At 39.7% G+C, this 72,089-nt stretch overlaps 3 protein-coding genes across 3 annotated transcripts; all 3 read left to right on the forward strand.

Moving 5' to 3' along the window:
• Positions 1 to 35,414: 35,414 nt before the first annotated feature.
• On the forward strand, positions 35,415 to 35,870 carry LOC138887335 (secreted RxLR effector protein 78-like). The gene has a single exon (XM_070169070.1). It carries the CDS (start codon positions 35,415 to 35,417, stop codon positions 35,868 to 35,870), a length of 456 nt encoding a protein of 151 aa, XP_070025171.1.
• Positions 35,871 to 36,050: 180 nt separating this feature from the next.
• On the forward strand, positions 36,051 to 37,992 carry LOC138887336 (uncharacterized). The gene is made up of 6 exons (XM_070169071.1): positions 36,051 to 36,438; positions 36,547 to 36,812; positions 36,960 to 37,013; positions 37,112 to 37,462; positions 37,598 to 37,846; positions 37,981 to 37,992. Exons 1-6 carry the CDS (start codon positions 36,051 to 36,053, stop codon positions 37,990 to 37,992), a joined length of 1,320 nt encoding a protein of 439 aa, XP_070025172.1.
• Positions 37,993 to 45,874: 7,882 nt separating this feature from the next.
• Positions 45,875 to 47,071, forward strand: LOC104233013 (ethylene-responsive transcription factor ERF109-like). Its single transcript, XM_009786317.2, has one exon. It carries the CDS (start codon positions 45,949 to 45,951, stop codon positions 46,774 to 46,776), a length of 828 nt encoding a protein of 275 aa, XP_009784619.1. The 5' UTR covers positions 45,875 to 45,948; the 3' UTR covers positions 46,777 to 47,071.
• The last annotated feature ends 25,018 nt before the right edge of the window (positions 47,072 to 72,089 follow it).

Here is a 72,089-nt window from a genome sequence, read left to right on the forward strand (position 1 = left end):
AGCAAATTTTTAATAAAAAGGGGTTCTTCGGAGATCATCAATATTAATTTCATATAACCCGAGATGTGCAGTTCACTATTTAATCATACAAGAGCGACAGACGTTCTTAATTTTATTTAAGCACAATTTCGAACTTAAGTCTATTTTTATAATAATAAAAAAAAATCGAAAATAATAATAATTATATTATCAATATCATTGTGTACACGTGCGCGTGACACAACTCCGCATGTTTTAAAAAATATAATTTATAACACGAATATACGTACGCGTGATTCGATTCAAAGAAGGGTCTTTAAATCTAAATAGAAGCGGTAACAATAAAATCATGCAATAAAAATGTATTTAACAAATCAAAATAATCAAGCCGAATATAACAGTTGAGCGACCGTGCTAGAACCACGGAACTCGGGAATGCCTAACACCTTCTCCCGGGTTAACAGAATTCCTTATCCGGATTTCTGGTGCACAGACTGTTAAATAGACAGAGTCATATTCTTTTCCTCGATTCGGGATTAAAATAGGTGACTTGGGACACCCTAAATCTCCCAAGTGGCGACTCTGAAATAAAGAAATAAATCCCGTTTCGACTGTCCTTTAATTGGAAAAACTCCCTTGCACCCTCGCGGGGGCGGAAAAAGGAGGTGTGACAATCATGAATAGAACTCAAGTTAAACATGTGCTAATTGATCCAGGTAGCTCGGCTAATATCATTTGATTGAGGGTCGTTGAACAACTCGGTTTACCGGACCAGATCGTACCTATGATCCGAGTGCTGAACGGATTCAACATGGCTTGTGAAACTACTAAGGGAGAAATAACGTTGCCGGTAAACATAACAGGTACTACCCAGGAAACCAAGTTTTATGTAATCGAGAGGGACATGAGATACAATACCCTGTTCGGGAGAGCATGGATCCACAACATGAGGGTCGTTCCCTCGACCGTTCACCAGGTATAAAATTTCCAACACTAGAAGCGATAAAGACGGTTTACGGGGAGCAACCCACCATAAAAGAGATGTTTGTCGTTGATGAAGTAATTCTAATATCAACAATCTCATTGACAAAGGGTCAGGATCGAAAGCGAAATAGGAAGCCAAATAGCAATCATCGATGCCGGCTTCGACCCCATCAAACAAGCAACGGATTGACAAAGACGACGACTGCAGGGTTCCTCGAGCCTTTATAGCCCCCGATGATTCCGACGCTACCAAATCAACGGTCGAAGAGATGTAGTAGGTCGTGATAATCGAACATCTGCCCGATCGAAAGGTATACTTGGGCACGAGGTTAACTCTCGAGCTCAAGAAAAAACTCATTCAATTTCTTACAGCTAATATGGATTGTTTTGCTTGGTCCCATCTCTAAATGACAGGGATCCCAGAGGAGATAACTACTCACAAACTGAGATTGGACCTGAAGTTCCATTCGGTAAGGCAGAAGAGGAGACCTAGTCCGAGATCAAGCATGCCTTCATCAAGGACGAGGTAACTAAACTCTTTAAAATAGGGTCCATCTGGGAGGTCAAATATCAGGAATGGTTAGCAAACGTAGTAGTAGTACCTAAGAGAGGAAACAAACTAAGAATGTGTATGGATTATAAAGATTTAAATGAGGCATGCCCTAAAGAGATTCTTTCCCATTGCCTAACATCGATCGCATGATCGATGCCATGGCCGACCACGAGATTCTCAGTTTTCTCTATGCCTACTCCGGGTACAACCAAATACGGATGAACCCAGATGACCAAGAAAAAAACCTTTTTCATCACTAAGTATGGCACATACTGCTATAACATAATGCCATTTGGATTAAAAAAATGCTGGTGCCACTTACCAACGACTAGTAAATCGAATGTTCGAAGAACAAATAAGGAACCCATGGAAGTTTACATTGAAGACATGATATTTAAGTCTCTACGAGCAGAGGACCATTTAAAGCTTTTGCAGGAAACCTTCAGTATATTGAAGAAGAACAATATGAAGCAGAACCCAGAAAAGTATGCATTCAGAGCCGGATTGGGAAAATTCCTCGGGTTCCTGGTGTCCAACCGAGGAATCGAGATTAACCCCAGCAAGATCAAAGATAGCACGGTAGTGGATAATGTTAAAGCCATACAAAGGCTAACCGGGCGCATTGCAGCACTGGGGCAATTCATCTCGAGGTCTTCCGATAATAGTCATCGATGTTTCTCGTTGCTGAATAAGAAAAACAACTTCACATGGACCCTGGAATGCCAACGAGCTTTAGAAAAAATTAAGCGACATTTATCGAGCCCGCCATTGCTTCACATGCCGAGGGCAAATGAACGACTATACTTGTATCTAGCCGTATAAAAAATAATGGTAAGTGAAGTCCTAGTCTGGGAAGAACAAGGTACTTATAACCAATTATTATGTTAGTAGGACCTTAAGTGAGGCCGAAACTAGATATCCTCACCTAGAAAAATTGGCACTCACTTTGCTAAGTGTCTCTAGAAAATTGAAACCATATTTTCAATGCCATCCTATATGTGTTGTGACAACCTACCCTTTACGAAATATAATGCATAAACCCGAACTCTCGGGGCGTTTGGCCAAATGGGCCATAGAAATCAGTGGGTACGATATCGAATATCAACCCCGAATAGATATCAAATCCCAAATTTTGGCAGATTTCGTGTAATACTCAAAGTCAAAAGAGAGTTGCTAGTAAACTCGGGAACGTCTTCGGGAATTTGGACCCTCTTTACGTACGGTGCCTCTAACATAAAAGGGTACGGACGTGGCATCATTCTGAAGCCACCCACATGCAATATAGTTATACAATCTATTAGAAATGTAAAATTGACTAACAACGAGGCGAAATATGAGGCCATGATTGCAGGACTTGAACTGGCAAGAGGCTTGGGGCCGGAGGTGATATAACCTAAGTGTGACTCCCTCTTTGTAGTAACCAAGTTAACGAAATGTTCGAAGTCAGAGAAAAATGAATGCAAAGATACCTAGACAAGTTACATGTAATATTACATCGGTTCAAAGAGTGGACTTTGCAGCACGTGCCTCGAGATCAAAATAGTGAGGTCGATGACCTTGCTAACTTAGGATCGACGGTCAAAGACGACGAGCTCAAGTCGGGGGCAGTCATACAGCTCATGATGTCGGTAGTAGAAGAAGGTCACGCCGAAATAAACTCCACAAGCTTCACATGGGATTAGAGAAATAAATACATAGAGTATTTTAAGACCGGGGAACTTCCCTCAGATCCAAAGGAATCTAGGGCCCTACGCACAAAGGTAGTCTAATTTAGCTTGTCAAAGGACGAAACCTTGGTAGGAGAATGTTTGATGTCCCGTTAGCAATATGTGTGGGATCGGGAGATACCGAGTACGTTTTAAGAAAGGTCCACGAAGGCACCTATGGGAACAACTCAGGAAGGTCACATTAAATACCCGGAATTCAAACGAAGGGAAATTGGGTCCGAACTAGGAAGGGCCATACCAGATTTTCGAGATCACAGGGAAAGGATCCTATAAGCTCGGAATGATAAACGGAGAACAACTACCGAACAATTGGAACGTAACTCATCTCAAACGATATTACTACTAAGGTACGAACCCATTTCATTTTTTTCTATTTTCGGACTAACACTTGCGGCACAAAGTTTTTAGGTCTAAAAGCACGTGTTGCACTATTTTCCCTTGAACCGTTTTTATCCCAATTGGGATTTTCGGCAAGGTTTTTAACTAGGTAATAGTGGATCATGCAAACTTAAAATCAAAGGCCGATCATGAATCGGTGTCGAAGACAACACCAAATGTATCCGAGGTTCCTCTATAATCAACCTCGAATACTAGGGGGCATTACTATTAGATATCGGCCTTTTGTGAGGAAATTACTTCATAATAGATGGGTGTCGATAAGTAAGATTTTGTTGTAAGGGCCAAACGGTCAAATGAACCGTGCCCACATAGGTTGCTCGAGCCCTGGCATAAAATATGTACGCATGTATAACTATTTCTTCACAAGAATATAGAGAGGTATTTTCTTTTGCAATGATCTTATGTCTTAGAAATATTTCCACTTTATAATTTCATACTTTCGATCTCTTAAGGAAACAATCTCAAGGGTCGATTATAACAAGAGTTCGGATGATCACTCCCACACTTGGGGACTGCCGTTCGAAAAACAAACTCGAACAGATCGTTAGTCATCAGGGGCATAAGACCTCTTAGGCAACCCCTGAATTTTAAAGGTCACAACCATATCCACTCGGGGACTGTTATCTTAGGAAAGCCCGGATAACTCGAGAAAGTAAGCTCACTGGTCAACACCTAAATTAAAAGGCTACGACCGCATTAACACGTCTTGAAGACGTTTGAGAACCGTAACAAAAAACAGGCCTTCAAAATATTCATAACCGATTTTAAAAGGCTACCCTCGGCAAACTATGGTCTGAGTTACTTACTCTGGGAGAAGGTTCCCGGTAACCTCGAACCTCCAAGATGACTCAAAAACAAAAATAATGTAAAGGCAGGGTTGTTCGAAATTACACAACCTAAGCTATTTTATGTTAAGGCATTCTGACCTTTGTGAATACAAGTAATAAAGTAAAGGAAAAATTCAAAAGCCAAAAGGGAAAAGAAAGCCTTGTATATATTTACACAATAGTCTTTTGCAGAAGCCAAAAAGGCTTAATTAAAAAAAATTACAATGGCTGAAACAGCCTAAAAATATGCAAAAAGAAAGGCAAAAAATACAAAGGCCTAAGTGGCATGATCTTCATCGGAGGTGGCATCTCCTCCCTCAGGATCTTCCCCGCCTTCAGACTCACTTAAACTCTCTGAGTCTTCCTCGAAAAAAGGCCAGCTTCCGAGCGCTGGCTTCTTCTGCTTTGGCATTCTCGATTTCAGCATGTATATCGAAGCCCTCAGCCTTGACTTCCTCGACGGCTTCCCTTCGAGCTTGCCACTTTGCGTGATCCACCATGCTTTTGTCATGCTCCTAGATGGCCTCGACGTCAACCTTATATTGGGCCACTTTAGCATCGGCTTTGGTATTGGCCACAACCACCTCAGATTTGGTCGCCTCGAGTTCATTGGCCAAGTTTGCCTTATTAGCCAAGTCCAATTGGGACTAAAGATCCTCGATTTTCTTGACCTGCACCGAGGCCTTCTCTCTTGCAGCTCGGAGCTGGATCTCGGCCGACTCCAGTTGTGCTTGGGCAGCTTCCCTTTTCGAGGTTAAGATGTCCATATTTTTCTTGAACTCCTCAGTCTCAACTCGAATTGTATCCACTTGTTTCTGAAGCTCCCCAAGCTGTTCAAGCCTCTGCCGAACCTGTAGAATCGGATCCTTAGTCATTATCTCCAATTCGTCTTCACTATTGTGAAGCACTTGGAATAACTGTTCGACCATCTCGGCATGCTCATCCCGAGCCGTTACTAAATCAACCTGAAGCTTCTCACTAAGAAGCCTGTAAGTGTCACTTTTCTCAGTATCGGAGGAAAGCCTCGTGATGCAGCACTGAAGCCTGCAAGTATAAGGGAAGATGTTATGGTTATTTACAACTTTGAAAGTTAGAATGTATGAGAAGAAAAGACACACAAATTTACCTAATTTAATGCTAGTTGGGCTTAATTGAATAGGCAGCTGGTATCCAGCTTGTCCATCACTGCCTGATATTCTTTGGTCACCAAACATCGAAGATAACTAGCGACCCCCTTGGGGGAAGAGAAAACCTGGGCATCTTCCGGGATAGAAAAAGCTATTGACCCTCTTCAGTTAGGATTAACACTTGGGGTAGGGAATTGATCCATCAGTTTTGGGATCGATGAAGACCTGGTGGCACCCGACGATGGCTCATTCCTTGGAACCAGTAGGTCACCAATCCTGGTGACGTCTTCCAAAGCAGTATATTCAACCCCATCCAAGAAGCCGTGGATATTAGTCGCCCTCTGAGGACTGAACATAGCGGCCTCACGAATAATCACATCCGAAATCTGAGGGGTGTTGATACCCAATTTTTCCCTGTATATTTTTCATATGCAAAATACCTTCCAAATAGCATGTATATGCATATGTAAGCATATTCAAACGTTTATTATGTTTTCTTAATTTTTAGATATTTTTAAATCGATTTATTGCCTATTTTTACCAAGAAAAACCCAATAATTATTTCCAAAATTATCATTTTTGGTGATTCATTTATTGGATTCGCATAGTTATACTAAAATATAGCTAAGATAAGTTTTTCATATTTTTATAAATATATTTAGTATTTTTTAAAGCTAAATTTCATATAATTGCAATATTAGCCCCATTTAGATTTAATTACGTTTATGTCCATAAAAATTAGGGCCAATATTTTTAATTTAATTATTATGTATTTTTAATCATTTTAGTACTTTTAATTTATTTCCAGAAATTATTTTTACTATTTTTTATAAAGTAAATAAGGGAAAAGTGGCTATTTAAATGTTAGCCCATTTTCATTTCAATTTTGGCTGGATTTGGCACCCCAATTAAACCCAACCTGAGGCCCAATTACCCTGTCCCAAATCCTAATCTACCAGACCCACGACCTTTTATAAACAACCCGCCCGGATCCCCATTCAATCCAGGTCGTTGATCAAAATGATCGACGACCACCATTTAACCTTTCCTTTTTAATTCCCCATTACCCCAAACCCTAGTCATTTCTCATCTGCAGCCGCCTTCGAACCCCCCTTCTCTCCCAATTCTCTCTCAAACTCCCTCTCAAACCCTGGTCGCCACCTTCAACCACCACCCTAAAATCGCCTGAATCAATGGCTTCCAAAGCCATTAAAGGCTTGTATCTACCTCCTATGACTTCTACCTGCCTGATTATCATGTTTTCAAGGCTAGACCGTGAAGAAGTTTTTGTACAGACATGGGTTGATTTCAGTTCTATGGCTGTCTCCGGCCTTGCTCCGACCAACCATGGCTATTCGAGCCTGATCTTGACTTATCTTGCTTAGATCAATGACTTTCCAAGCCTTTCTCATAATTTGAGTTCTTCTGAGACCCTAACATTCGAGGTTCTTCCGATTCTTTTAGATCCGTTATAGATCTATGTTTACTCTAAACTTCTAAACGTTTTCTCAAAGTTTTTTTCAAAACTTTACCTCCAAAACCTTTATCTTTTCTGATTTAGGGTTTGGTTAAGTTATTTAGAAGCTTTCTCTGATCTTTAGCATGTTCTACTGTGTTTCTTTATGTTGTTCTTCTACTGGAGTGTGCATGATTAAAAGTCGTAGTTCCTTCTTGAGTTTTCTGATTTTATTTTGTTGATATTTTTGCCTGATTTACTTGTTTTTCATCTCTATACTCGAGTGATGGTGAAAACCCTAAAATTTGGGGTTCATTCGAGTCTTAAGATTATTTTCTATGTGATTTACTCGTTCTTCATACTCTGAATTCGATGGGTTTCAAAACCTAATTCCTTTGAACCTATTCAAGTTTCTGAAGTTGCTTCACCTGTTGCTCGACTGAATTTCAAAATCTTTTGTTTCTTTATATGATTCTGACTTCCTGTTAAACTTTATAAGGTCTTTTACTTGACCCCTTTTGCATGCTATTTGATACTCTCTCTTTTCTCTATTACTGAGTTACTAAAATTGGCCTATGTGACTACCATGTTTCGGTAGTCCACTACTTACTAATTTTGTGATTGCGTGACACTTCTCTTTGTCATAGATTCAGCCTTGCATGCCTAATGTTTATGCACTCTTTATATGCTGAATTTCCCTCTGAAATGACCTTCAATTGTGGACTGATTTCAAACCTCCTTGTGTAATTCTGATTGATTTTTTTCCTTGTTTTACTGATTTCCCTGTTTCTTTGACCAATTTGAACACTTTCCTTTGAACTTTCAATCCTTACCTTTTCTACTCAATTTGATTAATTCCCTTACCTTGATTACATTGGTATTTGATTCCTACAGACCTTTCCTTGATTAGAATCTGATAAACCTAGTCTCTATTACCTATTGTGTACTTATACTGTGCTGAAGTTACTTCCTTATTGGTCATATTCAGCCTTATGTGATTGCTTTCCTTATTTAGTATTTACATGTTACCGTTTAATTTTAACTCCTTAATTAAAGGAAGCTCTTACACTGATTGATTTTAATTGGTACACAGTTCCATAATTATTTTCTTGCCTTATTTTTCTGCTTGTTTTCACACTATAAATACCCTGCTTTTTCATTACCATAGACACATACGAACACACTTAGTTCTGAAATCTCTTACATTCAAAACATTCTCTTGCTTTACTACTTGTACTGTGGCCTGTCTTCAAAGTCTTGCTACCTGCTTTTACTATATTTTGCTTCTCTAAACTGGTATGTTGTGATTATAGATTTTAGCATCAACAACAATATGTTTACTTAATACTTTTGCCTTCTTGTCTGCCTACTGCCTCCTTCTACCTGTTTTGAATATATTATGTGTCCTAAGTCTCTACCCCAATATGTTTGATATTGATGGCTTGTTTAAGGCATGACAGTATTAAGCATTGCTCTATAACTCAAACTTGATTCTCCTGGCATCATAACCTCTGTGTTATCATTATGTGTTGTGTATTCTGGTTGATTTTGTAAGCATAACAACACTCCTTATTGCTGTGCATGCCCAGAATTAACTAATGCCTAAGTACATAGGCTCTCTGCAAGTTCCAACCCCTGAATCCCTTTTGTACGAAATTATCAACATGTTTATGTCTGTTTCCCAACACCTCTTTCCCTCTCCTTTATTCCCTCAGAACTCTGTTTCTTCACTTGCACTCTCTCTTAGATTTAAGTTCTGCCCCCTCTTGTGAGCCTTGCCTTGGGACCCTCTGAGCTCCCTCTAAACTTGGATACTTGAGGGCTGACCCTTTCACACTGCATTTGTCCCTATTCTGGTAATACAATTTGGGTGTGAGCACTGCCCGGAGTCCCATTGAGGCTCTTAGGGAACTCTAACACACTCAAATTGGAGAAAGGCTTTGGATCAATGGTCTTTGAGTTGGTTTATCTTGTAACTCAGAGAGGAAGTCAAGAATCAAGCCTCCTCCGGTTGTACTTTCTTTGTATTTTTTCTTTCTGATGTAATTTATTCTAGTTTGTAATAAACACTTGGGGCTGGCTAGTGAAAAAGGGTGGATGACTATGCATGCAAAGGGTAGAAATCATGCCTATAGGAATGTTTTAATTTTTGCATACTCAACTACATATAGAAACCACGCCTATAGGAATGTTTTAATTTCTGCATACTCAACTATATATAGATACCATGTCTATAAGGCTTCTACATATAGATACCATGTCTACAAGGTTTTTTGCATTTCAACACTACGTCTATAAGGCTTTAAAATCAGCAATGAATAGAAAGCATGCCTATAGGAGTTTCTAAATGAATCTGATTCGCTTCACTCAATGTTAGCTATAAAATCAGTAATGGTAGATGCTATCACCTGCAGAATCTGCAACCAATTTATTTAATTTTGTGCATTCTGCATCTCTTTTAATAATCTGAGTCTCTCGCTTAGCCAATTTAACAAGTATGCATATATGATTTCAAATAATTCGTTCCAAGTTTTACTGTCTCATTACTTTCTGAATTCAGTAGATATCATGCCTATAGAACCCCATCTAAACACTTAGGCAATCCTTAGAGCAATAATTGAAACTGGATCTGCTTCTGTTAATTATTACAACCAGCAGGCAGGCCTGATTCAGACTTCTTATCTGAGTTATGCAATAAACTAAAACTGCCTCAACAATCTCATCTCCCTCGTTTTTAATGCTTTTAAATCAGACTTAAATAGTACGAGCAATACATGTTATTTTATGTGTTTTGAGGAGATATACATGAGTCTCTGTTTGTTTATATGTTTCCCCCCAAATATGCATATGTGTTTTGTATGTCGCTTTAGAATATTTTACCTTTGAAACTCCAAATAAGCCTAACATCCCTCCCTTTTAGGATTAGTAGTCCTAAGTGCCTCCGGGACTGATAGGAATGGGACGGGTAATAGCATGCAATAAGTAATCAAGACCAATCCGCACTTTAATACCTTAACGTGGTGGGAAGGGTAGATATGGATATGATGACCACGCGATAATGTCACGTGTAGCCCCTAATTGAGGAGTGATTACCGGACATTGTGTGGGGTGATCCATATTTCTAAAAAACCTAGGACCCTCTCTTTATTCTTTAGCATTTCAATTCTTTCTTTTTTTAAAAAAAATCAGCTTTTCTATTTGTTCTTTCAAACTTTGTTTACTTTCAAACCATTATGTGAAATCTCCTCTTATTTGAGCCTTATTTGTCTACATGTTAATTGTACCAAATTAACAATAATTGTCTGGCCGGGAACCACACTAGTGAATTCTGAGGGGTGCCTAACACCTTCCCCTTAGAATAATTTCAAGCCCTTACCCTATCTTTGGTTATTCAAATCAAACTCTTTTGGTATCTTAATGCACCTTAAATCATTAGGTGACGACTCTTCAAAATTCAAACCCAGTTCCCAAAAGGAACGAGTTGTCCTTCCAAATATCATAAACCCGATTTCGTGAGAAAAAGGGGGCGCGACAGCGTGGCGACTCTGCTGGAGATATTTTTAGGCTCTTACCATAACGAATTTTGCTTGTGTGGATTATTGGATTGCTTGTTTAACTTCTTTCATGCACCTCCCTTTCCCGTTCTTTTAGTTGCTCAAATTGCTATATCATGAACCCCCCTTCCTTATCTCCTTTATTCGCTTCATTTAATTATGTTTGAATTTTTTTGAACTATGCTGGCCTATTTCCTTTGTATTTTATTTTTTTTCTTCCCTTTTGCTTATTTTATCGTATTATTTAATACTGCCTTTATATGCCTTCATCATGTAAGTTACTTGACCTTATCACTTTTGCATAAGCATGTTTTCAACTCATGTTCCACTCGTGTCAAATATCAATATAGCGGCACTTGATCAGAGTCCGCGCTCTTCCTATATATCATCCTTTAAATTCGGAAAGGCTTATTTGCGGTAAAACTAGTCGATCAGCGGTGCAGTCAACGGTTCCGTACCTTTCCCCCTCAAGTTGTCCGCTTGAGGGTACCAGTCTAGACCCCTATAGTAACCTTATTCTGATTAGAATTGTCCATGCATCATGGTCAAACCTATCCGGGTTAATATGTTGTCCATATAATAACCCTTTAAGATAAGCCTTCTCCAAAGTCTGCCGAGATTTTCATAATCCCAATGGACACAATCACCTTATTTGCATTATTTGGAGAAAGATGTGTTAATATGCTGACTGTTGTCATAAATATTCAAATTTAGGAGTGGTAGGGCTAAATCAACCTTATCTCTTTTGCCATCCCTATAAATGCTTATTTACATATTATTATGTGTATCTATATTCTCTCTTACATATCTCTATTTATTCGTTTTACTCATAACATATTCTTTCAAAATCACTCCACGCTAGGGTTGTGCACGGATCAGATCAGATCAGATTTAGCATATTTCGGATTCGAATTTCGGATTTCGGATTCTAGAAAATGCAATCTGAATCCGATCCGAATTATATCGAATCGGATCGGATTTTAAAGTTTGGATCAGATCGGATATCGGATCGTATTATTATGCCTCAAAGTTAAACTAATATGTATATTTTCTTTGTAAAAGAGGCAATACATTAAGAAAAATTCATGTTTATGCAAATATGAGAGTACTATGGTGCCAATATAGCTAAATCTAGCAATTGTAAAGGTAATAACTTGGAGGTTGATGTAAATTAAAGTGTAGTATTTATACATGTCCTAATAATTTCGGATTTCGGATTGGATTGGATTAAAATATACCAATCCGAAATCCGATCCGAAATCCGAAATTTTAATAAACATAATCCGAAATCCGATCCAATCCGAAATCCGAAATTCAAAATTGAATGGATCGGTTCGGATTTCGGATATCCGATCCCAATGAACAGCCCTACTCCACGCCTAATACAATCAATTTTATGGCATTTCTTAGACTTCTATCCTTAGGCTCAAATCATACGAATCTTGGGTCTGAACAAACTATCTTCCCGTCCCAGGGGCATAATCTCCTATTTTGCCTAACGGGAGTATTTCATCCATTGATTACACAACTTGACTGACCTATCATTTTCATCAGTTGTAGTTAATGCCATAATTTCTTCTTTAAATGATGTTACATCTCACCTTTTATCATATGGGTATAACTTTTTTAAAATGAGATGTTTTACCCTTCAATTGTTGCTATCCTCTATTCAACTCAGTCCGAATCATATTTAGGGCTATTGTCTGACTATTATTATTTTTGGGTTTTTGTTTTGTATCCCAACTTATGCTATCCTCTATCCGATTAATTCAATTCTGTCTTAGCAGCCAAATGTGACCTAATCTTGTTCAGACATTACGGTCTTGTGTCTTGCTCATCTTGCGCCTTTTACATCCAAGCCATAAGACTTGAAATCCAAGTATGTTAGACCCTTGTGTTTGCTTCTGGTACTTTATTTGCTCAATTCTAAAATACTCTCACAAGTAGTAATAATCTCCACGTACCTGTTGAATCATAGAGACCTTCTCGAGAACTACAGTCTCAATGGTCAATACGACTGAAGCGATATGTGTTACTCTACCAATCTCCACCCACCCGCCTGTGATACTCTTCTAAATTTTTATCTCTAAGTTTGATCTTCTAGTCACACTTTATTCTTTTGGAGCATCCACCTGAACTTTCAACATGGGACTACTCGATTACATAAATCTTGCACTCTCTAGCGATTCTATAAGCTTCAAATACGATCTATGTTTTTTATCTGATTTCTGTTTAAAAGGGATACGTATGTAACCCATCATTGGGTTCAGTCTCAATATTATAAAAACTCCATTTCCCTCCAAAGACGAAATTGGGGCAAAAGTTTGAGTTTCCTCAAAATTTGGGATTGTATCATCAAAGTCTTCGAAAAGGAATGATAGGTACAACATCGTCAAGAATTTCTCAACAGACATACGCTGCAAAGCACGAAGATCACCGCCTAGATAGGTCCATACCGCGCAAAGCGCAAAGTCTTTATATTCAAAAGGCTAAGAATTACTTTCTCTTATTTACACAAGGCTAATCACTGCCTTCCTCTCCTTGTATGAGGCTAAGCTCTGCCTCCATTCTTCAGATGAGGCTAGACTTTGCCTCTATTACATGCATAAGGCTAAACTCTGCCTCTATTACTTGTATAAGGCTAAGCACTATTTTTATCTCTTACATAAGGCTAAACATTGCCTTCATCTCTTACAAACATTGCCTTCATCTCTTACATAAGTCTAAACACCGTCTTCATCCTTTCATAAGGCTAAATACTACCTTATATCATCTGCATGGCTGAAAGATCGCCTCATACTGCATCTGCATGGCTGAAAGATTGCCTCATACTGCATCTACATGGCTGAAAGATTGCCTCATACTGCATCAGCATGGTTGAAAGATCGCCTTATACTGCATCTGCTTAAAGATCGCCACATACTGTATCTGCATGGCTGAAAGATCGCCTCATACTACATTTGCATGGCTGAATGATCGCCCCATACTGCATTGCATGGCTAAAAGATCGCCACATATTGCATCTGCATGGCCGAAAGATCGCCTCATACTGCATCTGCATGGCTGAAAGATTGCATCATATTGCATTGCATGGCTGAAAGATCGCCCCATACTGCATCTGCATGGCTAAAAGATCGCCTCATACTGCATCTGCATGGCTGAAAGATTGCATCATATTGCATTGCATGGCTGAAAAATCGCCCCATACTGCATCTGCATGGCTAAAAGACCGCCTCATACTGCACTGCATCTGCATGGCTGAAAGATCGCCTCATACATACTGCATTGCATGGCCGAAAGATCGCCTCATACATACTGCATTGCATGGCGGAAAGATCACGTCATACTGCATTGCATGGCTGGAAGATCGCCCCATAATGCATTGCATCGCTAAAAGATCACATGATACTGCATTGCATGGCTGAAAGATCGTCTCATATTGCATTACATGGCTGAAAGATCACCTCATACTGCATTTGCATGGCTGAAAGATCGCTCATACTACATTGCATGGCTGAAAGATTGCCCCATACTGCATTTCATGGGCTGAAAGATCACCAAATTATCCAAAGGCGTCATAGTCTAAAGGCACCATTTTCATGGCCGAGGACACCGTTTCATGGTCTAAGGATCTGAATTTGCACATCATTATTCAAAGGCGTCATAGTTCAAAGGCATCATCTTCATGGCCTAAGAACACCATTTTGTTGCCCGAGAATCCTTTACTTTACTCTCCATGGCCCAAGACATCATAGCTTAAGGACATCATCCTCATCGTCCGAAGATAACTTTCATGGTCTAAAGGGAATTTGCATCATGTGTAAATATTTTTAGTAAATTACATTCATTGTATTAATGCTTACATGTGCTTACATACTATTATTTTTTGTAGCAATACTTAAGTTTGCAGGTACAAGACGAAAATATCACAACAAGTTTTTGTTATCAGACTGGGGCAATTATCGCCTCCGGTATCTTTTTGTTTTGATTTCTAGTCAATTCCAACGCCACCGCCACTTGAGACTAGAATAATTTTTAGGATTAACATCTCCTTGAAGTAGTAAGTGCGCTATTATCCTCTTTATAATATCATTTTCACCGCTTACTTCTCTTTCCTCAATTTTTGCAACAAACTCTACCTTACTCAGAATCACATTACTTCCCAATCTTATTTTCACCATACAATCTTTTATTTTTATACGATCATAATATCCAGTATGATCATAATTTAATACTGGGGAAATTTTTTAGGGATTCATATCTTTCCCTAATCTAGAACTACACATGGCCTGATTCTCGTAAAGCCCGAGATATGTAGGCAACTCAAAAATCGGAGTTCGGCCACAATATTTTTTAAAACTCTTATTCCATTTTGTTGTTACTCAACTATCTTATCAGTCGGACAAAATTGGCTACTACGTCAATTTTCTTTGCCCGACAACTCTTTCATCATTCTCGATCAAAGAGGGGCAACTCTTGACACCCAATTTTGTTCTATCCTTTCTTCCAATTTACTTCTTTGAGTCACTATTTTGTTCGCAAGGCCAAAATGTTACTTTTACCAATATTTCATGCAAAGAGATATTTTTTGCTTTATTTTATTATCATTATTTTATTTACCTCTTGCGAAAGATATTTTTATTATTCTGTTTGTATTTCTTCACCTCTACTATTTATGAATATTTAAGCAACTAATTTCAAATTGTCGTTTATCAAAGCTCATCAAATATTGGGCAGTGATGTTTCATGCTCAAGCCTTTTACAAACTATATTCACTTTATTAATTTAGTTTCGCTTTGTATTTACATGTTATTGAATGCCTATTTTTGTTTAATTAACTTTTGCGGCAGAGTATTAGAAGATCCCAACGATGGCTCATCTTTTTAAAATCTGTTCAAAGATTTCCAAAAAATGACATCTCCAGAGTTTCTTCACCACTTTCTGACGTCTCCATAGTGCCTATCACCTCTCTTTCGACGAACACTGGATGGCTCCACCACGATAGCCATGGAAAATTCACCATCTTTCACACCATTTAACACTCTCACCCCATGTTCTTTCCCTCTCAAGTAGAAGCACTGCCATTGTTCCCAATTCTTTTGGCCCCCAAAATGCGCTCTTTTCTTTTAACCTTTGTTTTGAAATCTCGATATACGACCTTGACCGAGGAAGTCGATTCCGTTGCGGAGTCTGTGTTGGTATGTCCAATTCGGCATTTTGAATTCAAGCACCATAGATATGAATCCATATTGGTAACTTAAAATTGTTAACCAACGAGTTCGAGAAAGTCTTAATGCGCGACTCAGTACCTAATGGAGTCAAGTTCCATGAGTTCTTTCTTTTGGTTTATTGCCTCGTCGCTCTGCTATCCATTGGACCCATCAAGAGCTTGTTGTCCAGAGAAATTGAACATTTTTTAGACTACGGTTTGACATATTTTAACATGCTTCAAAGGTGCGCTACTTTATTCTTAATGCTCTTCAATGTTATTCTATGCGAGCTTGATTAAATTTGCCTAAATTCGAGTGCTGTTCATTCGACTTATTTTAATACTTCAACTGTAATTTTTCTATTTGTAATATATTCCGTGTTTAAGTGCGGTGCTCGCCATCTGTTATACCCGATCAATTATTTGTCGTCCTATCAAAATTTATAGTAGCATGGTGACCGAATATTGCTTGTTGATGTGTATGTTATCAATTAATCTCCCCAGTCTTTATAGCCTGTTTGACCAAGCTTTTTTTGGCCAAAAATATTTTTTTTTTGCCAAAAGTACTTTAGGCCAAAAATTAAGGTGTTTGGGCAAGGTTTTGAAGGAAAAAAAAGTGCTTTTTAGGAGAACCAGAATCAGTTTTGGAGAAGCAAAAAAAGTAGCTTCTCTCTAAAAGCATTTTTTTAGAAGCACTTTTGAGAAAAATACATTTAGAAGCAGTTTTTTAAAACTTGTCAAACACTAATTGCTGCTCAGAAGTGCTTTCCAAACTAATTAGCCAAACACAAACTGCTTCTCACCAAAAGTACTTTTGATAAAAACACTTTTGAAAAAAAGCACTTCTCAAAATAATGATTTTTGCAGCTTGGCCAAACGGGCTATTAGTTTGTGTTTGGCTTATGTGTTGAGTCATTTTAAAAAAAAAGAATTTCTTTTATCCTATTAGTATCTCTTTTTTAAGAGATATGGATCTGTATTCTGAAAATGTGGAGTATTGTAGTACTATTAATTTGCCTTGGAGATATACACTGCTAATATAGCCATAAAACGAAAGTGTGCATCCTTTCTGATTAGAACGTTATTTGCTTGAGTTTTCTTTATTGTTCAGAGCCTGCTAGTTACTGTTTTGTTGTATGCCATAAGCTCATTCCTTGGTCAAGAGATCTCTTTGTTGTTCCTAATCACCCTAGTTTTAAATCATTAAGGCAATAAATAGTTTACAAGTCTCTTTAGATAATATTTCATGTTCACTGCGTATCCTCTAAAAACTTCTTTGTATCCTTCTTTGAATTCTAATAGCATTAAAAAAAGTATTTAGATGTCATCAGTACGACATTATAAACATTACATGCATCACGTCGTCATCTTAGCTTTGTAGCCTTCGTGTGTATTGTTAATTCATGTTATTTAAGCCTGTTTTCTTGTTTATCCCTCTCCAAGTTAATTGATAATTTGTGGGAGGTTAAGGACTATGAGGTTAAGTCCTTAAATGTTTGATTTTTTGTTTTAAATGACTAAGCCGGTCTTTTATTTTTGAATATTAAATTAATCTTCTTCTTTGTGATGTTATTTGATTTACTATGTGAACTCGTTGCAATATTTGCTAAATGCCAGTATGCTTTACTTGACTAAATGCTTTTTTTTTTAATAGAATAAAATATAACTTATTACGTGCTATTCTTGTTTTGACCGACTAGTCAAAACTACTTGCTCTACTTGCTTATGTGTTAATTTTTTACCTCACTTTAAAGTCGCCATCAAGGTCAACGACATGTGATTAACAATTGTCGCATGCCATGCCTTTAAGGTGGCGCACATTTTTACTAACCATTTTTATTTTTTGAGCCGCGATCATCATGGAATTCACCGGAAGCAATTTTGTCGTGGAGAAGGAGAAGTTTATCCCGTTTCATACCTCTCTTCTTTGACGAACTTAAGATTTGTGAATACACAGTGAAACAGTATTTTATTAGCGATGAGCAAAAGGATTTACGAGCTGATATTCTACAAATGGATAAGATTTTCTTTAGATTACTTCAAAAGGTCAATATTCTTATTTCGGTTATAAGGTTTCTCCATTTGATTGTTATACTTTTACTACTTGAAGAATTCTTTGTATGAACGCCATGTATATCTTTATTCGGTGTAATCGTGAATTATGTGTCTTTAATGTGAGTTATGTATATGGATATAACTGAAACAATAAGTTAAAATTATTTCAGCATTTGGGTTTCAAAACAGTAGTTCATTCATGCATCGACATACCACTTTGATAATCTTTTTTTCTCTTTTTATTTTAATTATTCTGATCCAATTTTTTTTGAGCAAATAGGAAATAGATATATTAATAACTAAGGAACATCTAGTACATAGTCGACATAACATGCATCTCGGAGGATGCATTAGTTTCCTAAGCTTGCTAGCAGTTTCCAAGATTCATTACATAGAAGTTTTTCATGGGAAGGGGATTCAAGTCTATCACTTTCCACAAAATCGATCACATCAAAAGATGGTACAACAATTTTTTTTTTACTGCACTTTTTTGCTTTACTTTCTCCTGCCACTCCAAGAGCTTGGTTGTCTCTTTCTAGGACTGGAGAGTAACCCTTTGCTGGTGCATCAAGGACCTGCAATCATTAACAATTTTGTTAAATAATTTATTACCGACTTATATTGCCTAGATAACCTCTGAGCAGTCTGTCTCAATCTCAAATGGGAAGAGATTCCACTCCTTTGTTGTTCTTAGACCTTCTCGTAGAGCTTTTAGTTCAGCTGCTAGTGAGCCATTTGCATGTGATAGCTTTGCAAAACCAACTACCCAGCTACATGTTGCATTTTTTGGTAGGGTTTTTAGGTTAAGGGGTATGGGTCTAGGAATTATGGGCTTGGCAATTGTGGTCTAGGTCCAAAATTAGGCCTAAAAATGGGTTGCTAGAGCCCAAGTTCTATTCTTTCGCTGTGAACGAGATGGGCTTGGCAATTGTAGGCTAGGTCCAAAATTAGGCCTAAAAATGGGTTGTTCGAGCCCAAATTCTATTCTTTCGCTGCGAACGAGATTAAAAATACGGGCCCATTTATTAATTATTACTACTATTCAAATAATTATTAAAATAAAACTAACCATTAAAACAAATCTATTTTTGGTATTTTCAAATATCAATTAAAGTAAAAATACGATACTATTGTTGTATATATTTTTTTAAGATTAAAAATGACTACAAAACATTAATGAACCTATTTTTTTTAATTTTTGTTTTCTTGTAATAAAATAAAGTAAAAGAGTCAAGATTACTTAAAATATCTATATTATGCCTAAATTAAATATTTACGCGCTAAAATATGAAAAATCTTGGGGAGGGTCAAAAATCACATGTCTACAGCTTGTAGTGCTACTCTCAAATTCTCTAGACCCGAGAGTCCCTCTCGACTTGGACAAGCTATCAGATCTCCTTCAGATGAATTGATTTTAGATGCCGAATATGGTTTAACGTTAATTGTAGACGATGGAAATCAGGGCTATCCGATTTCGTTCTTCGATGAAAAAAATGATATCACATCGGAATGCCAGGACGTCGAGCTCGGGGTCGAAGTTCCTTTCCAGGGTCGAGGTCAATATTGCTTACCAGGGTCAGAAGAAGGCATGCTTCGGGATGATGCCGTTATGATTCAATAATGGAAAGAGCGAGATATCCGCAATGGGCTGGAGATCACGGCGTGAATTTCGGAATGGATTAGTCTTCAGCGGTTAAATAGTTGTAAATATCATTTCCTACTATAATTAGAAGTGTACCTTATTTAGGACTCCCCTATTATATAAAGGGGATCCCATTCATTTGTAAAAATATTGTTCACTGATAAGAAAACATACGCACATTATTCTCTTGTTATTTCACTTACTTTCATCAGAGTTGTTTTTTCATTTGTTATTCACATTATCATACCTCGAGATTATCACAGATCGAGGTCGAGATTTAGCTTACACAGTGGTTTGACCTATTTTATTCTTTAATTTATCTATTTGATTCTTTGTTTATCAATTGGCATTGGATTAAATCACATATCCTTAAAACTATAATACAAGTGTAACTGTTACTCGAATTTTAAGGTAAACAGTTTGGCGCCCACAATGGGGCTAATGATAATAGTGATTGTTTCAGTGTTGATTCTGATAACACACGTTATTTTCACACTTGTTCTTGTCAAGTATTTTTGCTCTCAGCTTAAAGTATGTTAAACTCACAAAATGCACCCGTACATGGTGATGATGGTCTCAGATTTCATGGGGAAAATGACAATGTAATTGCTCCAGGAGCGGGGGTGCCACCGGCTAATCTCGGGGAAGCACCGGTTGCTAATCCAGTCGATATCAGTTCGCATGTTGCTTTAAATACGGACCTAGGCGCGGGCCCCGAAGGGAGTGTATGCATGGAAGACCTATCTAGTGGCCAAGGTACATAGGGCAGAAGAGACGGGAGAGTTAGGCTCTAGATAATATTCGAGATGCTACAGGCTCAGCAGGCCGCTATTGCTCAATTGCAAAATCAACATAGGACTCCAACTGTGGTTGAGCCAAAAATTACTCGCCATACTGAGCTAGTGCAAGAAAGATCGAATGGTAACAAAACAAGGACTGATCCTACAATAATGAAAATGCTTGCGGAGCTCACCAAAAGAATTGAGTCGGGAGAGAAGAAAATTGAAGATAATGATAAAAAAAAAGTGGAATTATACAATTCCCAAGTTGATCAGATACCAGGGGCAACCAAGATCCTAAAGGGTTTGGATTCGAAAAAGTTCGTGCAGAAGCCTTTTCCTCAGAGTGCGGCTCCGAAGCCTATTCCTAAGAAGTTTCGTATGCCTGATATACCTAAATACAATGGGACAACCGATCCTAATGAGCACATCACTTCAAACACATGTGGAATAAAGGGAAATGACTTAGAATATGATGAGATCAAGTCTATTTGGTTGAAAAAATATGGGGAAACTTTGTCAAAGGGGGCGATGATTTGGTATCACAACCTGCCACCAAATTCCATCGACTCATTTTCCATGTTAGCATATTCTTTTGTGAAGGCACATGTCGGGACCATAAAGGTCGCAATAAGAAAATCAGACGTTTTCAAGATAAGACAAAGGGATAACGAAATGCTGAGGGAGTTCGTATCCCAATTTCAAATGGAACGCATGGTGTTGCCACCGGTCATAAATGATTAGGCCGTTCAAGCTTTTACCCAAGGTTCAAGGACAACCAATTAGGAGCCCCTTCCAGTTCAGTACATCCGAACAGGTTCGCAGTTAAAACCCCGAGAGATGTAGAGCCAAGATCAAACAGAGAACGATATCAACCATATACCGTGAATCGAATGAATAATGGTTCAGGATGCAATCCCTCCCGGAATGACCGAAGAAGAGATCATAGGTAGAATTCTCAGGGACTTATGAGCAAAAGTGGTTTTGATAAGCATGCCAATCCCGTGGAGGCACCTTGGTTATTGAGTTTAACTTTAGAATCGACTCATCAGGCATTGTATCGGCAATCGGAAGGATCAAAGACACTAGGTGGCCTAGATCCATACAGATCGATCCTTCCCAAAGAACCCAAATTTGATATGCAAGTATCATGGCATGCATGGTCACAAACCGAGGATTGCAGGAAACTGAGGGAAGAGGTAGCCCATCTATTTAATGAGGGTTATCTTCGAGAGTTCCTCAGCGATCGAGCTAAGAATCATTTTAGAGAAAGGGATGCCAATAGGAAAAATGAACAAGAGGAACCCCAACATGTCATTCATATGATCGTTGGTGGGGTCAATGTTCCATAGGGACCCATATTCAATCGCACCAAGGTGTCAATCACTAGGGAAAAACGAACCCGAGATTATGTGCCCGAAGGCTCCTTATCATTCAACGGCGAAGAAGCAGAAGGCATTTTTCAGCCACACAACGATGCTCTGGTAATTTCTATCTTATTAAATAAAGTTCAAGTTAAGCGTGTTTTAGTAGATCCATGTAGCTCAGCGAATATCAACCGATCAAGGGTCGTGGAGCAACTCGGCCTACAAGATCAAATCATGCCCGTAGCTCGAGTCTTAAACGGCTTCAACATGGCTAGAGAATAAACTAAAGGGGAGATTATTTTTCCAGTGAACGTGGTTGGAACTATTCAAGATACCAAATTCCACGTGATTGAGGGCGACATGAGGTATAATACCCTACTCAGAAGGCCTTGGATCTACAACATGAGGGCAGTCCTCTCGACTCTCCACTAAATGATGAATTTTTGATGACACGCGTGTAAAAATTGTATACAGGGAGCAGCATGTCACAAAGGAAATGTTTGCGGTCGATGAGGTAAAACCGATATCAACACTATTAACTTTGGAAAGGTCGAGCATCAAAGGTAAATAGGAATCCTAATAGCAATCACAGCTACCAGCCTCGACCGAATCAGGAAAGCAAGAGAAGAAGAAGAATAAGAAGAAAAAGAAGAAGGAGAAGAAGAAGAAGGAGAAGAAGAAGAAGAATGAGAAGGAGAAGGAGAAGGAGGAGAAGGAGATGAAGAGGAAGGAGAAGGAGAAGAAGGAAGGAGAAGGAGAAGGAGAAGAAAGAGAAGGAGAAGGAAGAGGAGGAGAAAGAGAAGGAGGGGGAGGAGAAGAAGAATAAGGAGAAGGAGAAGAAGAAAAAAAAAGGAGAAGCAGGAGCAGAAGAAGAAGGAGAAGGAGAAGGAGGAGGAGGAGAAGAAGAAGAAGAAGAAGAAGAAGAAGAAGAAGAAGAAGACGAAGAAGGAGAAGAAGGAGAAGAAGGAGGAGAAGGAGGAGGAGAAGGAGGAAGAGGAGAAGAAGGAGGAGAAGAAGGAGGAGAAGGAGAAGGATAAGGAGAAGGAGAAGGAGGAGAAGAAGAAGGAGAAGGAGAAGGAGCAGGAGAAGAAGGAGAAGAAGGAGGAGAAGGAGGAGAAGAAGGAGGAGAAGGAGAAGGAGAAGGAGAAGAAGAAGGAGAAGGAGGAGGAGAAGGATGAGGAGAAGGAGAAGGAGAAGGAGGAGAAGGAGAAGGAGAAGAAGAAGAAGAAGAAGAGGAGGAGGAGGAGGAGGAGGAGGAGGATTTCTGACCCCTCAAACCTTTATTGCTCCATAAGAATCCGATGCCACCAAATCAACGGTCGAAGAGCTGGAATAGGTTATATTGATTGATTACTTGCCCGAGCAAAAGGTATACCTGGGAAAGGGGTTAAGTTAACCCCTGAACTCAGGAAAAAGCTTAATCAATTTTTTATTTATAACATGGATTGTTTTGCTTGGTCTTATTTAGACAAGACAAGGATCCCACCGGGTTAACAACGCATCGGCTAAACCTTAACCCCAGGTTCAAACTGGTGAAACAAAAGAGAAGGTCCGAGGTAATGCACGAATTTCATAAAAGACAAGGTAACTAAACTTCTCAAAATATGGTCCATTCAGGAGGTAAAATATCCTGAATGGCTAGCCAATGTAGTCGTAGTCCCTAAAAAAGCGAACAAACTTAGAATGTGTGTAGACTATAAGGATTTAAACAAGGCATGCCCCAAAGATTCTTTTCCACTGCCTAACATCGATCGCATGATCGACGCCATGACTGGCCACGAGATCCTTACCTTTCTCGATGCCTATTCCGGGTATAACCAAATTCAAATGAACCCGGAAGACCAGGAAAAGACTTCATTTATCACCAAGTATGGAACATATTGCTATAATATAATGCCCTTCGGGCTAAAAAATGCTGGAGCTACTTACTAACACCTAGTAAATAAGATGTTCGAAGAACAAATAGGTAAGTCAATGGAAGTTTATATTGATGACATTCTAGTTAAGTCCCTGCGTGCAAAGGACCATTTGGCTCATTTGCAGGAAACGTTCGAGATTTTGAGGAAATATAACATGAAGCTCAACCCCGAGAATGTGCTTTCGGGGTCGGTTCGGGCATATTCCTGGGATTTATGGTGTCGAACCGGGGGATCGAGATCAATCCCGATAAAATCATAGCCATCGAAGACACATAGTCGTGGGCAGTGTAAAAGCCATGCAGAGGCTAATTGGACGGATAGCTTCTGTAGGCCGATTCATCTCGAGTTCGTCGGATCGAAGCCATAGTTTTTTTTCTTTGCTCAAAAAGAAAAACGATTTCACCTGGACCCGGAGTGCCAACAAGAATTAGAGGAATTAAATTCATACCTGTCGAGTCCACCACTGCTTCACACTCCAAAGGCAGATGAAAAACTCTACTTGTACTTGGCAGTATCGAAAATCGTGTTAAGTGGCGTCCTAGTTCAGAAGAGCAAGGTACGCAATTTCCCGTTTATTATGTAAGTCGAACCTTAGGAGAAGCAGAAACTAAGCATCCACACTTAGAAAAATTGGCACTTGCACTGATAATTGCTTCTAGAAAGTTAAAAATCATACTTTCAACGTCACCCCATATGCGTATTAACCACTTAACCACTTCGTAATATTTTACACAAGCCCGAAGCCGATTGGCCAAATGGGACGTCGAACTCAGTGGGTACGATATCGAGTATCAACCTCGAACGGCCATCAAGTTTCAAATTTTGGCAAACTTCGTGGCTGATTTCACGCCAACCCTCATACCCGAAGTTAAAAAAGAACATTTGTTAAAATCAGGCACACCATCGGGGGTGTAGACCCTTTTCACAAATAATGCTTCAAATGTGAAGGGGTCCGGGTTAGGCATTGTTCTAAAGCCTCCCACGGGTAGTACTATTAGGCAGTCTATAAAAACTTCTAGGTTGAGTAACAATGAGGCCGATTATGAGGCCATGATTGCAGGTAAACTCTACAAGCTTGACCTGGGATTGGAGGAATAAATATATTGAATACTTGAAGAACGGAAAAGTCCCATCGAACCCCAAGGAATCGAGGGCTCTACGAACCAAAGCTGCTCGATTCATATTGGATGAAGACAGAACATTATACAGAAGGACATTCGATGGACCATTGGTTGTTTTTAGGACCAGGAGACACCGATTATGTTTTACGAGAGGTCCATCAAGGCACTTATGGAAACCATTTCGGCACCGAATCGTTGATTCACAAAATCATTAGAGGAGGATACTACTGGGATAGCATGGAAAAAGACACTAAGGAGTTTGTTTGAAAATTTGATAAATGCCAAAGGTTTGCACCGATGATCCATCATCCCGAAGAACAACTTCATTCAGTCCTATCTCTGTGGCCATTCATGCAATGGGGGATGGATATCATCGGCCCTATGACGTCGGCCCCAAGTAAAGCTAAGTTCATTTTATTTATGACTGACTATTTCTCTAAATGGGTTGAAGCACAGGCGTTCAAGAAAGTAAGAGATAAAGAGGTTATAGACTTCATCTGGGATCACATCGTATGTCGATTTGGGATACCCGCTGAAATAGTGTGTGACAATGGAAAATAATTTATCGGTAGCAAGGTAACAAAATTCTTCAAAGAGCACAAAATAAAAAGGATATTATCAACACCGTACCACCCTAGAGGGAACGGACAAGCCGAATCGATGAACAAGACTATCATTCCAAACTTAAAGAAAAGGTTGAACGACGCTAAGGGGAAATGGAGAGAAATATTACCCAAAGTCCTTTAGGCATATCGAACAATATCGAAGTCTAGTACCCCGGCAACCCCATTCTCCTTAGTATACGGCTTTGAGGCCTTGATTCCAGTCAAAGTCGGGGAACCTCGCGCTATATTTCTACATACAAAGGAGGAAACAAATAACGAGGCTATAAATATGTCACAACCCGGAATTTCCACCATCGGGACTGTGATGGTGCCTAACATCACACTCGCTAGGCAAGCCAATGTTAGAGTTTTATTAACCATTTTCCTTTACGTTTCATTGATTAAAAATTAACAAGCTAAAACAAGTAGAAATAAATGCGGAAGTAAGTAAATAACCTTTTTGTCTATATACTATTACCAATATCATTGTTATTACTACCCAGAATCTGGTGTCACACTCCACGAACACACTATGATTTTGTACAAATATCTGTCTGAAAGAAATTACAACTATTTTAGAAATACACAAAATAGTAATATAGAGATGTAGAAGGGGACGCCAGGGCCTGCAGACACCAGCAGGACTACCTTGGGTCTCCAAACTGTGTATACTGAAGCCAATCTCTCAATCAGCCACTACCTACTCCAAAATCTGTACAAAAAGTACAGAGTGTAGTATCAGTACAACTGACCCTATGTACTAGTAAGTGCCAAGCCTAACCTCGACGAGGTAGTGACGAGGCTATGGCGGAGCAATTACAATATAACATGCATATAGTGTATACTAAAAATAGAAAGAAGAACATGACAAAATAAGTAGTATCTTGCAAGGAACGAATATAGAACTCAGGTGTCTTATCAGTATCCAGCTATAACCAATCCTTAAGCAAAATGCAAAGCTACCAAATAACTTTTACAGTAGAAGAAAAATTCATAAACACACAAACTGAAGCGGCGCGCATCCCGACCCCACCATATATCAATATCAATATAAATATTCACCCTTATTACTCCATATCAATCCACTCTTATTCCTCCTATTGCGGCGTGCAACCCGTTCCCATCGTACAATAGCAATTCATCCATTCCTCATGTATATATATCAACCTTATTCCTGTCACGACCCAAACCGATGGGACGCGACAGGCACCCGGTACCTTACTCAATCGAGTACCAACGTAACGTATATTTCATATCATAATATCATAGGTAATTGAGCGATAGAGGCTATAGTGAGATAAGTAGAATAAAACATGGGGAAATACTCGACATTGGACGACCCAATATGTAATCCAAACTTATACATATGACGTACGGGCCTATAAGGCTAAAATAACCACTCGTACACTGAACATCACCTACATGACATATTTCTAAAAGCCTCTAAGAGTACATAAACGTCATAAGGACGAAATATGGCCCCGGCATACCAATCAATACATGTCTAAATTATACTAACCAAATAAGCAACGCTAGAGCAAATGGAGCGCACTAACATCTTTTGCTGAGCTGATAGCCTACTTGGAGGACTCTCAACCTGTCTATCGGGACCTGTGGGCATGAAACACAGTGTCCCTAGGCAAATGGGACGTCATTACAAATAATGTACCGAGTATGTAAGGAATGTAAATAAGTAACAATAGACATGAGAGAACCATGGAGTAAAAGACTCAACATGTATATCTGAATTGCTCTGTGAATCATTTAATATAATAATGTCAAGAATATGAGTATAAATGCCATACCATTGTATATATGTGTTCATAACATGGCACCCCATCATATCATCTCGACAACTATGGCAAATCATCAACGTATACCAGCTGATTAGGTAGTGGTGCGTATATAATGCTGGAGCATATATATATATATATATATATATATATATATATATATATATATAACGTCGTCTGGTCATGGGTCAATGTACATGTATAAATTAATGCAATGCATGAGAAGTACGCCAATAAAATCTTTCGGAGTGTCATAAGACCATCATACCTTTGATTAATACCATGAAATAAACTTTATCAACTCATGTATTTTCTGAGACCCATGAACATACGATAGAATAATAAGACTTATGGAAAATCAAGAATATAAGCATCTCTAACATTTCTACGAATAGAGTCATTTATGGAAGTTGTGCATTTGCTCGTTTCATTTGTGTCGTATAGATTATGCCAAAAAAAAAAGAAGGGATAGACTTAACATACCTGAACCAATTCTCTTTAGAATCCTTCTAACACACGTCAATCGTGACGAAACACGTAATAACGAGATTGAAATAGGGAATAATTCATATGAAATGCTCGAAGCAATAACGTTGCTATAGTAAAATCATCTTTGTTGAAACTTTCTTCTTAAGATGTGAGGAATCACGTTGCTTATGTAAAATAATGTTTGCTGATACTCTTTCTTAAGAGAGGAGTATTAATGTTGTTATGCAAAGTAAGCTTTTGCTGAAACACTTTCTTAAAAGATTGTAATTGATTTTTGAACTTAGAATGTTACATTAGGTGGACCACACTTAGGATGACTAATCCTTTGCTAAAGGCTTCTAATTTGGCCACCTAAATGTAATAAATCCTATTCAATTCTTGGGGCTGCCACGTTTTTGGGCCTATTATGCCTTATCCCAACATTTTAATTTATTCACTAATGTCTTATTTAACTAATTAATCTCCTATTAACTTATAATCAACTATATATTCAGATAATTAAGAATTATCTCAAATTAATTAAAATACCACTCAGTTTTGACACACTTTATACACCTTATAATCACAGTCATGTGGTACCTTGTATGGAACTAGTCCATAAATACCGGATATTATAGCTTGGGCCGCATTTTATCCCAGCATGACAGTCTTCAATGAAATTATTTTCTTCTATTTACTTACCCTCTCACCTTCACGAATTTACTCATCACTTGTTTGAAATAGCATAATACTTATAATCCCAAAATAATATCATTCTCGAACTTTCATTGATTAACTTACGACGAAACTTTAACGTACGAAAATATGGGGTGCAACATCATTCCCCCCTTTGAAATATTCGTCCTCGAATGTTGACTGGTGTACTTATCATTTTCATAGCATATGTCTTCTGAATACTTTATTACTCTCCTTGCCATCTAGGCAACTGTTATGTGAATAAATCCAAAGGCCGGGGCATTCCCCCTTGTTGCGTCCATACTTAGCTTATCTTAGTGACCACACATATTGGAATTCCATATAACTCATATGATCTTGAATATCACTTCAGATTTTACTCCCCGTTCATTAGCCACGGTAGGTGCCACCTTTTTATGGAGTCAATGTTGTTTTGAGACTGTTGTTATAAGACCATTTCATCTTTAGGTTATTGAGTTTAGGTCGAAGCCTTATTCCTTATTTTCATTAGCTAGTATTTCTTTGTAGTACTTAGGGAGGAACCTCTGACTCTTGTAAAGCTGTGAGCTTATTACATTGTGTACTCGACGAACCTCCTCCCTTCCTTGCTTGTACTTATCCGTAGTTACTTACCTACACGTCCTGGTGCTTGTGGGGTTGCTTTTGAACTGATATTTTGAATTTCTTCCCAATGGAACTCTCTTTTATTTCTGTAGCACTCATACGGTACCTTTTAAACTTCCCCATATGATATATCTTAAGTATTATAATATCATAACTGCGAGGCTGAATTTCCCATGTTGGGGTTCAATCTATTTATCTCACACGATCTATTGATTTGTCTGTATCCTCTTATCTAGCCATAATTAGGAACTACAAACCATTCGTTGGCCCACTCTCATATCAATATTCCATGTAATCTTTGTGGGGTTATTTCCTTTATTTTTACTTACGTATCGTACTGGCTTTTTATCTGTTAATAACATCTCGCCTAACTTCCTCTCCTTGACGTTGTGTTTGGATAATGTTCTGGAATTGTACCATATCTGTAGACTTTGAATAAGTGCAATCTCATCCCTTTTTCATTTTTTTTGCATTCTTCCTTTTCCACTTCATAATTACTAGAACCACTTAATTTTCAGTTAATGCCACCTCACTCCATATTTCCCCCTTTAGGGGAGTATTAAGAGTTGGAGCTACGGTGACCTACCTATAGTGTTTTACCTCTTCATCTTTGGCATCTTTTGACATCATCGATGACCCTTACTCGCCTTGTGGTAATCCTTATATACCAAGGATAACAAAATTCCTTACTCACGAGGGTGACACTTAGTATAACTAGAAAATGCAGTCCCTTGAGCTTAAATTTGCTCACATTGATTGCTTTAGGGAAGCGTCTCCCTAAATGACCATCCTCTGAATTTCTCATGAATCTTCTTCTGTTGTCCATTTTATTATCGTCAGAATGCAATCTCTGAAATTCTCATGATGTCGACCATTATCAAATTACTCAGTTCCCAATTCATGTTTAGGTTACCTTGTTCACCAGCCCATACTGGTTTCTATTACTTTAGAGTCTAACTTTTACTTCTGACAATCGTGTTAGAGTCACGAACTTATTTATTAAAATGAGGATAAAACTTTATAGCCTATATTCTTTTGTTTTCTCCAGGCCAGGCACCTCTCATTTTTTCCTTCCCTCAATTATAGACTATGTAATACTATCATTTCATTTTATTTTCAACCGTTGTCATCCATGTATCACATCTTACTCATAATTCTTCCTTATCTCTCTTCTCATTACTCTGTTAATATTTCTGCCTATCCCTTTATTGTGAAAACTTCAACAAGACATTCTTTTTATTTTAGCTCCCCTTGCTTCATTCATCGGCTCTTTGGGTTTCTCAACTTCCCCACTCTGCTAAGGACGAGAGTCACACTTAAGATAATATTTATCCCTTCCAGGCCTTTAGTGCCTATCTTCTGAATTTTTTTGATCATGCTAGTATTTATATCTAATTGTAATATTCTAGAGTGCACCATCTGGGTGTCTCACAAGAAGATCTATTAGCACTATTGTAACATCCTTCGAAAATGTCAACTAACACAACCAATCCATTCACCATTTTGGGTTACTCTAACCCCAGCCGAATCCTGATGTTCCATCCTTTTCTTAAACTATACATGTTAACCCCCATACGGAATAACTGAGATGGGTGCGGCCAATTGTACATACCTCTATCACTGTTGAATGTAACTCAAAATGCTTATATCTCTCTTCCTGAATGGTAAATAATGATAATCTTTATTAACTGGGTACCTCGTACCCTTATTCACCTTGTTTTTTTTACTTGCGGAAACTTGTGTCTACCTTCCGATTTTATTATTCCTTTTTACCGTAAGAGTGGATAAGTATTCTTACCTTAAAACTCCTTGTCAAGAACCTTACACCTTTTAGTACACGTATGGTCTGCTGAAGATCTCACATTTACTCATCATAAGCATAATGCAAAATCGAGTTCCTCTGACTCAACACTTCCATAGCTATATCTCCTACCGACCATCTTTCTGAATGTAGGCATCATTGTATTACAAATAAGATAGAGTCTAGGAAATTGAGTTCTTACAACTGAGCTCTACCACACGATCTAGAGTACGAAGAAAGAGTGACAATCGCAAATGTCTGATAGCCTCCTGCTTATAAGTGTGGTGCACAACACACCCATAAAAAGGCTCTACTAGACACGGCTTGTAGACTCCCTAGGACAGAACTGCTCTGATACCACTTTTGTCACGACCCAAACCGATGGGACGCGATGGGCACCCGGTACCTTACTCAACCGAGTACCAATATAATGTATCTTTTGTATTATACTATCATAGATAATTGAGCCAGAGAGGTTGTTGTGAGAAAAGTAGAATAAAACATGGGAAAATACTCGACATTGGACGACCCAACAGGTAATCCAAACTTATACATATGACGTGCGAGCCTATAAGGCCAAAATAATCACTCGTACACTAAACATAGGCCAACAAGGCCATACAATCTTTCATATACATGACATATGTCTACAAGCCTCTAAGAGTACATAAATGCCACAAGGCCAAGACAGGGCCCCGACATACCAATCAATACATGTCTAAATCATACTAACCAAATAAGCAACTACGGAGCAAATGGAGCGCACCAACATCTTTCGCTGAGCTGATAGCCTACTTGGAGGACTCTCAACCTGTTTATCGGGACCTGCGGGCATGAAACGCAATGTTCCCAGGTAAAAGAGACGTCAGTACAAATAATGTACCGAGTATATAAGGAATGATAATCAGTAACAATAGACATGAGAGAACCATGTAGTAAACGACTCAACATGTATATCTGAATAGCTCTACGAATCATTTAATATAATAATATCATGCATATGCGTATAAATATCATACAATTCATGGGTATATGCATTCATAACATCATCAAGCCTCTAAGGGCATCCCATCATATCATCTCGGCCACTGTGGGCAAATCATCAACATATACCAGCTGATCAGGTAGTGGTTCGTATATAATGTCGTAACCTTTTCCCGTATCCCATACACACACACACACACACACACACACACACATATATATATATATATATATATACGTATATACATATATACGCGTATATAACACTGTCTGGTCATGGGTCAATGTACATGTATAAATGAATGCAATGCATGAGAAATGCATCAATAAAATCTTTTGGAGTGTCATTAGACCATCATACCTTTGATTAATATCATGAACTAGACTTTATCAACTCATGTATTTTCTGAGACCCATGAACAGACGATAGAATAATAAGACTTATGGGAAATCAAGAATATAAGCATCTCTACCATTTCTACGAATAGAGACATTTATGAAAGTTGTGCATTTATTCGTTTAATTTGTATCGTATAGATCATGCCAAAAGAAAGAAGGGATAGACTTAACATACCTGAACCGATTCTTTTGACAATCCTTCTAACACACACCAATCGCGACGAAATGCATAATAGCGAGATCGAAATAGGGAACAATTCGGATGAAATGCTCGAAGCAATAATATTGCTATTGCAAAATCATCTTTGTTGAAACTTTCTTGTTAAGATGTGAGGAATCACGTTGCTTATGCAAAATAATGTTTGCTGATACTCTTTCTTAAGAGAGGATTATTAATGTTGCTATTCCAAAATAAGCTTTTGTTGAAACACTTTCCTAAGAGATTGTAATTGATTTTTGAACTAAGAATGATACCTTAGGTGGGCCCCACTTAGGATGACTAATCCTTTGCTAATGGCTTCTAATTTGGCCACCTAAATGTAATGAATCCTATTCAATTCTTGGGGCTGCCACGTTTTGGACCTATTAGGCCTTATCCCAACATTTTAATTTATTCACTAATGTCTTATTTAACTAATTAATCTCCTATTAACTAATAATCAACCAATTATCTACCTAATTAAGATTTATCTCAAATTACTCAAAATACCACTCAGTTTTAACACACTTTATACACCTTATAATCACGGTCATGTGGCACCTTGCATAGCACTAGTCCATAAATACAAGGTATTATAGCTTGGACCGCATTTTATCCCAGCATGATAATATTCGACGAAATTTATTTTCCTCGATTTACTTACCCTCTCACCTTCACGAATTTACTCATCACTTATTTGAAATAGCATAATACTTATAATCCCAAAAATAATCTCATTCCCGAACTTTCGTCGATTGACTTACAGAGAAACTTTAATGTTTGAAAACATTGGGTATGACAATTCCTCCAGTTGCGGGGCGCAAATCGATCCCACCATATAATAGCATTTCACCCTTATTCCTCCTCAATATATATCACCCTTATTCCTCTTGTTGCGGCGTGCAACCGAATCCCACCATATCAATACCAATTACACAGCAAGAACATAAATTTCACAATTTGACTCAAAACTCTCCACAATATTTAAACCTCAAACCAAAGCAGACAGAAAGCTTGTACATTATGAAACTCCACACAAATAATACTACTCAGCGAAACCAATCCAAAATATACCATAAAACACCAATAAACCAGCTCAAGCCAATAACATGAGACAATGAAACTACGGGATATCTATTACTTCTACCAACAAAAATAATATCTGACAAGTAGCAATTAAACATGGAAATACCAGTAAAACATGTAACAATTAAGGCTGAGAAGACAATATAATAAGAACGGGAAGAAAACATGTAAAAAAGATAAATTGGCGGTGCATAGGTACTCGTCACCTCACCTATACGCCACTCATATGGATTTTCACATAGCAATTAAGTCGAGGATCCCTAATCTCTCGAGTCAAAGTTAGACATAACACTTACCTCGATCCACTGGCCACTCACTGCTCAATTACCGCTTTTCCTCTAGATTCCACCTTCAAACCACTCGTATCTAGCCATAATTAACTTAATAACATCAAATATTGCTAAAAGGATCAATTTCAATGCATAAATTTAGGTTTTCCAATATTTTCCCCAGAAAGTCAAAAATCGACCCCGGGCCGCTTGGTCAAAACTCAAGGTTCGCACCAAAACCCATTCACCCCCGAGGCCGAATATGTAATTAGTTTCGAAATCCGATCCCAAACCGAGGTCTAAATTCCCAATTTGCAAAACCCCCCTAATTCTTCCAAAAATCCCTAATTGTACCATGAAAGAACAAGATTTAAGAGTAGGAATCTAATGGGTGATTATGAAAATTGAAGGAAATGAGTTAAAGAGTACAAACTTATGATTTGGTGTTGAATTCCCCCTTCAAACTCGCCCTAGGCCGAGTTCTAGTGAAAGAGATATGAAATTTTGAAGAAGTCCCATTTTTGGGTCTGTTTTAAAATCACTAGACAAGTCTTCTTCGCGTTCGCGAAGGGCCTGTCGCAATCCCGATACACAGAGGACCAAAGGCCTACACATTCGTGAGTCTCTCTACGCGTTTGCAAAAGGCTGCTCTCCCCCTGGACTTCGCGTTCGTGACCAAGTAATCGTGTTCCCATAGAAGAACACTGAGCCCTCCCCCAGGTCCCTAAACAATTGCGTTCGTGTCGAGCTAGTCGCATTCGTGAAGGGTAAGAACCCCATTGCTCCGCATTCGCGATCGAGTCTCCACGTTCACGAAGGGTAAATTCCTCCCCAACCTCATTTCCCCTTCGCGATCGCGTGAGTGGCTTCGCGATCGTGAATCACAAGGTATCAGCACACCGGAAGCACCAACACATACCAGATTTTCTAAGTTTCAAACTACCCGTAGCCCATCCGAAAGTCACCCGAGCCCTCGGGGCTTCAAACCAAACATACACAAAAGTCCTAAAACATTATACGAACTTGCTCGTGTGATCAAATTGCCAAAATAACACCTAAAACTACGAATTTAGCACCAAATCATATGACATTCTTAAGAACACTTTGAAATTCATATTATCACAACCGCACATCTGAATCACGTCAAATCAGTTCCGTTTCTCACCAGATTTCACATATAAGGTATAAATATTATTTCGGACCTGTACCGGGCTCCGGTACCAAAATACGGACCCGATACCATCAAGATTAAACATTAACCAAATTCTTAAAACTATTTAATTTTCAGTCTTTTAATTTTCATCAAAAATTTATTTCTCGAGCTAGGGACCTCGGAATTCGATTTCGGGCATACGCCCAGGTCCTATATTTTGATACGAACCCATCAGTACTGTCAAAATACGAGCCCGGATCCGTTTACTTAAAACATTGACCGAAGTCATCTAAATTAACTTTTAAAGGAAAAAATTATTATTTTTATTAACTTTCAACAAAAACGCTTTCTGGAAACATGCTCGGACTGTGCACATAAATCGAGGAGGAATAAAATGAGGTTTTGAACGCCTTAGAAGACACTAACCTTGTTCTGTTACCAAAGAAAAAGGAGGTCACCACATTCTCAGACCTAAGACCTATAAGCCTTAGTAACTTTTCCAACAATGTTATCTCGAGGGTGTTACATGAGAGGTTAGTGAGGTTTCTTCCTAATCTGATATCTGAGGAGCAGGCTGGCTTTGTAAAGGATAGGAGTATAGTAGAAAATATTTTATTAACTCAGGAGATTGTGACTGATATGAGGCTTAGATCCAAAGTAGGACCTAATGTCATTATGAATCTAGATATGACAAAAGCCTATGATCGACTATCTTGGTTATTCCTGACCAAGGTACTAAGAAGAATGGGCTTCACAGAAAAATTTATAGGCATGGTTTTTGGGATAGTGTTAAATAACTGGTATTCGATCTTAATCATTGGCCAAGCTCATGGTTTCTTCAAGTCATCTATGGGAGTAGAACAAGGAGATCCAATATCTCCTACATTGTTTATTCTAGTAGCAGAAGTATTATCAAGGGGCCTTAATGCTATACATAAGAATATGTACTTCTGTGGATTTGGAATTCCCAAATGGAGCCCAAAAATCAATCATCTTGCATATGCAGATGACATGATTATATTTTCATCCTCTGATGAGACTACTCTTCTACTGATCATAGAAGTGCTTAATGCATATGAAGCTGCATCTGGGTAGCTTGTAAACAAGGTAAAATATGCTGTATATTTGCATCATCTAGCAGACATAGAAGTGGATAACAAGGTGGAGAGGATCACATGGATTATGAGGCAAGAATTCCCTATCATATACTTAGGCTGTCCAATATTCTACTCAAGGAGAAAACTGGAATACTATCAGCCCATGATCACAAAGATAATGGACATACTTCAAGCTTGGAAGGGTAAGTTGTTATCTATAGGCGGCGGGGAAGTTCTTATTGCTCATGTACTGCAGAGTATTCCAATACACCTTCTCTCAGCAGTCAATCCTCCAAATTATGTGATAAATAGATTACACAAGATATTTGCACAGTTCTTATGGAGTAGTTCAATAGGAGGAACTAGTAGGCATTGGGCTTCTTGGAATACTTTATGTATGCCATGTGAGGAAGGGGGGATAGGCTTTAGGTCTTTGCATGATGTAGCTAAAGCATTGTTCTGTAAACTATGGTGGAATTATAGAACAAAACCAAGTCTTTGGAGTTCTGTCATGAGTCAGAAGTATTGTAAAAAGATGAATTCAGTAATTGTTACATGGAGGGAAGGTTCTCATATTTGAAGAAAAATATTGGAATGTAGAGATTTGATTGAACATCAAATAATCTGGCAACCAAAAATGGGGTCCTCACTATTTTGGTATGACAATTGGACAGGATTAGGGGCACTGTATTTTTTAGTTCCACGAGAGTTTGGCATTGATGAATATGTTCATAATGTTTATGATGTTATTGAGGATGGAGAATGGAATGAGGACAGGCCATTGGAGATACTTCCTGAAGAATATGCAGTACATATAATTGAAATGATCAAGCCACCACAATCACAAGAGATACTTTATTCACCTTACTGGATGCTGGAACCTCGAGGTTTTTTTAGTGTGAAAACATGGGACTATCTGAGAAGACGAGATGAACCAAGAGTAGCATACATGATGATTTTGGTCAAAGGCTTGCCTTTCAAGATTGCTTTTTTCATGTGAAAAGTGAGTAGGGAAAAGCTACCTTTGGATGACTTTATGAGACGGTTAGGATACTTAATGCCCTCTAAATGTTGGTGTTGTATTCAGCCTAAGGAAGAATCTCTTCAGCACTTGTTCTTCAGATCTGAAACAGCTAGGACAGTATGGTCTTATTTCCTATCGAGGGCAGTAATATATTTGGAGGGGTTATCTATGCACCAGGCTATAACTAAATGTTGGACTGCTAAGGTGTGTCCTAGGTTAAAGTCAATAATGCAAGCTCTTCCTTCATGCATTGTATGGGAACTCTGGAAAAGAAGAAACAACATGAACAATGGAGAGGCAGCTACAACCAGCAGGGTAATCTACCAAGTGTCATCAAATCTTCAAGCATTGGTGAAAGTAAGAAAGCTAGGATAAGTAAGGTGCCTCACAAATGGAATGAGCTGCTAGCTATGATGGAGAATTACACTCTCAAACTGAAGGTGTGTAAAGTTATGTGGGAATTCCCAAGTGCAGGATGGCTAAAGATCAACACAGATGGGGCATCGAGGGGAAATCCTGGCAGGAGTTTTATACGGTACTGTGTTAGGGATGAGAAGGGTGATATTGTAAGGGCAGTAGGGAATTGATGAAACAACAAACATAGAAGCTGAAGCAAAAGCGATGGTAGAAGTACTGAGGTTCTGCAGAAATCAACAATATTCTCACATATGGCTTCAAATTGACTCTATGCTGTTAAAAAGATCATGGATGGGCTTTGGAAGCCACCATGGAACATAGCTGAACAAGTGGAGGAGATGATGCAACTAATGAATGGGGGAAGTTACATAGTTTCACACATTTATAGGGAAGGCAATAAGTTGGCAGATCATTTGGCCAATTATGCTTTAGATTATTGTGATATTAAATGCCAACATTTTTGGCAACTGGATGTACAAGGGAGGAGGATCATAAATGAAGATAAACTGCAATGTCCAAGTTTAAGGGTGAAGGTGGACATGAGCTAAGAAGTCAAGAGAAAAGGAGGAGCAAGATGCAGGAGAATTCAGTCGATCAATATATTCAAATCCTAAGGAGGAGGTTATATTGGTCAGTAATTTAACTAACTCTGTGTTCTTTTTTGTAGGTGACAATATAATGTTCACACCCTATACTTTGATAGAATTCTTTATGGTGGTATTAGTGCTAAGCACTCAGCCCATAGGAAAACTATTAAAGCAAGGAAAGAAAATGGAGGCAAGTAATGGACAACTGACTTGCAAAACAATTCGTCCAATTGAAATCAGAGAACTAATAATGCCTACACAATATGTATAAGGGAGTGCAGGACAAACAAGGAAAATAGGGAGGGGAAAATAGAGGAGCGTACAAACAAGGTGGGAAAGGAAAAAATACAAGCAAATCTGCCCAGAATGTCTAAGAGAAATGGGCGGAAGAGTTTAGGTGATACAAGAGAATGGATTAGGATTCAAAGGGATATAGGGAGCCAGGCAGGTGTTGAGTCAAATCAGAAGGAAAGAGAGAGTAAGAGGAGTAGGGAGTGTGAGGTAGATACTGGGAACTCCATAGCTAATGAAGAAGCAGCAATCTCGCCCAGAAGAAATGGGCAACATGTGACAGGATGGTTAGTAGTAGTTGAGCTAGAGGGTGTAGGGAAAAAAGAGCAAAAAACAAATCATTGTGTGAAGTGGATTGAAAAATAAGAGAGGAGAAAGATGACAATGGGGTGTAGGGCAAAGGATATAACATCAGGTCATGTTGTACAAGTCCTTAGGAAGGAGTACAAGGTGATCAATTTTTACACTAACTTTGGCTTCTTTTTTGCAGGAAACGTCAGTGTATTCATGCCTAGTCACTCACTATGACTTAAATGGGTGGTATCAGTACATTGTACTCATTCCCTTGAAGAAGTAAAGGTGGCTTGCATAAGCATGAAATCAGAAGTCTGGAAAACACTATGGTTCAGCTTCGTGAAATACTGGTTTTGGCATCAATTCTTGGGAAACATGGAGGCTCATTGGAATGAAACTGTGATGCAGGCTCACTCATTAGAATGTGAGGAAAAAAAGGTGACATGGGTCTCAACATCATTCAAGGAAACATCATTAGAACTTTAGGGCAATAACATAAGAGCTGGAATGAGCTCAAAGACAACATCGTTTAGTAGACATTTGGATACGGGACTAGATGACATAAACTGGGCTAACCCTATGCTAGGGAAACATACTAGGACACATCAAGAAGATACTAAAGCAATGGTTACAAGAAACAAGAAATGGAGGAAAACCAAAAAGCAAGGTAAAGTTGGTGCAAAAATAGGCGACAAAGGCAATTTCTGGGCAGTGGCTAATCTTGGAAACGACTATAGGCATGTAAAAAGGGACTACAGAGATGGAATGGCAAGACTCACAACATCAAAGAAGCAAGGAAATGGATTCAGTAGCAGCGACATATGGATGCTGATATTGATACACAAGGAAAGGGGCTACTTTTACAATAGATGGAACTGGGCAGAATTTGATGCAAATTATGGCTAGAGATGCAATCAGCATGGTACACATTGGAATTGGGCCACTATGGAATGGAGATACAATGCAGAAATGGACCACCTTGGGCTAGTTTTTTCCTCTACAATGCCTAATAGATTTAATGTGATATCAATTTTGAGTATCTTGCTCAATTTTGATAATAGGTTACATGTAGAGTGCAAAGTTTATTTCTTTCATCTTTTAGAACATCATGACATTTTGCTTTTTTATTTTACTATATAAATAAAAACTATCCCTAGTCTCTGCCTGGTGGATTGATTAAAAAAAAGGTTACAGCCAAATTAATGCGGGTCGGAGTGGTCTGAGTCCTGTAATCACAATAGACCTTCAAATTTTTTGAAAAACTGATTTAAAAAGATTACCCTTGACAAATAACCAAAAGGGCTTCGATAAAATCAGCCCTAAAAAACCTTAAGAGCTATCGAATTATCTTAACACAAACATGCTAAGGCACAAAAAGCATAGGGGTTTCAATCGATATCAAAACCTCAAAAAACCCAATGGGTAAAAAATACATGCTAAGGCATAAAGAAATTTTCACTAAGTATTTTAAGCCGAAAGAGGGGAATAATATCCATCTTTTCGAGGCCATATCTGCCCGATCTAAAGAGCCTAAGGGCCAATACACTTAGAGTTCGAGACCTTGTTCTCACTCCATCCGAACCCAAGGGTTCGACTATCCTGAGCCCAAATAAAGAATTACTTGACTAAGGCTCCAGGACTCACCATTATCCGACACAAACCCTAAAAGGCCTATGCCTTGAGTTCAAACCTTATTCGAACTCGACCATGGTGACTTCGAAGAAGTCCCCCAAAACCAAAGTCTCGAATGCACCATTCAAAGCATAAAGTTGTGTTAAAAAAGATTTTCAAGGCAAAAAAACATGTTTATAAAAATTGAGAAGGCATTCAAGAGAAATTTTCTTTTGTATATTGATGAAGAAGGATATGTACAAGAGACCGATATGGGTCTTACTAAAAAGGAAAAGAAAAATAAAATCCTAACTATGCTCGATGTTGGTTTCTCCCTCGGGGGCAGCTTCTCTTTCGGTCCCCTCGTCATTATCGAACCCGCCTTGGATGCTTTCATCATCATCGTCGTCATCAGAGGAGACAAGACACCTGGCATCAGCTTCAAGCGCCTTAGCTTGAGCTATCTCTTTGGAGTGGTCAAAACCTCGAGTGTCGATTTCCTCGAGGGTTTCCCTTCGGGATTGGCACTTCGCCAAGTCATTGCTTCATCTCTCTCGAGTGGAAGCCTCCCCTAGCTGCATTTGAGCAGCCTCAGCATCGGCCAAATACACGGCTATGGATTTGTCAGCCGAAATATTCGTCTCCCCCGACCTCTACCTTGGCCTCAAAAAGCTCCTATATCCTTTTGGCTTGGGCTGAACCTTTCTCTTTAGCGCCCAGAAATTGGACCTCGGCCGATGACATTTGGCCAAAGCAACGTCTTTCTCCGTAGCAAGGCGGTCCATGTTCTCCTTCCACTAATCACAGTCAGCTTTGACTTGGTCGACCTCCCATCGGAGCAGCTCGATCCTTTCCATCTTTTGCTGCAACTGAGATATTGAAGTATTAGCCTCCACATGTGGGTAGAAACCGTACTCTTTCAAAAGGTTAGTTACCTACTCGTCTAGGTCGACCTCTTCCTTACGAGCCCGGGCCAATTCAGCTCGGAGGTCTCTGAGGTCCTCTTCTTTCTACAAATAGAGGCGTTTGCGGGAGTTTCTCTCCTCAATAAGCCTTTAGAAATTGGCCTCACACTGGCTCAACTTGGCATGGGACTTGTTGAATGGTTCCCGATGGAGCACCACAGCCTATGGAGAAAGGAAAAAAATCAGTAAGGAAGAGATAAAAGCAAACATAATAACGGGGAATAAAGTTTACCTGGTTCAGGATACGATGGGCCTCGTAAAAAACCATCGTCGCATCTAGGTCGGAAAACATCATTGACCCCCGCAAGGAAGCCACGAAATATGTCTTCCCCATCGTGGGCCGTTCCCATATCAGGGGTCTCTAAGGATCGAGCCTCCCGAAACTGCCCTTCAGAGAATTCAAGTCACGGTAGCGAGTCGTCAATATTAATTGCCCCAAGCAAGTCACTTGGGGCGCTCTCTCCCTTCCAAAGAGCCCTAATATCGGGCCCTTCGGCACACTTGCCGTTTGTTGATCACGGTATGAAGTATCTTCTACCCCCGATGGCTCGAAGACTTTGCTCGATGTACTTTTCGAGATCTCCTCGGTCCGAGGATGAGTTTCCTCGACCATCAATAGCCCAACTATTTTTGGAGCCTTGACACTCCCCGTCTTTCGAGGCACCTGCTCGTAACCGGCATCCTCCCCTTTCTTTTCTCATCTCGTAGCTTTTGGTTTACGCCAACAGACAGAGCAGAAAAGTCATCCTTTGGCTTACGAGCCCTACTTTTCTTAGGCTCCGGGGTATCAGAAGGCGAGGCCCTTCTCCTCTTCTTGTCCTTGGCCTGTTTAGGAACCACATATTCCCTAGGTGGCGCCAACCTCAATTTAACAACATCCCCGAGGCCTACGTAAAAGGAAATCAAGTATGTGTGAGAGGAAATGTTTCAGAAAAAGACGTCATAAGCATAAAGGATAAACTTACCATGATTTTTAGCTTCCCATCTACCCCTTGACAAGTCACGCCAGCGATGTTCGGCATGAGAGGAAGCTGCACCCAGCTTCCGAACCTAGTCTTCAAGGTCAGGGACCGCACAAGGCATCTAGGCAACCGCTACATATCAAATAAGAGTGTTACATAAAGCTAAAAATAAAGTACGAAGATTAATGGCTAATACTTATGATCAAGGTTCCATTTCTCGGTAAACAATAGTTTCTCCTCAGGGATGAGGTCACAGGTCCTTACCCGCACGAAGCGGCTCATCCAACCTCAGTCTTTGGCCTCATCGATACTTGAAAAAAAGGACTTCATCGATTGGCGTTGAAGCTTGATTAATGCTCGATAAAGTTTTGGTTAATACAACCATATAAGGTGGCTGAGAGTGAATTCCAACCCCTTGGCCTTACCAGAGAAGAAGCGGAGCATAATCATTATGTGCCAGGACGAGGGATGCACCTGGCCGAGGGTAACCTGGTACATCTTACAAGAATCGATGATAACCGAGTCAAGAGGACCCAATGTGTAGGGGTAACTGTAAACACTTAGAAACCCCTCCACGCAAGTGGTGATGCTTTCTTCGAGGGCGGGGATCTATACCACGACCTCGGGACCCCAGTTGCTGTCATCCTTCACGACTTTGAGCTGTTTTGCCATTATCGAGCAAATATACCTCGATACATGTTCACATCGGCCAGGGACCGACGGAGGGTTCCCGACTTTGAAGTCATTTTTTAGGACACAAGGGTTGGGAACAATCGCATGAAGGAGCGGTTCTACCGGAATTTTGTCACCGACTGACCGGGAAGAAGAAGAAGAAGAAGAAGAAGAGGCTTTCTCCTTTTGAGGGACAGTTTTGGAGGTTTTGCCATTGATTCAAATGAGATGAAGTAGAAAGAGGTGGAGTTTGGTATATTTGGTCCTAAAAGATCTAATCAATAGGCGGTGAAAAAGAAGAGATGGAAAGAGGAAGAGACTTAGAGAAATTGTCAAAGATGAAAGTAAAGTTTTGATTCAAATGGGAAACCTGTATTTATAGGATTACGATGACAGTTCGATGGCGCTAGTGGCCGACCGTAACTGCCAAGCATTTAATGTTTTAGGGAACCTAACCGACGAGATGTTTTTACATCATGGGGATGACGTCATTATTGGGGCCTCCAGAAAATCGAGTTTCAAGTCATTTCTTATCATTTTATTCTAAGAAACGAGGGGACTATTTATATACGGTGGAAATTGGGCTACCCGATTTTGTTCTTCGATGGAAAAAATGATATCACAATGGAAGACCAGGGCGTCGAGCTCGGGGTAGAAGTTCCTTTCCAGGGTCAAGGTCGATATCGCTTACCGGGGTCAGAAGAAGGCATGCTTCGGGATGATGCCATTATGATTCAGTAGCAGAAAGAGCGAGATATCCGCAACAGGCGGAGATCATAGCGTGAATTTCTAAATGAATTGGTCTTCGGCGGTTAAACAATTGTCAAATATGATTTTCTACTATAATTAGAAGTATACCTTATTTAGGACTCCCCTATTATATAAAGAGAGATTCCATTCATTTGTAAAAATATTTTTCACTGATAAGAAAACATATGCGCATTATTCTCTTGTTATTTTGCTTACTATTCATCAGAGTTGTTTTATCATTTGTTATTCACGTTATCATACCTCAAGATTATCACAGATCGAGGTCGAAATTTAGCTTACACACTGGTTTGATCTATTTTATTCCTTAATTTATCTATTTGATTCCTTGTTTATCAATTGGAATTGGATTAAATCATATATCCTTAAAATCACAATACAAGTTTAATTGTTACTCGAATTTTAGGGTAAATAGTAACGTAAAACATATCTATAGTATTTTGGATTCTTCAAGAATTACTTTCGAATTAATTATTATGAGAAACTTTTTATAATGTTATTAAGGCTGAATACATACGGAGACACTTAAAGTTGACACGATTTTTCATTTAGATACCTAAACTTAGGGTGTTCTTATTGAGCACTTATACTGCCCGAAACTTATTCCAATTAAGCACTTCTTATTGAGTTGGCAGATAGAGTGAGTTTCACCCAATATAAGCGCTTGAAGAGCCCAAAAATAGATTTGTTTTCTTTTTCTTCTTCTTCTTCTTCTTAAACATGGAGGAGTTTAAGAAATTAATGTTGGGGTTGCCTTCGGGTCGTCGTATGGAATCTTTAGCTGAAGTTATAACAAATTTGGAGGAGTTTCTCTTAAAAATTTGGATTAAAATCATGGTTGGAACAAGAATATACATGAAGATAGTGAAGACCACCAAGAACACTGATTTCCAGAACACCAATGTCTTTTAAAATGTATTCTTTCTTGGGTGTAAATTAAGTTTTTCTTTTCTTTTTGAGAATGTTATTTTTTTTTTTATTAAATAGATTTAACATAGTTTTTCCCTTTCTTTTTACTCAAAAATAATATATGTCCTTTTTTATTCGTCATTTGTCACGTCAGCAGCGACTGCATTGCATAAACTTTGTAAGTTTGGCTAATTGTCAAACAAGTACTTAATTGAAATAAGTTTTGGGTAGTATAAGTGCTCAATAGGAACACCTTTAAGTTTAAGTGTCTAAATGAAAAATCGTGCCAACTTTAAGTGTTTCCATATATATTCAGCCTTTTATTAACATGTATAATGAATGTCCTCTTGCAATTAGTGCAAGTCAAGTTTTGACCACAATTGAACTATAAGAAATCAAACAATACCTTATAAACAATTTAAACATTAATAAAAGTAGAAGTAGAAATTCAAGATGAAAAGACTAGAACGTTTATTCTTATGCCTAAGAATTGTTATAAAGAGAAAGAAAACTGGAAAAAAAAAAAAAAAGAGTTGAAACAAAGAGGAATAACCAATCAAACAATTAATTAGAATACAGATTTACATTAGAAGTTCAATCGTTATAATTCTATTCTATAGTCTATATCACTTAAGTTCAATTGCATACATACCGTCATTTTACTAATTTGCTCCTCCAACTATTCAGTGGTGAACTTTTCCAAAATAGTTTAACTTATAATTAGGCATAATTGTGTAAATTGCTTTTATTTCATCAGCAGTTTAATATTTTATAACAATTTATTTATCTTTTTAGAATTAATTAACTGATTATCTGTAACACTTATTATTTTCCACGTATATTTTATGTGAATTTAATTCACTTGGCAAGTAATTTAAGGAAAAAAAATTAACACGCATAGTCTTAAATATGCCTTAATATGTGTGTGCAAAAAAATGTTATTAAGGAAAAAAAATAAAAGTATAGATACATTTTTTTTCAAATGTTAAAATAAATTATTTTTTAAACAAACTAAAAAAATTAATGTTACAAGAAGATCAAAGGAAGTAAATAAGCTAATAGAAGTTTAACTCTATCGAAAAAAAGATATGGAAAAAAGAAAGGAAAGAAAGAAGCAGTCAAATATAATTACGGTTTGTTATCTTGCTTGCGAGAACCAAGAGAACTAACTTTTAGGGAGTAAGTTATGTTTGGACACATCAAAGTATCTCTTTTTGTAATTGTAAGGCATGACGTCATCCTTTTATCTCACCTTTGTCTCTTGAGCTTGTTGGCGGTCAGGTCACCATCCACGAAACTGAAGCACCGTGTGAACATCCACGTCATCAGCATTGATCACCTGGGACTTGACCGCTTACCGTTGCCACATCACCAAAATTTCCCACGTGACAAAACCAGTTCAATCCCGTGTACAAAATGTGTTATATATATATGAGCTGGCTTTTCACGTAGACCTTCGCCTTTCAAGTTCCCCCCTCATATAAATAACTGTGTACCTTTGACTCTCCTAGTAATTCAAATTCAAATCTCCAAAAACCACCTGAAGATCAAAGTCGAATAATTTCCATTTTTAGTCATGCAGTGGTCAACCAATATTCGAGTTAAACAAGAAGCAACATACGACAACCATCGTCACCACCTTCCTCCCCCCCGCCTCACCGCCGAGCAAGAGTTTTCCGTCATGGTTGCAGCCTTAAAAAATGTCATAGCAGGAAACAACACTCCAATTCATGCAAATTCAGAGCTCAATTCCTTTGAATGTTTTCAAAATGTTATCTCCACGCCCTCGTTTTCATCTTCGCCTTCTACGAGCATGTCTAGTTTTGAACCTCCTCTCTTACGCGTTATTGATGAACCAGAGCCTTGCAAGTTCTGCAGGATCAAAGGATGTTTGGGCTGTGACTACTTCGCAGCCACAACTACTATTGATAATAAAAACAACAACAACATGAAGACGAAGAAGATTAGTGTTGTCAAGAAGAAGAAGAAAAATAATTACAGAGGAGTGAGACAGAGGCCATGGGGAAAATGGGCTGCTGAGATTAGAGATCCGAGGAAAGCTGCTAGAGTATGGCTTGGAACATTCCTTACCGCAGAAGAAGCTGCTAGAGCTTATGATAGAGCAGCAATTGAGTTTAGGGGTCCAAGAGCTAAGCTTAATTTCTCATTTTCTGATTACACATTAATTCAAGAACAGACTACTCCATCTTCTTCCCCGCAGAACCAACAGCCAAAGTCACAGTTTGAGCAAGGAAATGGTGATGTGGAATTGGGAATGAACAACTTAGACAATGATTTCTGGGATCAGTTAATGGGTGATAACGAGATTCAGCGTTGGTTGACAATTATGGATTTCAGCGGCGGCTCTTCTGATTTTGCTGGTGCGAATGTTCTTAGCTTATAAGTTTCAATTTCTCTCTAGGATATTTGAAAAGAAGATATATAATGATGGTTAGTACCAAGGCCTCTGAGTGTAATTATGCAATAGGCGCAAGATTAGATTTTCATTAGTTATGCAAAAGATAGGGAAAAATAGTATTGGTAAGCTCCTATGCCCATTTATTTTAGTCAAATATGGGCCTTGTAACGGGGAAATGCTTCAATTTTACAAGGTAGTAGTTTCTGTACATTTGTATTATAAACATCATTCGTATATTTGTTGAATGAAATGCAAAAACACAAAGGTATTTATCTCAGAAGTTTCTATTTTTTGGTACGTTACTAGTTTATCTAGTCAGAAAGTTGGTGCTGGAGAGGATCTGAAAAAGAACAAAGGAAACGAGGAATCATAGTTAATGTCGACTGAAAAAGCCGCGAGCATAATTAAGTAGGCAACTGAGACCACATTTGAAAAGCAAAATCACGTCCGATTTGTAAATAACTATCCTCACGTGGGGAATTCATCTGGAGTGGTCTCTAATCAATAGTAATTTCTCCATATATTCAGTTACATTTGATCGATATCGGATCAACAAGTCAATTTGACATATTACTTAATGAGTAGCATAATATATATACATCGTCAGCATAAAAGTATGACCAAAAAGTGCTAAGCCTTTTTGTTAAACTAATTAAATAAGATGATAAAGTGAAATTGGCTAATATGAATAACGTAAAATTGCACTTAAAGCTATTTAATACCAATGGGGTGTTTAATGGTATTGTTATGAATGTATGAGGGAGTACTGACAAGTAATAAATATATTAAATGGCAATAAATGTGAATAGAGAGAATGATTCACCCAAATATTCAATGAGGTGGATGATTCTCCCAACTATGTAAGACATACAAACGTGGGAATATAGAAAGCTTTCTCGGATCTGATGCGAGAAAGTCTGGGATCGACAACAAATCGACTTTTTTTGTAAAGACAATGTTTGTAATTTACTTGAGAGTCAACCTTTCAAGAGAGAGCTTATCATATAGAATATTACATGCCCCCCTTTTCCCTCTCTCTTCCCACTTATATGGGACATATTCTTTGCCTAACTGAAAGTACAAGTGCAACGAATATTCTGTAGAATATTCCTCTAAGAATATCTTATTATTAAACTAGCCGTTTGGGCTGATCTGAGTACTCGACCTCGACCCTAGCCACTTAGCTCGCCAATAGATTCCTTCTTAAGCACGACCTCGGCCTAATCGACTCTTAGTTATCCTTTCTTAGGCAAGATTCCTTTGGTCAGATTTTTGACCAATGTAGTTAGTCCATCTGCCCATCAGAGTTGTTTTTGGACGAGCTTGAAGGGAGAACTTCGCCAGTTGCAATTTGAGAAATCTAAGCATGTTGGACAAGGAGTGACATTATTATGGCTAGGTGACGACGTGGCACTTTAAGAGCCACATCTGACCGTTACGTCAGTTTGAAGTGACATCACTCCATCATGCGTCATTATGGCAGATGTTCCCAATACGTTACGTCGTTTCTTGCGCCTTTTTCGTTTCGAAATCAATGTGGCAACATTTGTCTTTCTTGGTTAGGGGCCAGTATTTTTATAAATAGGGATGAGAATTCCTCATTTTACCTACTGCATTGCTGAAGCATTCGAAACTCAAAGCTTCCCCCCTTCTTCTTTAGAGTTCTTGCATCTTTATCTCTCCTTTCTTTTAGTGTTTTCTGCCATTGTTACCCCCTTTACATTTGCACTTTCTTTTAAAACACGTGACAGAAAAATGACTAGTGCATTTCTAACCTTGAGGGAGCTTCTGATCCTGTCGCATTGACTGTGGACATGCCTTCTAATGAAGAAGGGGTGGCCATTATAGAAGACGAAAGTTTCCCCACTATGGATGAGATAGTTCCGCGTTCAAGTAGGGTCAGGTCGGACATCAAGAACCAACCTGAAGATGATGCTGAACCCATCATTTTTGAGATGGATGCGGCAGCGCTCGTTTCATTTAAGGCTAAATGGCGAATTCCAGACCATTTCGAACTTATCCCTGTTGGTAACGACGTGGTGCAGATACATCGCCCAGGGTACTGCGCATTCTATGCGTATCCGTTTGTCGTTGGCTATACGCTTCCTCTTCCTTCCCTGGTAGACGACTTATGTCGCTATTATGGCGTGTGCCTGACTCAGCTCTCTCTGTACATCTATAAGCTTTTCCTTATGCTTATCAAGTACGCGGAGCTAGCCAACCGTGGGATTTCTCTTCTTCATCTACTTCACCTCTTCGCCCCAAGTTTTCACAGTGGTACGGTGATACACCTTCGCCATCGTGGGACCAAGGGAATGGTGGTGAAGATGGATGATAAAACAAATCACGAATTTTGGGTCAATTTCTTCTACGTTAGGACGGAGTACATGGTGTCGAACCCTAACGGGTTTCCTGAGGAGTGGAACTTTGCTTGTAAGTATTTCTCCCAAATGGCTATTTTTTGTTTTGGTGATCTGATCATCCTTTCTCTTCTTTTTATGTAGCCGAGAAGGATCCTCCTTTGCTGGTCGCTGACATTCATGACTGGGTGAGCTAGATTTTGCCACATACGATTGGGATCTGCGAGTGGTCGCAATTCAATGAAAGGCTTGGGCGCAAACCTTCGGCCGGTAAGTCGTTTCATTTCGACCTTAGTGGTTTTGACATCTGTACTATCTTTTTGCTCGTTTCATTTTTACTTTGTTTTTCTTTGTCGGTAGGTCGAAGGGCTTCGAGGAGGGCGGGGGCTCCTACTCTTGCTTTTTGCCAGTCAAGTACGTCGATGGGGTCTTTACTTGCTGCTGCTGCAAGCGAGCCCGCTCAGGCTGCTATTCCTTCTCAGACCCCAGCCTCACATAGGCCTAGCCGTCAGCCTGCTGCCCCACTAATGGAGATTCTGGCTTCTTCAGTATTTCATTTGGTGGATGAATCATTGCTGGGCGAGGAGGATGAGGCTTCACTGAAAAGACAAAGGATAGAGGTTGACGGTGGAGCGATCGAGGATGAGTAGCCCGCGGGGGGTGATCCTGAGTTGACCACGGTCGAACCGAGGGGCGAAATGGGGACGGGGGCGATGCTGCTTTGAACACAGAGATCGTGCCCCTTTCAAATGTGGATATTGCTTCGGTGGAAGGATAGGAGCGACCAGAGGCAACTGTGGTCATTACAAGGAATGATCCATCGACATCGGAGTGGGTTGATATTCCTCCCTCGGCCGAAGAGAGGGCGAAGGGAGTGGTCATAAATAATTACGAATCCGGCTCCGATGTCGACCCTGAGGAAGAGAGGATATTCGACGAAGGGTTTACTCGGGTTGAGGTGAGAACGGATGGATCATCTCATTCGATTGTTATCCCTTTGGACTACCACTTCCTGGCTAATACAGCGAGCGTGGTTCCACTCTTCAAGAGCTTAAAGACACCGACTTGTCACTAGGCATATCTAGGATGGCTCTGAGGGTGAGTTTCTTTCCTCGTTACTCTTTCACTTTGTTCCCTTCTCCCTTTCTATCTTTACTTACTTTTTTCGGCTCCTTTTTTATTAGAACCTCATTTTGGAGATCGAGAGTGCCCGTCGGGAGGAGAAGAGGAAGATTGTTTTCCAGAAAATGGTTTCGATGTACGTCCGGTATCGTGACACGTACCGTGAGATGCATGCCTAGTTCAGAGCAGGCGGTAACCTCCAGTTCTTCTTTCTCTCTCCTTTCTTCTAGAGGAATTAACATTTAGGATTTACATATACAACATATACCACTGTCAAGGTGGAAGTTCTTATTATTTAGGTTAGTTAGGTATTTCCATTTCAAAAAAAAAAAAAGTAAAAAAAAATAAATTGGCTTGTGCCCCTAGGATCGGAAAGGGAAAGATTGAATCTTCAAAGACTGAGCCCCTAACTAGCAAGATCGGGGGGGGGGGGGGGTTAGTGTCCTCTTATGAAGGAATACCCAACTTTTGGGGTCAGCTTCGATCACGAAGAGAGAAGAGCGGATCATTGAAATTCTCAATTCCTATCTGCCCAAGGTAGAGAGTTCGATTTCAAACCCAGCGATTTATTGACCTACGAATCCGCACCATTAGAGATGAGTTGGACCAGAAGGACGAGGAGCTCATACAGACCATCGGCAGATGCAGTGAACTAGAGGGGGCGCTTAGGGCCAAGGATGACAAACTCGAGGTGAGCAAGGGGGTCGTGGCCGAATGTGTCGACCTTCAAGCGTAAGTGGTGACCCTGCGAGCCGAGCTTGAGCAAAGCTCGATTAGCGTTGCTGGCTTGAGTGGTGAGTTGATTGAGAAAGTGGCAGAGTTGGAAGGGATCGAGGAGGCCCAGGTAGCGGCTTTGGAGAAGGTGGCATCATTGGAGAACTCCATTTGAGTCCTCAGGTCTAAACGTGCGACTGATACAGAAACGGCCACGCTAAGAGAAGCACGGCTTGACAAGCGAACTGGTGGACTTAAGAGAGATGTCTCAAGCTTAATTGATCAAGTTGCCGCTCTTGAGGCCGAGAAGGCGCGGTTATTGGCTCGGTCGTCCTCCTCTCATACTTCTGCTTTCCCCGACGTTCCTCGGCATTTGTATGAGGAGTGGATCAACGCTGAGGCTCAGCTGGACATATATAGGAATTTGATGATGGCAAGGAAGGTTCCTGAGGCCGATTTTGAATTGCCCGTGTTAAGGCACATGATGCTAGGCTCGCTTGTGGTTATCATCCAGCTACGCCAGGGACCAGTGATGGTGAAGAGAACTTAGACGGGCTTGCATCTGATGCTTGGTATGATGAGGAGTATCCCGATGGTGGGGGCGACGATGGAGATGGCACTGCTAGACCGGGCAGTGAAGGTGGCGACGGAGAAGGCAGAGATGATGTGGTGTGATGCTTTTGTACTTGGTTTTTGCTCTTTTTTTTTTGTGGGAGTGTCTTTCTGGACCTTTGTAAGATATTTTACTTTTTGGAATGGAATGATCATGACTTTTTGATGTATGTGTTTGGGCCCCTTTACTTTTCTTTGAAGTTGTAAATTGAATTTAAGTCGGGTTGAGCATGAGTTGAATTCGAGTGATCGAATATGAATTGCAACAAGGTCGGTTGTGAATATATTTTGAGCGAGGTCGAATGTAAGTCGATTCGAGCGAGGTCGAATGTAAGTCGATTCGAGAAAGGTCAAATCTTGGTTTTAAAATTAATTCGAACGAGGTCGAATGTAAGCCAATTCGAGCGAGGTCGAATGTTGACTTTAAAATTAATTCGAAGGAAATCGAATGTAAGTCGATTCGAGCGAGGTCGAATGTAAGTCGATTCGAGCGAGGTCGAATGTTGACTTTAAAATTAATTCGAACGAGGTCGAATGTAAGTCAATTCAAGCGAGGTCAAATCCTGACTTTAAAATTAATTCGAACAAGGCCGAATGTAAATCAATTTGAGCGAGGTCAAAAGTTTGACTTTAGAATTAATTCGAACGAAGTCGAATGTAAGTCAATTCAAGCGAGGTCGAATATTTGACTTTAAAATTAATTCGAACGAGGTCGAATGTTGTTTCCTGGATTGGCGTAATGTATAAACTTGGTGGAGAAATGTGAACATGTTTTTGTGTATTTCTCTTTGTTTATACATTCATTGGAGAAGTACATGTTATTGCTATATTCATGCATACAATGGAGAAGTCCCAGTCTATCTAGTCCCTTCATTGGTGGTCAAACTGGAGAAGTAGTTGAGAGGTTGAGCGATGAACTTATACTTAACTTTGAGATGCCCTCTTCGTTGCCTCGTTAAAAACCTTCCCGAGAAAACCCAATTGGGACAAAACTCTGGTGAGGGAAAAAGAGTATGACTTGGGGGACGTCTATCCTTAAAAGTTGAAGTATTTAAGGTGGGTGACGTTCCAATTATTTGGTACTAATTTCCCCTCCATTGTTTCTAGCTGGAAAGACCCTTTGCTTATTGTCGCTTTGATTTTGTATGGGCCGTTCCAATTTGTCCCTAGCTTGCCTTCCCATGGATCCTTGCTCGCCTGTGTTTTCGCTTTAAGTAGATAGTCCCTGACTTTGAGTGGTATGACCTTGGCTTTTTTGTTGTAGTACCGCTCTGCCTATTATTTTTGTGCTACTATTCTTATGTAAGCCATGTCTCTTCGTTCTTCGGCCTCGTCAATGTCTTTCCTTCTGCTTTCATCGTTGGGTGCCCCGCTCTCATTTGAATATCTTAGATTTGGTTCTTCGACTTCGATCGGTATCACTGCATCAGTCCCATAGACTAGTGAGTATGGTATTTCTCCTATTCTTGTCTTTGTTGTGGTGCGGTATGCCCACAATACTTATGGTACCATCTCTGGCCACAGTCCCTTGGCATTTTCGAGTTTCACTTTCATGATATTCAATATCGTTTTGTTGGAGGATTCAACTTGTCTGTTGCTTGCGGGGTGATATCATGTTGAGAGTATTCTTTTGATGTGCCATTTCCCCAAGAATTCGACAACCTTCTTCCCTGTGAATTGGAGTCCATTTTCATAACTAATTTCTTTGGGGATGCCGAAGCAGCATACGATGTTCCTCCATATAAAGGCGATCACTTCTTATTCACGTATTTGGGAAAACACACCTGCTTCCACCCATTTAGAGAAATAGTCAGTTAAAATCAGAAGAAATCGTACATTACCTCGTCCCGCAGGAAGGGGGCCGATGATATCCTTCTCCATTTGATGAAGGGCCAAGGAAAAGTAACTGAGTAGAGGTGCTCGCCTGCTTGGTGGATCATGGGGGCGTATTTTTGGCATGGTTCACATTTTTTAACAAAATCAACTGCTTCCTTTTTCATTGTGGGTCAGTAGTAGCCTACTTGTATGAGACATCTAACTAGGGCTCGATTGCCAGTGTGAGGCCCGCATTGACCCTCGTGGACCTCTTCTAAGACACGTTGTGTCTGGTTTGGTCCTAGACATTTTGCTAGTGGGCCGCCATACGTCCTTTTGTATAGATTGTTGTTAATGATGCTATACCTGGCTGCTAGCATTCGAAGCATTTTGGCTTCTTTTTGTCGTTTGGGAGTATGTCTTCCTGCAGGTAGGCAACAATACGGTTGCGCTGGTCCCAAGTTAGATTAATAGCGCGTACCTCAATATGGTCGATGGTCGAGTGGAGGAAAGTGAACATATTCTCTTTTCCGATCATGCTTTTAGTGGCTGCCGCCAATTTGGCAAGGCCGTCCGCCTCGATGTTCTGCGCTCGAGGTATTTGGGCAAGTAAGTATTTGTTGAACTCGGACAGTAACTTAAAGATCTCGGCCTGATATTTTTGTAGCCTTTGTTCCTTGATTTGGGAAGTCCCTGTGAGTCGCATTGTAGTGTTGTTCGTCATGCTCCATACTTGAGTGCCAACTTTAATCCTGCAGTGACGACCTTATACTCGGCCTTATTGTTAGTCATTCAGGGCACCGTATGGACTGGCAAAATTTGTCGCCTGTTGGCACCTTAAGTATGAGTCCCAGTCCAAATCCTGACGTGTTAGAAGTGCCATTGGTGTACAGAACCCATTGGTTGTGCATTTTAGTGGAAGTACTGGCGATTTCCCTTTCAACTTCAGGCATTTTCTTTGCGCTAAAATCAGCGACAAAGTCGGTAAGTACTTGCGACTTTATCACCATTTGCGGCTGATAGGTTATGTCATGCTCGCTCAACTCTATGGCCCACTTGGCCAATCTGCCCGACAATTCAGGTTTTGTAGGATACTCCTTAGAGGAAATTTTGTGACCACCGAGATGGGGTGGCACTGGAAATAAGGTCTAAGCAGTCGTGAAGCTACGACCAAGGCCAAAGCTAGCTTCTCGAGGTAGAGGTACCTCATTTTAGCATCGACCAAAGTTTTTCTAATGTATTAGATTGGAGATTGCGTACCTTTAATTTTTCGTACCAGGAATGCACTTACTGCAATGCCGGACATGGCCAGGTATACAAGGAGACGTTCTCTGGATTTTGCCTTAGCGAACAATGGGGCGAAGATAGGTAGGCCTTTAGTTCTTTTAAGGCGTCGATCCACTCGGAATTCCATTGCAATCTGTTATCTTTTTTTAGCACGCCAAAAAAATTTTGGCACCTATCGGAGGATCGTGAGATAAATCTTGATAGGGCGGCTATTCGGCCAGTCAGCTTCTACACATGTTTCTTGCTGGTTAATTTTTCAGGGATTTCTCTTATGGCCTTGATTTGGTCGGGATTAAGCTCGATGCCTCTTTGCGACACCAAAAGGCTGAGGAATTTTCCTGAGGTTACGCCGAAGGCGCATTTCTCGGGGTTCAATTTCATGTTGTACCCGCCTGGGTATGTCGAAGGCTTCCCTCAAATGGTCGACGTGGTCTTCCTTTCTCTTTAAATTGAACAACATGTCATTGATATATACTTCCAGAGTTTTGCTGAGTTGTTCTTTGAACATTTGTTTACTAGCTTCTGGTATGTCGCCCCTGTGTTTTTTAATCCAAATGGCATAACTCTGTAACAATACGTCCCTTGGTGGGTGATGAAAGTAGTTTTTTTCTGGTCTTCCTCCTCCGTGAGGATCTGGTTGTAACCTGAATAGGCATCCAGGAAACTTAACGGCTCGTGCCCTACTGTTGCATCGATGAGCTGATCAATGTGAGGCAGTGGGAATAAGTATTTTGGGCATGCCTTGTTCAGATCTATGAAGTCTACGCATAGTCGCCATTTCCCATTTTTTTTTACCATGACCATGTTGGTGACCCATTAGGGGAATTTATACTCGCTGATAGAGCCGTTTTCAAGTAACGTTTCCACCTCTTCGCGGATGTCATCATTTATTATGGCATTGAATTTTCTTCTAATCTGTCGTACCGGGGGATAGAGTGGGTCGGCATTCAATTTGTGTGTTGCTATGTCCATCGTGATGCCTGACATATCTACATGAGAGAAGGAAAACAAGTCTGCATTGTTAGTTAGAAATTGATGGAATTTACCTGGTTCTTGTAGTTTGTGTCCGATATAGGTCTTTTTACTGTGGTCGCTCTTGTCGAGCTAGACGGGGTCGAGGTCTTCCACAGTTGATCCAGTAGCTTCTGCAACATTGGGTTCTTTGATGACGTCTTTCCCTTTGTTGACATTCAACCTTGAATTCATTAATTGCTATGTTTCTGTGCCTTTCCCTTTAACTATTGACTATAGGTGCAGTCTTGGGCAATGCGGTAGCATTCTTAGGCTGTGCACTGCTCGCCGAGGAAGATGAATACTCCCCATAGGGTGGGAAACTTGACGACCTGATATAAGCTGGATGGGATGGCCTTCATAGCGTGTATCCATGAAAAAGAAATTTTTGTGCTTGTTTTCTGACCCATACAAAAGTAATGTTAATAATAATTTATTAGTGTAATATAGTTAGATAAGCTCTTACTTAATATTTTACAAGTGATAAAAGGATAAGCAAGATAAGGTGTAGGTGTGATGGTAATGCATATGAGTAGGACGGAAATAGGGAGTATATTGTAATTGTTGAGGGGCGTAACACGTTCGGGTTTGATACATCGTATGTATGCTCTGCTGGCTAGGTCACGTTAGTTAACCTCTGTTCTCTTGGTGCCACATATTTGACTATCAAAAGATACCTGAAAGAATTAGTTGGGTCGACCCTACAAGACCTTTTTGTATATTTAGAAACTTTAGGGGCTTACTTAAAATTTTTAAGTCTGTGGACGTAGAAAGGTTTGAATTGATCACATGGCTACTGGAAGGAGTTGATTTCCGTTCGACGTCTGTTATGAAATCTTGATTTTTCTTCCGGGATAAATTGTAAAAGCATAAAACTTATAAATAATTATTTGTTTTGCCTACTTCTTAAACCTGCCTGAAATCTGGGACCAATTTAATGGACAACTAACTCATTCAATTATTCCGTGTCAATATAAGTATAAGAAGAAAAAAAGATGTGATATAGTTATTGATTGATAATATGCCATGTTAATGTGGGCTTAGGGATTTTACTTTGGTTAGTGGGCTGAATTGTGGTGCCTTCCCTAATGAAGATTAGTTGAAGCCGGTCCATAAAAAGGAGAAAACTGCTATATTAAAGTTGGATGTCACGACCCAAAATCCCACTAGGATCGTGATGACATTTAATCTAATATGCTAGGTACGCGAACATATTTGTACAACCAAAGTAAAATAAAATAAGGCATAATCAGGGGTCATGATATATATAAAGTATGAATAAGTCTATCATCAACAGCTAAATCTAAAAAATACTGCATCAATCTCCCAATATTCAATAGTACGAAGTTATAGTATACTAAATAGAGTACGACTGCATCTCGAATATAGAAATACTATATGAAATAAGAAAATAGTAGGATAGATATGACAAGAACTCCATAAGTTGCGGATCCAACATGTAAGTTCACCAAGAAGTCTCCAAAGCCAAGCTACTAAGCACCCTCCTAGACGCTTCTGGGACCCACATTAGAAACTATACAAAAATCAGCAAAAGTATAGTATGAGTACAAAATTAACGTGTAGTTGGTAAGTATCAAGTCTTACTCGATGAACTAGTAGCTAGATTTTGATAGACAGAGGATACTCACTTTTTCTATCATGTTCAATTCATATAAACACAAAGAATAGAGAGACAACAAATGAACCACAAATATGCACCCAGTCAAGAATCAAACACTAAATATGCTTTTCATATAAAATGATCAAGAGCATAAATAAGGCACCAAATCTGTATATAAGAGTGGTAAATGCATGTTTGTAGCATGCCCTTACATGAGTCTAGAATCTCTATGCATGATAAAGACTCATACTTTACCTCAACTGACACCTCTCAGGTGCCCAACATCTCTCCAAAGTACAATAATGCTACGTACATACGGTCCAACATAACAGGTGTAATTACATGACTTCAGAGGGATATATCTAATTCATTTGCTCGAACATCATAGCTCCATAATCAATCATCAATATAGTAGAAATCAGTCATCAAGCTGCACCGAATGTACCATCGTGCCAAAATCACAATAACCATACAAAATGACCTATCATACAAACCTCAGTCCATAGAAAAGTATCATATGCAGGGATATATGCATGTGAACAAGAGGTAAGTATGTATGTATGCGGCAAAATCAAAAGACTTGATTTCTCGCTATCAAGTCATTTCGGAAGCATGTCTTGGGACCCCAAGGATGGGAGGCCAAGACCGAGTTCCCAATCTCGGGGCTTGTCGAAGCTCGACTAAAAAAAACGGAGATCGAAGCTAGGACAAAGGGGGGAGCTCCCAAGGTACACGGCTAAGCCTGACAGGGCCAGCCTATCCAGAGCCTATGCTGAGGCATCACGTCAAGCCATCCCATCTCTATACTTTGTAATTAATCTCCACATACTTGTAGCCGAGTCCCCCCTCCTATATAAAGGGGACTTGCCCTACCTTGTAAGGGACTTATGTTGCTCCATTTCTTTACAAGTGCAATAATATCTCTCTCTCTCTCTTTTCTTTCTAGCCGAGTCCCCCCTCCTATATAAAGGGGACTTGCCCTACCTTTTAAGGGACTTATGTTGCTCCATTTCTTTACAAGTGCAATAATATCTCTCTCTCTCTTTTCTTTCTAGCTTGCTCGTTCTCACTGGCCCGAGGCCGCTTTAATATCTATCGTCCTCTTACTTGTTCTTCACCATATTGCTCAATATTGGTCGTAAAGAGCCTTGCTTAATCGTATCCTCAATTGTTATCCCATTCCCGGCTGACCCCAACAGCTCGAGCTCGACTCGAATCACGACCCCGAGGTCCCCATCGACCAGCTTCGCATCCGGGCAACATGCCCCTTCAGTTTGATTATTGCCCCATTTTAACGTGCATTTCATCTTCGAACTCCATATTGTTAGCATCAACCGCCTAACAACTAGCTCGGGAATAGATCACGTATTTTTAGAATCCCATTTACAAATTTAATTGTTGTTACCATTTTCACGGTAAACAGTTTGGCGCCTACCGTGGGGCTAAAAATAATAGTAATTATTTTCTTGCTGGTTTCATTGCACAAATACACATTATTTTTCACACTTTTTCTTGTCCAAGATCCTTTGATTTCATGTTAAAATGTCCGGCTCGGTAAGCAAAGTCGAGAACGACTACCCCAAAAATCACGACGGAAACGGTGTGGCTGTTCCAGCAGCTGGCACGATACCGCAAGACCCCGATAACGCATCTGGATCGATTCAAGCGGACGCGGGCTTGTAAGGAGCGCAACAGGTCGACGAAGCCTCGTGCACCGATGGTAGCGTACAACATATCGACCAACAGGAAGCTCAAAAAACCCTGGACCGGGAAGAACAGGAAGTTAGTCTTCATGTTATTTTTGAAATGTTGCAGGCACAGCAGTTGGCTATCGCTCAGCTATAAAGTCACCCGGAGACTCCTGGCGCAGTAGCGCTGGAAACATCTCCCTACGCCGAGTGAGTGTCACACCTCCTTTTTACCTACGCCCCCGGGAAGGGTATAAAGGAGTTTTCCCAATTAAAGGACAATCGAAATGGGATTTATTTATTTAAAGATTCAGAGTCACCACTTGGGAGATTTATGGTGTCCCAAGTCACTGGTTTAATCCCGAATCGAGGAAAAGTTTGACTCTATTTAACAGTCAGCGAACCAGAAATCCGAGTAAGGAATTCTGTTAACTCGGGAGAAGGTGTTAGGCATTTCCGAGTTTCGTGGTTCTAGCACGGTCGCTCAACTGTTATATTCGGCTTAATTATCTGATTTTAATACAAGTTTTAAACCTATATGCAAATTCTGACTTTTTAACCACTTTTATTCATTTTTTTCAGAGAAAATTACAATGCTATTAAAACACATCTCGAACCACGTCACATAAATGCACCCGTGGCTTTTGACATATTTTAACATCGTTGAGATTTGGATTTGGGTCACATAAATGCGCACCTGAGTTTAAGAAGGTAATATTATTAAACTGACGCGCCTAAAGAAATTACGAATTTGTACCTTTGCGAGGGCCATGGAAACTAAATGGCACGCCTCGATATAATTATAAGAGTCATACTTAATTAAGAGGGCCCAAGATGTCGGATCTGTTCTACATATATATTAACAGTATATGATTGTGAAAACGGGACAGGTGCAATTTCAGTGCATAGGCTCCAAGATTTCTTCCCTTTTTAAATTAAACCCATAGCCAATATAAAGCCCAATCCCTGAATTTGCTCCCAGGAAACTTCTTGCTTTCCTAGTGTCTTGGGTTGGCACAATGGCAGAAAAAAACAAACTGCCTATGCCATGAATTCAAAGCTCACTAACTAATTACCATTTTAATAAGGAAGATTTGAAGGAAACAATAACATTTAAATCTCATAGTATGCTAGATCTCAGCTAGAGAGTTCAACATGATAACCGAATCAAACACAAAAGTGTAACTCAAATCAAGAAAAGGTTAAACATTGAGAACGATCGTCTTCACAACTAAGAAATTTCTTTGCATCAAAATGTTGGCAGCATACATCAACTAGATTTCACTTAAATCATGCAACTCATGAAACTTCATAGTAAACAAGAACCAACAACTTCATGACCACTGAATTCATAATAAAGCATAAACTAAAACATTGCCATACTCAAACTTCGTCGCTACAGCTCTGACTGGCTATCTAAATTCTCACCCAATTTGAAGTTTTAACAAAGGGAAAGATGTCCCAAAACTAAACCGTGGAGACAAGAAAGTTCCTATGAATCAACTTAGAGACTCAACCAAACTGGCTGCTGAAGATAGATCTAATCACATACTAAGGAGGGGCCTGCCATTAAACAACAGTAGCTATGAAACAGTTTAAAAGAACATCAGATGATCAAAGACCAATCAGTTTGTAGGGAACCTGATCCCAGCTCAAAACACTTCAATTTACACTAGCAAGCCTTCATTTCAATACAACGAAACCGGCAGAACACCACAGAATATTGTGAAATCAGCAAAAAAAACTGGTCACAAAAACTTTAACACTGCTGAATCCTCAAACAGAACACCATGGCTAACAGCAAAGAATTTTTGAACAAGAGCAGGAAACAGAGCTACCTAGACAGTGCAAAACAGGGCAGGCCAAAAAATGCTCAAATTGACTTCTTCAACAGCTCGAAAGAGCAGAAGTCTTGTAGCAAAAACGATGCATATAAAATTTCGAACAAGAGCAGGAAACAGAGCTGCCTAGATAGTGCAAAACAAGGCAGCTTTTCAGCAGGCTAACAGTCCAAACAAATGTTCCTAAAATGTTGTATATTTCAACACAATTCATTGCTTGAATCAGTTGTTTTTAGTAGCATGATAGAATAGAGTTCTTATAGCTGTAACAATGCAGATAACTTTCGAGAAGGGGGAAAGAAAATAGAGCAAATCTACACATATACAAGCAGCGACACAGCTGAGTTTCAACACCAATTTAAACATACACACGAACACACACAGTTGAGAATAGTCCTAGCTTGAACTTGCAAACACACACGAATAAGGTTTTAGCAGAAAATTCGTGAAATAATCCTCCAAATTGCTAATATTCATATTCATTCCCAATCCTTTTACACAAGAAGATAACCGACGATCATCCTATAAGTTCACGACGTGGATTCGAAGAACAGAGAATATAACTGCACTAACTTAAACCTCCTTACTGGCAGATTCAACCAACAGAAGCCTAAATGACAGCAACAACGAGATACAAACTTTGAAATTCCAGCATACTCTATTATGACTTGGGAGTATTTTCAATTCAAAAAAAGTAACATAAAATGGACCTGAACCAAGGCCAAACGAGTTTAGAACTCGACTAAGAACAAAACAAACATTGAGTTTCCAAATTCAAACTATACTATGGTGGAATTCGAACACAGACAAACATGGAATCACGAGCGATAAAGAAGAGGATAAGGGATGAACCTGCATTGAAAAACTTAGATTAACTCTGCCTTGAACCCGATACAAGTGAATTTGACAATAAAACTTGAAGAACAACGACTACAAATGCGTTAGGATGCTAAAACTACGAACTCAAACACGAATGGTCAACTCGATCTCAACTCAGTTCGTCTCCATTTTTGAAGGGAATCGAAGAAGGATAATGGAAAAACTCTTCTTCGATTTTTCCGGACTTTGAAACAGAACGAAGAACAGAGCAAAAGAGACTGAAATTTTCACCTTCCTCCCCAGAATCGCACCTGAAAACGCAAAAGCCAGCAAGGAAAGCTAAAACGATTTTTTTTATCTTTTCTCTCCAAATATCAAACTCCGAAAATTTCCTCTGTCTCTCAAAATCGGAACTGGCCGTATTTGAAAACGAATCCCTTGATGAATGTGGGGCTTGGATTAAGTGAAATTGATCCAACGCCTCATACTCATCCAGCTCCTCGTTCTTAGAACCTTCCAATCATTAGATATAGCTCAAATTCAAGAGAGTGAGAGGAGAGAGGAATCTTTGGTGTCAGAAACCGTTAGAAATGGTGATGGGGAGAGAGGGGGAATGCGTGAGGTGAGATTTGGGATTCACTCGCCCGAACTTGGACTGAATTTGGGGCTTGGTTCGAGTGATTTTGGAGAAGACGAATAGTACGCATTGGTTTAGGCTTAGGGCTCATCGATTTATTTGGGGAACGGGTCGGGTTGGCAGGCGGGTTGGCCGGGTATGGGAATTTCTAGGCCAGGTTTGGCCTGGTTTTTGGGGAAGAAATATTGGGCCATGGGTAAATTAGGACAATGTAGCCCAAACAACTTCTTCAATTCCCTTTTTTCAATTAATTCTTTTTCTTCTTTTTTTTCCAAAAATAAATTAAAATCTAAATTAAATCCTAGGACCTAATTAACCTGAAAAAACACTAATTAAAACTAATTAAAGATTATCACAATCAATTAAAAGTAAATTAAAATAAAATTACTCAAAATCAAAGTTCAAATTAAAGAGTGTAAATTAAACTATTTTTGTGATTTTTTCAATTCTTTTAAAATAACTAATTTACTACTTAATTCAAAAATGCCAAGTTAAATCCTAAATGCAAATGCGACATATTTTTGTATTTTCTGTTAATTAAATAAAATAAATATGCATAGACAAATGCAAACAATTATCAGAAAATGCCATAAAATCCTCAAAAATTCCAAATAATGAAAAGGAATTATTTTGTTTGAATTTATGGGAGTAATTCCTGTAGGGCAAAAATCACGTGCTCACAGCTGCCCCTCTTTTCCCGGAAACACGAAGAGTTTTCGTGCAAAGATAAAGTGAGCGGATACGAGCGATTTTTGCCCGTCTGAATACTCCGTGGGAAGCATTTTGAAAGATTTGAGCGCACCTTGTTTCCGAGGTTGCCTACATATACTTGGCTAAAAAGGAATCAGGTCAGTATAGTTCAGGAATGTTTGGTAGCTGGGACTACCAGGAAGCTGTGATTTTGCTGTTGCTGCTGCTGTTGCTGCTGCTTACTGAACCCCCTTATTACACCATGTCAAAATAAAACAAGAAGCTAGACTAGACTATGGTCTATGGATTACAAAAGTCCTATCTATATCTTCAAACTTGCTCTTGTGTTTCTTGTTGCCTTGTTGTCCTCCATTCTCCCGGAGACATCCAATTGTTGCCACCTTGAATTGTAAATTGAGATGTTTTCCTCTTCTTCAGGTGGGGCCTGACTGCTGAACTTGATATGTATTCTTATGCTATCCAGGCGAGCTCTTGACTTCAAAACGTGAATGTATTCCCATGCTATCCAGGCGGGCTCCTGACTGCAGACTTGAAATACATTCCCTGCTCTTCAGGCGGGCTCCTGACTTCAATATAAATAAAGCAAAGAATTTGAAAGCTAAAACTTAAATGGTACTCCCTTGTTCTCCAAGAGGGCTCCTGACTGTTGCACTTGAATGTATTCCCTGCTCTCCAGGCGGGCTCCTGACTTCAACTTGAAATGTATTCCCTACTCTCCAGGCGGGCTCCTGACTGCTGACTTGAAACGTATTCCCTGCTCTCCAGGCTCCTGACTTCAAAACGTGAATGTATTCCCATGCTATCCAGGCGGGCTCCTGATTGCAACTTAGACGAAACAAGGAATTTGAAAGCTAGAACTTAAATGGTACTCCCTTGTTCTCCAAGCGGGCTCCTGACTGCTGCATTTGAAAGTATTCCCTGCTCTCCATGCGGGCTCCTGACTGCTTCATTTGAAAGTATTCCCTGCTCTGCAAGCGGTCTCCTGACTTCAAAATAGATAAAACAAAGAATTTGAACGCTAAAAACTTAAATTGTACTCCCTTGTTCTCCAGGCGGGCTCCTGACTTCAACTTGAAATGTATTCTCTACTCTCTAGGAGGGCTCCTGACTGCTAAACTTGAATGTATTCCCTTCTCTCCAGGCGGGCTCCTGACTGTTGACTTGAAATGTATTCCCTGCTTTCCAGGCGGGCTCCTGACTTCAACAAAATAGACAAAACAAAGAAAATTTTATGTACCAGTTTGGTGGCTGGGCACAGATGTGAGTGTAAAACTAAATCATATTACCAAGTATCACTAAGAATTTGAAATCTAGGTCCCATTGTTCAGGGGGGGGGATCCTGACAACTCTTAACTAAACGACAATTTTAAATCTAAGTTATATCTTCTACAGGTGTGACAATCTTGCTATCTAAGAGAATCCTTAAACTACTCCCCATTATCCAGGGGGGTCCTGAAAATCAAAGGTCAAATTTTATCTTAAGAGTGACAACTTTCATGTCTGAATTATACTACCCTACAGTAGAGTTTACGCTAAATGTTGTTATCTAATCGAAATCTTAAAGCTAAGTCCCATTATTCAGAAGGGTCCTGAAAACTCCTAGTTGAATCCTATCTCGAACATGTAAACTTCTAAGATAACTTTTATTCTTTTGGGATACATTTATGCTAGATTATGATATTTTTGAACTTTAAACTATGTCCCATTTTCCAAGAGGGTCCTGAAAATCAAAAATCAAACCTGTTTTGATGACTGCCTTTCTCCACGGAGAGTTTCTCCGAAACAATCGAAATTTCTTGCCCCTGTTTTAATCAAAGAAAAATTTTGTCAGTTTAAAAATGGTGGTTAGTTGATGGCATTCTTGCTGAAGATCTTTTCGCTGCATTGTTTTGTTCTGACTGGCTTCCCCGAATTGGCCTTGAACCGCTTTGACTTTCTGACTGACTTTCAAACCCCATGACCTTTGACGAACCGAGTGTTTTATACCCATGCTGTTGTTTTGCCTCTGACCCCTTTATCCGAACCTTTGCGTATCCCATGACATCACCAACCATTCCACCGATGAGACTTCCGGTGAATCCTTGTACCCCCTTGTTCATCATGTTATCCTTAGTATGCTCTGACCACTCCGTGCTTTGCAATTTTGGAAGTTTGTAGTGAGCTTTGAAATCCTTTTCACTTGCTTTGACAAAACTGACATTGAAACATCTTAGACAAATAAACCCAAAGAAAATGAAATGCAATGACTTTGCGGGTTAAGGATAAAAAGAATCCAAAACCAGATGATTGCTACAAAAGGAAAAAGAAAAAGAAACTTATCTGAGTGGAACAGCTAGTACCGATGATCATGACATGCATTTCGGATTAATCAGCTCAATCTGTCCAACCCCTCAACTTTCAGTTGCCGTACTTTGTTACCTTAGAATTTCCATAATCTGATTACTTCGCCCAAACCTTGACCTTGTTCATCCTGCGGTGCCTTGAAACAGTTTTCCACCAACAGACCTTTCTCATTTCCCTTCTCAACTCACTTTCGCCTCAAGGTGCCCGTGAGGGTTTTCACTAATAAGACTCTCTCATTTTTATTTCTCTCCACTCCCGTCACCTTACGGTGCATGTGAAGGTTTTCACTCATTTTTATTTTTCCTGCTTGAACCAAAGTGTTGCCCCTGACATGAATTACCTTGACCTGCTCATCTTAGCATTTCTCAAAGACTGATAAGAAGGTCTTTCTTTGGATCATAATGTGGGCTTTTGGATAGGGTTAGAAAGAAAGGGTTTGAAAGGCTCAAAACGATTCAAACGGGTTAGAATTACAACTTTCGGAATCAAGTTTCTTACAACAACCGCAACTTCTGCCCCAGTTTCTTGCATGGGGACTTTTGGATTTTTGTTTTGATGGGACCGAACCGTGAGGCTGCCTACGTATCCTTAAAAGGAATCAGGTCGAACGTAGTTCATATCATAGAAATTACTTTGTTGTTGTGATTTTTATTTTCTCTCTTTCTTTTCTTTCTCTCTTTTTTCTTCTGTTGTTCTTTTTTTTTCTTTCCTCTTTTTTTCTTTTTTGCTTTTCTCTTTTATTTTCTTTTATTTCTCTTTCTTCTCTTTTTTCATTTTTCTTCTCTTTTTCCTTTCTTGTTGATTCTTTCTTTTTCTTTTCACTTACTTATCCTCCGCACTTGCGTTTCTGAATTGTGTCATTGATCCCGAAAGAGGGGTATGAATGAAAATAAATAAGGCTCAAAAGGGATGACAAGGGATAAAGTGTTTAGATAGTAGAACAAAATGCCTTCGTCATTTCAATCTTCAAAATATGCCAAATACAAACAAGTACAATCAAAGAAAGAAATCATACATAGTATCTTTTGACTGCATCGGAATTGATAGCCATTTCTACACATTTGCCCTCTATATCTGTCAAATACAATGTGCCATTGGATAGCACTTTAGTTACAACAAATGGTCCCTGCCAGTTTGGGGCAAACTTTCCTTTTGCTTCAGCCTGATGAAGCAAGATACGTCTCAACACTAATTGACCCACTTCGAACTTCCGTGGACATACCTTCTTGTTATATGCTCTCGCCATTCTCTGTTGGTACAATTGGCCGTGACACACTGCTGCCGATTTCTTTTCATCAATCAGACTTAATTGCTCCAAGCGGGTTTTGACCCATTTAACGTCATCAATTTCTGCCTCAGTAATAATCCGAAGGGATGGGATTTCCATTTCTGCGGGTATTACTGCCTCCGTGCCATATACCAATAAATAAGGGGTGGCTCCTACTGAAGTACGGACAGTAGTGCGATAGCCCAGCAATGCAAACGGCAGCTTCTTGTGCCACTGCATAGAACCTTCCACCATTTTTCGAAGTATCTTCTTTATATTCTTGTTGGCTGCCTCGACTGCTCCATTCTCCTTAGGGCAATATGGAGTGGAATTGCGATGTATAATCTTAAACTGCTGACATGTCTCTGTCATCAGATGACTGTTGAGATTAGGACCATTGTCCGTGATGATTACCTTCGGAATCCCAAACCGACAGATGATATTTGAATGCACAAAATTGATCACTGCTTTCTTGGTCACAGATTTGAAAGTTTTTGCTTCAACCCACTTGGTGAAATAATTGATGGCTACCAGAATAAATTTGTGTCCGTTTGATGCTACTAGCTCGATTGGCCCAATGACATCCATGCCCCAAGTAACAAAAGGCCATGGTGCAGACATTGTATGTAATTTAGATGGTGGAGAATGAATTAAATCTCCATGCACTTGGCATTGATGACATTTACGGACAAAATGATGCAATCCCGTTCCATAGTGAGCCAGTAATAACCTGCTCGGAGAATCTTCTTTGCCAGAACGTACCCACTCATATGCGGTCTACAAACTCGGAGTGTACCTCAGTCATGATAGTTGTGGCCTGTGTAGCATCTATGCATCTTAGCAATCCCAGATCTGGAGTTCTTTTGTACAATACCCCTCTACTGAAGAATAATCCACTTGCCAATCATCGAATTGTTCTTTTCTAATCACATGTGGCCTGTATCGGGTATGCCCCCATCCTGATGTATTCTTTGATATCATGGAACCATGGCTCCCCATCAAGTTCTTCTTCCACCATATTATAGTAAGCATGTTGATCACGGACCTGAATCTGCAAAGAGTCCACATAAGCCTTATCTGGATGATGTAACATTGATGCCAGAGTATCCAAAGCATTGGCGACTTCATTATGTATCCTTGGGATATGCTTGAATTCTATCAACTGAAACCGTTGACAAAGATCATGCAAACATTGTCTGTACGGTATGATTTTCAAATCCTGTGTTTCTCATTCTCCCTAAATCTGGTGTACCAGGAGGTTCGAGTCACCCAAGACCAAGACTTCCTGGACACCCATATCCACAGCTAACCTCAAACCCAGAATGCAGGCCTCGTATTCCGCCATGTTGTTGGTGCAGTAAAAACGAAGCTGAGCCGTAACAGGGTAGTGCTGCCCTGTTTCAGAAATAAGTACTGCTCGTATCCCCACGCCCTTTATGTTTTCAACCCCATCAAAGAGGAGTTTCCATCTCGACTTCTCAACTTGCTCCAAATCATCAATGTGCATCACCTCTTCATCGGGGAAATAAGTTTTCAAAGGTTCATAATCTTCATCAACCGAATTCTCGGCCAAATAGTCCGCCAAAGCCTGTGCTTTCATTGCAGTTCGAGTCACGTAGACAATGTCAAACTCTGTGAGCAGGATCTACCACTTTGCAAGCCTCCCTGTGGGCATAGGCTTCTGAAAGATATACTTCAATGGATCCAAGCGAGATATGAGATAGGTAGTGTTAGATGACAAATAATGTTTTAGCTTCTGCGCCACCCAAGTTAGGGCGCAACATGTCCTCTCAAGCTGAGTGTATTTGACCTTGTACGGTGTGAATTTCTTGCTGAGATAATATATAGCCTGCTCCTTCCTGCTAGTGATATCATGTTGACCAAATATACAGCCGAATGAATTGTCCAATACCGTCAAATATAGAATCAAAGGTCGCCCTGGTTCTGGCGGGACCAACACGGGTGGATTTGACAAATACCTCTTTATCTTATCAAACGCCTCCTGACATTTATCTGTCCACTTGACCGCATCATCCTTTTTTAACAGTTTGAAGATTGGCTCGCAAGTTATCGTGAGCTGAGCGATGAACCTGCTGATATAATTCAATCTTCCCAACAAACTCATCACCTCGATCTTGTTCCTTGGAGGTGGTAATTCCTGGATGGCCTTGATTTTCGATGGGTCCAATTCAATGCCCCGGTGGCTGACTACGAACCCCAACAACTTTCTAGATGGCACCCCAAAAGCACACTTTGCAGGATTAAGCTTGAGATTGTACCTGTGAAGCCTTTGGAAGAACTTCTTCAGATCCCTGACATGGTCAGACTGCTTTCTAGACTTCACGATCATGTCATCCACGTACACCTCAATTTCCTGGTGTATCATATCATGGAATATTGTTTTCATTTCCCTCATGTATCTTGCCCCAGCATTCTTCAAGCCAAATGGCATGACATGATAGCAGTACGTTCCCCACGGCATGATGAATGCCGTCTTTTCTGCATCTTCCTCGTCCATTAAGATCTGATGATAACCCGCGTAGCAATCCAAAAAAGAGCCAATATCATGTTTGGCACAATTATCAATCAAGATATGGATGTTCGGCAATGGGAAATTATCTTTTGGGCTCGCCTTGTTGAGATCCCGATAATTGACACACACCCTGGTCTTGCCATCCTTCTTCGGCACGGGCACAACATTGGCTAACCGGGTGGGATACTGGGTGACCCGAATGACTTTGGCACCGAACTACTTGGTGACCTCTTCTTTGATCTTTACACTCATATCCGTTTTGAACTTTCTCGGCTTCTGTTTGACAGGAGGGAATGCCGGGTCAGTGGGCAACTTGTCAACCACTAAATCAGTGCTTAGACCCGGCATGTCGTCATAGGACCATGCAAAAACATCTTTGTATTCGAACATCGCTTTAATTATCTCCTCTCTGAGTTGAGGTTCCAGATGGACACTTATTTTAGTTTCATGGACATTATCTTGGTCCCCTAGGTTAACTGCTTCTGTATCGTTCAAGTTAGGTTTGGGCTTTTCCTCAAAATGACTTAGTTCCTTAATAATTTCTTCATAGGCCTCATCATCCTCAAATTCCAACTCATCATCACACTCAATTTATTGCATTATTATTTCAGAGTTAGATTGGCCTTTAAAACTGGGCCGAAGATTCCTCATGCATGTCATGTCATTGATATCAGCATAAAAAGAACTGTACAAAAGAGGAAAACAAAAATAAAATTAGAAGAAATGAAGGAAAAGGAACAATTGCATTTCATTCAATATAAAGATAACAAGGTTTTAACACATCCAACTTGACGGAACATAATAACTGAATTATAGATCCTGGAATAATCCAGACAACTAAAAGAAAATCAAAACCCACTACCAAGACTCCCTTCGGGTAGGAAGAGGAGTAGCTTCCCAGTTGTTGATTTTTGCACGTAGTTCCACGAATTGCACATCTGCCTTGCTTGACCCTTCCCCAACCTGAACCATGTTAACCTCGGCGAATAACCTTTCAAACCCCTTCTCCAAGTCTCCATCAGCATCAATCAGTGGTCCAGGGACCTTTGACAACAGTTGCTTCCTGATACCCGGCCTGACGAATGATCTGGACAGACGCGAGATTGGCTTTGGCAATGCCCATGCTTTCTACTTCATTTTTCTAGCTCTTCTCACGTCTGCAACGGTAGGCTTGAACCCCAGACCAAAAGTATCCAGATTCTTTGGAAGAGAAACTGGCGGCACAATACCTTGCAGAGACGCACCCAAACCTTTGCCCGATACGAAATCATTTTTCAACATTTCAACAGCCACCATAACTGATGCCGCAACCATCTTTGGAGTTGGCACGCACTTTCCTTCTAGAATTTTCTCTACCGATACTGTGTCGGAAACCTGATAAACCCATGGTCCCTTATCATTGTCAACCTCTATGAACGGAACAATGGCACCATTGGGCACACACAAATTATCTTCGCTGTGTACAACAATTTCCTGTCGATCCCATTCAAACTTGACCATTTGATGTAGAGTAGGCGGGACTGCTTTGGCCGCATGGATCCAGGGTCGTCCCAACAACAGATTGTACGAAATAGCCATATCGAGCACCTAGAATTCCATAGTAAATTCAACTGGACCTATTGTGAGCTCAAGCACTATGTCCCTGACTGAATCCTTACCCCCACCGTCGAACCCCCGAATGCAAATACTATTCTTGTAAATTCTTTCATCCTCCACTTGTAGCTTGTTCAAGGTGGAGAGAGGACAAATGTTCGCGTTGGACCCATTGTCAACCAGTACCCGAGTAACCACGGAATCTTCGCATTTCACCGTCAGATAGAGGGCTCTATTATGCTCAGTACCCTCCATGGGTAACTCATCATCAGAAAAAGTGACTTGGTTTACCTCAAATATCTTGTTAGCTATCTTTTCCAAATGGTTTACTGAGATTTTGTCAGGAACGTGGGCTTCGTTCAAGATCTTCATCAAAGCATGACGGTGTTCGTCTAAATGGATCAATAATGACAAGAGCGAGATCCGAGCTGGTGTCTTCCTTAACTACTCCACAATGGAATAGTCTTGCACTTTCATCTTTCTCAGAAATTCTTCTGCTTCTTCCTCAGTCACCGCTTTCTTCACCAACACTGGGTTATCTTTTGAAGTCTTAGCTTTCCTCAACTCTTTGGGGGCAAAGCATCTCCCCGATCGAGTTAAACCATGGGCCTCACACACTTCTTGTTTAACCTCTTTCCCCTGGTAAGTTACTATCACTCGTTCATAATTCCACGGGACTGCCTTGCTGTCAACTATTGGTAATTGAGTTACCGGTTTGATAACAACAGGCTCTGTGCGAGCACCCTTCACGACCAAAACAGGTTTACTTGTAACCCCTGGTACCACCACTTTAGCTTTCTCTGGTTTCACTGTGACAGCGCTTGACGACCCTTTCCCGGCTACCACAGTTGGCTTATTGTCTACCCCTTTTCAACTGGACCACTGATTTCCCACTGGTTACCTTTTCCTTTGAACTGGTTTCACTGGAGCGGATCATCATTACTGTCTGCGAGGGTTTCTTAGCCTCCCCTCTCTTGTGTATCAACTCAATCATATAGGTCTCATGGTGAGCTGGCAGCGGATTCTGGTTGATATTTGGTGCTTCTAGGGACTGAACCTCGATCCGATGAGTATCAATGAGCTTTTGTACAACTATTTTTAGTTTCCAGCATTTCTCTGTGTCATGGCCTGGGGCCCCTGAACAATACTCATAACTCACCGAGTGATCAAGATTTCTGGGAAGGGGATTCGGCATTTTGGCCTCGATCGGATTCAACATACCTAACTGTCTCAGTCTGTGGAATAGGCTGGTATATGATTCTCCCAATGGAGTGAAACTCTTCTGCTTCTGCAACCTTTCATTCTTAAAGGCTTGATTGGGTCG

The sequence above is a fragment of the Nicotiana sylvestris genome, chromosome 3 (assembly GCF_000393655.2).
Source record: "Nicotiana sylvestris chromosome 3, ASM39365v2, whole genome shotgun sequence".
NCBI classification, from domain to species: Eukaryota; Viridiplantae; Streptophyta; class Magnoliopsida; order Solanales; family Solanaceae; genus Nicotiana; species Nicotiana sylvestris.

What these genes read in the sequence shown, in the direction of transcription:
- LOC138887335 (XM_070169070.1), top strand. Translation starts at nt 35,415, where the DNA reads ATGAGGCTTAGATCCAAAGTAGGACCTAATGTCATTATGAATCTAGAT.
- LOC138887336 (XM_070169071.1), top strand. Translation starts at nt 36,051, where the DNA reads ATGGACATACTTCAAGCTTGGAAGGGTAAGTTGTTATCTATAGGCGGC. An exon ending in AATTGTTACATGGAGGGAAG is followed by an intron (nt 36,439 to 36,546) that starts GTTCTCATATTT and finishes ACAATTGGACAG; the next exon opens with GATTAGGGGCACTGTATTTT. An exon ending in GATCTGAAACAGCTAGGACA is followed by an intron (nt 37,014 to 37,111) that starts GTATGGTCTTAT and finishes GGTGTGTCCTAG; the next exon opens with GTTAAAGTCAATAATGCAAG.
- LOC104233013 (XM_009786317.2), top strand. Translation starts at nt 45,949, where the DNA reads ATGCAGTGGTCAACCAATATTCGAGTTAAACAAGAAGCAACATACGAC.